Below are 60,948 nucleotides of genomic sequence, written 5' to 3' on the forward strand. Positions count from 1 at the left end.
GCCTAAACAATGGGAGCCTAAAGTCACCGCCATTCAAGAGGCAAAGGATCTCAAATCTCTCTCCATTGATGTACTCATGGGCTCGTTGTTGATACATGAGATAAAGATCAAGAAAAACATGGAGAATGAGAAGAAAAAGAAAGAAAAGAGTATAGTTTAAAGACCATCTCTTTAGAAGTTGACTCCCAAGATGAAGATGACCTTGATGAAGATGATGTTGCCTATCTTTCATGTAAGTATAAGAACTTCATCAAGAGAAAGAAGCAATTCAAGAAGCATCTCTCCAACCAAAAAGAGTCAAAATGTGAAAAGAGCAAAAAGGATGAGGTAATATGCTATGAATACAAGAAGCCGGGTCATATTAGAACCGATTGTCCTTTTCTCAAATCATCCAAGAAATCCAAGAAGAAAACAATGAAAGCTACTTGGGATGATAGCGATGAAAGTGAAAGTGGGAATGATAATGAAGAAGTGGCTAATTTTTGCTTCATGGCTCATAGTGACAAAGAGGATGAACAAAATGATGAGGTAACTCTAGAACCTCTTTCTTATAATGAATTGTTCGAAGCTTTTGAAAATATGCAAAATGATTTAGAAAAACTTAGTTCTAATTATGTTGTACTTAAAAAGAAATACAATGTTTTATTTAGTAAAAATAAGTCTTTACTTGAAGAAATTGCTTACTTAAAAGAGAATGAGCATGATGCTATGCATATTGATGAAATGAATATCTCTTGTGACAAGCATGCTTTTGATTGTGATGAGAAAAATGCCTTGCTTGAAAAAGTTAAATTTCTTGAGCATGATAGTTGTGAAAAAGATAATTGAATTAAATTATTCAAAGAAAAGGAATTTAGTGCTTTGCAAGAACTTGATAAGGCTAAAGAATCTATTAAAAAGTTGACAATAGGTGCTCAAAGATTAGACGAGATAATTGAAGTAGGCAAGCCTTTTGGTGATAAAAGAGGTTTAGGCTATATTGATGAATGTTCTACTCCTTCAAGTTCTAAAACTATCTTTGTTAAAGCATCTCATAATATGCCAAGGTTTTGTCTAAGCATGTTAAATCTAACTTTGTGCCTATATGTCATTATTGTGGTGTTGAATGCCATATTAGACCTAAGTGTTTTAAATTGAAATATGCTCATACTACTTCTCCAAGAATAAATTTTTCTCAAAGGGCAAAGTTTCATAATGCTCCAAGGAATAATTTCTCTAAGAAAAGTAGAGTGCATAAATTTGTTGTAAGAGATAAATCTTTGCATAATGTTGTTTGTTTCTCATGTGGAAAGTTTGGACATACAACTTATTCTTGTTACTTGTCTAAATCCAATGCCTTAAATGTCTATGCAAAAATGAAATGGATTCCCAAGTTTGTCAATGCTAACCATCTAGGACCCAAACAAGTATGGGTACCAAAGAATCAAACTTGAACATTTGTGTTTGTAGGTTTGTTTGAAAACCTCTAAGAAAAACAAGTGGTACTTGGATAGTGGTTGCTCGAGGCACATGATGGGAGACCCATCCAAGTTTGTCTCTCTCTCCAAAAAGGATGAAGGTCTTGTAACCTTTGGTGATAACAAGAAAGGTAAAATAATTGGTAAAGGTAGTATAGGTAATGAATCTTCTATTTTAATTGAAAATGTACTTTTAGTTGATGGTTTGAAGCATGATTTACTTAGTATTAGTCAATTGTGTGATAAAGACTTTAGAGTTGTATTTGATAAAAAGAATTGCATTATTGAAAATGCTAGTGATAAAAAGTTATATTTGTTGGAAATAGAAATGAAAATGTTTATACTATTGATTTGAATGATTATCCTATTAATGATAAATGTTTATCGATTTTGCATAATGATTCTTGGTTACGGCATAGAAGACTAGGACATGTTAGCATGCACTTAATTTCAAATATTTCTAAGAATTCTTTGGTTAGAGGTCTTCCCAAATTTAAATTTGAAAAAGACAAAGTTTGTGATGCTTGTCAAATGGGTAAGCAAACTAAGTCCTCTTTCAAATCTAAAAATGTAAACTCTACAACTAGACCCCTTCAATTATTACACATGGACTTATTTGGCGCTTCTAGAATTGCTAGTTTTGGAGGGAACTATTATGCCTTTTTGATAGTTGATGATTTTTCAAGATTTACTTGGGTTTTGATGCTAAAACATAAGGATGATGTTTTGAAAAGTTTTTCTAGTTTTGCAAAAAGAGTTCAAAATGAAAAAGTTTTTTGATTTCTAAAATTAGGAGTGATCATGGAGGAGAATTTGATAGCAATACTTTTGAAACTTTTTGTGAAGAAAATGGTTTTTCTCATAACTTCTCCGCTCCAAGAACTCCTCAACAAAACGGTGTAGTTGAAAGGAAAAATCGTACTTTGCAAGAATTTGCTAGATCAATGTTGTATGAGTATGGTTTACCTATATACTTTTGGGCGGAAGCTGTTAACACCACTTGTTATGTTTTAAATAGAGTTTTAATTAGACCTTCTTTGGATAAAACTCCTTATGAACTTTGGCATAACAAAATTCCAAATATTGGGTATTTCAAAGTTCTTTGTTGCAAATGTTTTATTTTGAATAACAAAAAAAAATTGGAAAATTTGATTCTAAGACGGATGTTGGTATTTTCCTTGGCTATTCCTCTACTAGTAAAGCTTATAGAGTTTTCAATAAAAGAACTTTAGTAATTGAAGAATCTATGCATGTAGTATTTGATGAATCTTGCAATGTTATTTCTAATGAGCCTATTTATAGTGATGTTTTAGAAGGAAATTTTGGAGATTTACTTGTTAGTGACAAAGGCAAGGAAATTATTTCAAGTAAGCAAGAGGTGAGCTTAACCGAAAAGAACGAAGTTGGTTCTTCATCCATGCCTAAAGAGTGGATGTATACTCCTTCCCATCCCAAAGAATTAATTCTTGGTGATCCCAAACAAGGTGTGAAAATTCGTTCCTCTCTTAATATGTTTAATAATCTTGCTTTTGTTTCTCAAATTGAACCAAAAAGTTTTAAAGATGTAAAAAATGATGAATTTTGGTTTTTAGGTATGCAAGAAGAATTAAATCAATTTGAAAGGAATAAAGTCTGGGAGTTAGTCCCTAGGCCCTCTCAGGCTTCTATAATTGGAACTAAATGGGTCTTTAGAAATAAAATAGATGAAAATGGAAATATCATTAGAAATAAAGCTAGACTTGTCACTCAAGGTTATTGTCAAGAGGAAGGAATAGATTATGAAGAAACTTTTTCACCCGTTGCTAGATTAGAAGCTATTAGAATGTTGCTTGCTTTTGCTTCTTATAAGAATTTCATTTTGTATCAAATGGATGTGAAAAGTGCATTTTTAAATGGTTATATCATGGAGGAAGTTTATGTAGAACAACCTCCGGGGTTTGAAAGTTTTGATTTTCTTAATCATGTCTATAAGTTGAAAAAGGCTCTTTATGGCTTAAAACAAGCTCCAAGAGCTTGGTATGATAGACTTAGTAATTTCTTGCTTGAGAATGGATTTAAAATGGATAAAATTGATACTACTCTTTTTATTAAGACTAAAAAAAATGATATGCTTTTAGTACAAATATATGTGGATGATATTATTTTTGGTTCTACTAATCCATCTTTGTGTGAAGAATTTTCTAAGTGTATGCATAGTGAATTTGAGATGAGTATGATGGGAGAACTTAGCTTCTTCCTTGGACTCCAAATCAGATAACTCAAGGATGGTATTTTCATAAGTCAAGAAAAATACACAAGGGATTTGCTCAAAAGGTTCAAATTCAATGAAGGTAAAATTGCAAAAACTTCTATGAGCACATCCACTAAGCTTGACAAGGATGAAAAAGGTAAGTGTGTGGATATAAAAACTTATAGTGGTATGATTGGATCTTTACATTATTTAACCGCTAGTAAACCCGATATTATGTTTAGTGTATGTCTTTGTGCTAGATTTCAATCTTGTCCTAAGGAATCACATTTACATGCCGTTAAAAGAATTTTAAAATATTTGCTTGGTACTATTGATTTAGGCTTATGGTATCTTAGAAATGTTGAATTTAATTTGGTAGGATATTCCGATGTGGATTTTGCAGGTAGTTTACTTGACCGTAAGAGTACTAGTGGGACTAGTCAATTTATTGGTAGTTCCTTAGTCTCTTGGTTTAGTAAAAAGCAAAATTTGGTTGCCTTATCCACTACTGAAGCGGAATATATTGCAGTTGCTAGTTGTTGTGCTCAAATTCTTTGGATGAAACAAACTCTTTGTGATTTTGGATTAAAGTTTGATAATGTGCCTATATTTTTTGATAATACTAGTGCTATTAATTTGAGTAAAAATCCTATACATCATTCTAGGACTAAGCATATTGATATTAGGCATCACTTTATTAGAGAGCATGTGCAAAATGATAATATTACTCTTGTTGTAGGCTCTAATAATCAGTTAGCAGATATTTTTACCAAGCCTTTAAATGAAGAAAACTTTTGCAAAAATAGACTTGAGCTCGGTATTATTCGTTGTGATACCTCTTGATTTTATAATTTTACTTGTTAAATCCTTTAGAAGACATTTTGATATGGGGAGATATGGAAAGCATGTGTTAATATTCTTAGGGGGAGTTTGTGCTAAATTTATGTTCATGTTTTTAAGGGAAACATTTATGTAGTTCTAAATTTTTCTTAATTATTCTTTTTGATGATTCTAAAGGGGGAGAAGTTTAAGAAAAATATGCTATAAATTTGTTATGATTTTGATTGTATTAATTAGGGGGAGAATTTATTTTTTTTGAGTGAATTTCAAGAATGATCTTTATGGTGATATGTTGAATTTTATCATGTGCTACATATGGTTTACATGTATTTCAAGCTATTTTTCTTGAATGGTTTGTCATCATCAAAAGGGGGAGATTGTTGGCTTTTTGGCCCTTAATCTCAAATTAATTAATTTTAATTAATTAATCAATCAATGTTTTGACGATAATAAACTCAATTTTTAATTACTAAAAATTTTAGTGTTATAATATGTCCATAGCATAGAGCTCGGAACAACGATTCTAACACCTCTTGAATCACTCAAATCGGAGCTAAAACGAAGACGATATGACCGAAACAAATCTATAGAGAAAATACCGTGCTGAATGATGTGGCATAACCAGACCATTTGCATGTAGACATGTGGCAGCATATTGGTTGAATGGTGGATCATTAAGAGATTAACATATAAAGGACTTTTGATTTTTGAATTGATTTTAAAAAAATGAAATTAAAAAGAATTTTAAAAGGAAAAATAAATTTAATATTATTTTATGTTTGTGTCTAACGGCTAGTTTTTTACACATAGTATATTTTTTATTTTTGAATTGACTTTAAAAAGAATGAATTTAAAAAGAAAATGAATTAAAAAAAATGAATTAAAAAGAAAATGAATTTAATATTATTTTATGTTTGTGTCTAATGACTAGTTTTTGACACATGGTATGTTTTTTTTATTAATTTTAAAAAGAAAATGAATCAAAGAAAAGGAATTTAATATTATATTTTGTTTGTTTCCAAAATCCAATGGTCCAAATTAATTGTGGTTTTTAAAAAATTTTCCATCTCTATATAAACCATCTTCCTCTCTAAATTTTTTTAAAAAATAAATCTTACATTTCATAGTCCTCCAAAACTCAAAAGTTCCATTGTTGCTCTCTCTAAGTTCTCAATTTTTTTTCTTTTCTTTTCATCTTATTCTTGAGAGAGTGTTATTGTATTGTGAGGATAAATTTGTTGAGTGCTTAAACTTGTAAATCCACTCTAGTGAGAGTTGTATTGTGTTATTCAAAAATTCCAACATTTGTAACGGTTTGATCCTAAATCGTGGAAAGGATCGAGTTTGCTCTTGAACTCGTAAAAGGAGCGGTGATGTAACGGTTGGGCTCTAATCCGTGGAAAGAGTCGGAAAGATTTTATTCAAATTCCCAAGAGGCGCTATGGGAGTGGAGTAAGTCGAGTTTGACCGAACCACTATAAAAATTACAATGTCTTCTTCTCTAACTCCTTCCTTTTTATTTTTGAAATGAATTTAAGCAATTTATTGTATGTTTTAGTTTGTTCTTATTTATTTGCTAAAATTTGATAGAATTAAATTATCACATTTTTTGTCATCTTATTTGTAGCATAAATTGAATTTTTCTTATTATTTATAAAAAGTGTATTAATTAGTTTAATTGGGTTAATTTAAAAAAAAAAAAAGTTTAATTAAACCCTATTCACCCCCCTCTAGGGTTTCCATATCGATCCAACATCAACAAGCTTATCATTTTGGTGATTCGTCTGACTGGGGAGCTGGGAACACAACTACACAAGATGAAATTTACTCCTTCCCCGAAGTAGGGGTAAGTAGATAAATTGCTCCCTTAAGGGCTGATTCCGGGTCTTGAACAATGTGGTACCACACCCTCTCCTGGCTCGAGATGGGTTTAGTCATAGTGGGACTATGATCTATTGTTCATTGAAAGAATCAGTGGTACTTAAGGAGTCAGATGTAGCTACAGGGGCAAAACGATAATTTGGCTCAATTGTACTTACGAGCAATTATTGAAGAGTCATTTTACTGTATATTTGTTATATTCAATGGACACAGAAATATATCTGTAATGCGGAAAGTGTAGTTGTCCGTCTTTAGTAGAGTGTCCGATAGTTAACGGATGGTGGATAATGTAATTAAAGAGTTTAATTAATTATTCACGTATCGTTAGAGCTTCAAGCTACTGGTTCATAAGGTCCCCTTGGTAGCTTAAAAGGATTTAGTTGAGAATCAGTTTTTGGGTTAATTTGAATTGTTCAAATTAATAAGAGAGATTTAATTATAGATGATATACTTAAATTGATTCAATTATATATGATATAATTGTTATAATGTATTTAATACATTATGGTTTAATTGGAGGAAATAAATATTTGAATGAGATTCAAATATATTTTCTATGAATATGATTCATAGTTGTTAAATTTAATATAAATATGATTTATATTAATTGTCATAAAATAGAGAAAAGAAATTATAGTCTATATTGTATATGATACAATATTAAAACTGTAGGTTATATGTTATATTTGATATAACATATAGTTTAATATAAATATAATATGATAAGTTAGTTATCCTATTTATTTATATTATTTTATTATTTTGAATTATAACTTCCATATTTTCTCTCCAACCACCTTAGTGGGTGGTTATTGGTTTTTGTGGCAAAAGGAATAAAAGAAAATTGTTTTCTCTTCTTACACTAGACAATTAAACGCATTACTGAACGATTTGAGAATTGTAGAAGTGTTCTGTGTGTTCTTTAATCGTCTTCTTCCTCCAAACTCAAACAATCCCTCCTAATCAAATAGTCAGAGCCCACCACTCTTGGGTTCTCACCTTGAGAATACCAAAGACTCACTATGGTAGTGTCTGATCTATTGGTTCGTGAAGTTCTTGAAGAAGGTCTTCAAGAAGCTGTTGAGTTCGAGGCTCGTGACTGTTCGAGGGAATTACACGAGGAATGGTTCTTTAAAGGTGATATCTCTTGAACCTTTTTCTTGTTTAAGCATGCTGTAATTTATTTTGAATACATATCTTGTATGTTTACTTAAAATATGTTTTCAATAAAAAAAATGGAATTTGGATGATCTGTTCCCTCTCAGGGATCTCCTCTCAATACGAGCTCCTTCATTAGTTACACATCTCCATTGCGGATAACTCTATAAGTCTATCTTTGCAATCTAGACTTAGAGCTCTCCATCGGTTGATGTAGTTGATGACTAGATCTCCCTTCCGTTGTTTGGTACTTTTTAGCTCCATCATGCTGACGATACGACTTGTGCTATAAAAGCGGTTGAGGAACTCTCTTTCCAACTATTCCTAGCTGTCAATCGCTTTCGGCTCTAGATCAATATACCAATCAAAAGAATTTCCTTTCAAGGTATGAATGAACTACTTGACTAGCCGGTCTCCTCTAGTTCCTACATTTTTGCAGGTTTCGATGAAGTGAGCAACATGTTGTTTTAGATTTATTTTTCCATCGAACTGTTGAAACTTTGGAGGTTGGTACCCGGTATTATTAGATTGTTGATTCTCTTGGTGTACAGTTTGGACTACATGAAAGAAGATTGTGATAGTCCTCTGTACTGAGCCCTTGTGAAGTTTATAATCATATCCTGCAGCTGTTGAACCAATAGGGAGGCGACAATAGTAGATTGTTGCAATTCATTTGCCTATAACATAGTTTTCCCTTTGTCATTGGCTTTGACAGCAGAAGTTTGACTCAACTCAGCAATTTCTCGAGTCTGTATTTGATCTCTTGAAGCAATGATTCTATAATCTCGCTCCTCAACAACTTCCATTACGAGATTTATCTTCCTTTCCATTTCTACCATGGCTGACTTAGCCTTTACATCAACCATCATGACAGACACTACGTCAAGGTATGATTCTTCGTTTGATTGGTCAAAAGAAGAGGCAGAGTTGTCAAATAAGGGATTTTCTCTTACGACAATCCTGCCTTTAGGAGATTCCGTCAACTGTTCCCAGATTTTCTCTGCGATGATAGAATCTTGTTCTTAATCTTCCATGATCTCCTTTGAACGATTGCAGGTGACAAATCATGTATAGGTGTTGCCTACAGAAGTTGCTTTAGATGCGAGTTTCTTTGGTGTCATTAGTTTTCTTGAATGTTGAGAAAGAGATGAGAGGTAGAGATGTCCCACCGGATGTGCCAATTTATTCGCTCAAGGTTTCAGGAGAAACTTGTTTCGTGAAGTTGAACTTGGTATTTGTTTTAATTTCAGTATAGAAAGTACAATCTCTAATATTAAATCCCTTAATGCTTTCAAAATGAACTATAATCTTTAAGCTGGTTGATATTTTTAGATGATCAGCCTTTAGATTTGTTGATCTTCTTGGATGATCGACCTTTGGGCTTGATGATCTTCTTGGATGATCGATCTTTGGGCTTGATGATTTTCTTGAGGGATTGTGTTCGCATGAGGCTTCCGGAGAAATGTATTCCGTGGAGTAAAACTTGTGTTGATGTAGATTTGATGCATATGTGGTTCATTCTCTAATACTCGATCATCTTATTCTCTCTCCGTTGAATGCGTACGCTTGATGTATGGAAGCGGAGCGTGTGGATATTCTTGAAGTTGGAGTCTTGGAAGAATGCATGTATCTCCAAAAGACTTCAATCTTCAAGTGTGGTTAGCTTAAGGACTAAAAAGTTTTCTGATTGTAGAGAATTATCTTTAGGCTCTATGGAGTGTAAAATTGTTTATCCCTGCAAATGAAGAGAGCTCCTCTATAGTATTCTCTGGTAGGCTTAGACTTGGTTGGTCCATGGGCCTGGCTCTCGGGCCCAATTAGTTGGACTTGGATCTACTTTGACCTTTGGGCTAAATTAAGCCTATTTTTGGGCTCAATTGAACTTTAGCCCAAATAATATCAAATTGGGCCAAATTAATTTCACTCAATCCAATGTTTGTGATGAAAACACATGACATCATCGGACTTTGTCAATTTATGTCTTCAACTTTTTGGGGATACATGTCAACTTCTAATTGATCCCAAGTTCAATTATTTGGAATTTCATTATTAATCTATTAAATGATGTGGAAATTTTTTATTGGTCCGAAATTTCTCCTTCAATAATATGTATAGTGTAGAAAATTCTCCTTGTACTACTAATGATTTATTTGATATGAAGGAGAATTATAATTCTCAAAATCAAGGAAAAATCCATAAAGTAGAGAAAGAAAAATGTGGTAAATCCTCTTTGTGCTTAATGGCTAATTCAGATAAAGGTTTTAGTGATGAAATTGATGAAAGTGAGGTAAATCACAAATCTCCAACTCATGATGGATTATATGATGCATTTGATAGCATGCAATGTGATCTTGAAAATGTTGACTCTAAATATTTAAAATTTTCAAAGAAACATAAGGCCTTGATTATTGAGAATAAAAGTTTGATTGATGAAAATGCTTGTTTGAAAAATAGAGCTAATGATATGTTCTTGCACGATGAGTGTTGTAATGAGAAAGTTGCATTGAATAACAAACTTACTTTTCTTAAAAAAGTGAATGATGATCTCAAATCTTTATCTTGTGAAATGAATATTGAATTGAGTGACTTGAGGAATGAAAATGAGAAATTTAAATTTTGTAATTTGGAATTAAATGATGAAATTGCTAAGCTAAACAATAGAACTATTGAGTTGGAAACTAGCAATAGTTCTTTAGAAAAAGATAAATTTTCTCTTATTGATAAAATTTTCTTGAATGTGACAATCATGAGAAAAATGATCTTTTGTATGTGCTTAAAGAAAAAAAAATTGCTTGCTACTAAAGAGTTTGAACTTGCAAAAGAGTCTCTTAAGAAATTAATTATAGGTGCAAAAAAATTAGATAAAGGTAAACCTTTTAATGACAAAAAAGGATTAAATTATGTGAATGGAAATTCATCATCTAGTTCCAAGACTACTTTTGTTAAAGTCACCCCTTGTATGTCTCATAATTAACCCAATATGTCTAAATTTATTGAATTTAGATTTGTGTCAAGGCATGAAAAGGTGTTAGACATATCCATGGAAATTCAAAATTTGTGCAAAAACACATTTATGCTAGATCAAAATATGTTCATAATATGAAATTTGTGAATAAGGATGGGAAAGCTAGGCCATTGCATGAAAAATTAAAGTTCGTGCCTGAACATTGCCTTGCTAAATCTAAATGTATGCATAGTACTAAATTTGTGCCTAGACATGTAAATGCTAGAAATATTCATATGAATTCAAAATTTGTACCTACTTGTCATTATTATGTAGTTAAAGGTCATATTAAACCAAATTGTCTTAAATTGAAAAATGCCCCTAAAAAGAATTTCTTGGATAGAAATAAAGTGCAAATTCTTTGTGTTAAAAATAAGGTCTTATCAAATGTTGTATGTTACGCTTGTGGCAAATTTGGTCATAAATATCATACTTGTTATTCTAATAATATTGGAACTAATTTAAAATGAGGTCCAAAATCTTTGCTCATTAACAATGAAGAACCCAAGAAATGTGCACCAAAATCTTTTGGTTGAGCTTTCTTTGTACGTATGATTTCAAGAAGCAATTGGTTGCTTTGACTTCAAATTGGAAACTAATTCACATTGGAGCAACTAAAAAGCTTGCTTGAATCCAACAAAGAAAAATAGCTTATTTGATAACCTTTATTTTTCTTTCTTGAGATAATTATGTTTGTGGTATCTTTATACAAATTATATCTCGTGAATGGTTTTGAATGGTTAAAATTTCAGATTTTGTGAAATACTTTGATTATTGGTTTATTGTCATGAGAAATTATTGTAATATATTTATTTGACATTTGTCTTTATTGCTTACATTTTGGCATTTTGGTCAATTAGTTGCTTGATCTATTCTTGTGTTATTCTTGGAAAATATTTAAACAAAAGGATATTGAGTCGTGTAAGAGATTGTCATTGTTTTAATGATTAAGATATGTTGGTTATTTTTTTTATTGAAATTGATTAGAGTTTTAATAAATGTCTCTTAAGCATGAAGTTATGCATATTATATGGATTACTTTGTTGAATTATAATCATTATGAGCATGTTATATGTCCTTTGTTGAGAATAATTGATCTTTGACCATGTTGTTATGGAAAAATTGTTAAATTCTTTTCCGTAGAGAAATATTTATGGAATTGTTTTGTATTATGAAAATCATTTGAAGTTTTTGTTTAAAATTAATATAAATTTATTTGTTATGCTACCATGCTTATATTCGATTGATAATTGATAATGTGTTCTTTCTTTAAGTGGCATTGATTTGCTAATGTAATTTTGATATAATTTGGTATCATTATTTATTTTTCAACAATTGATGTTTACTTTCTAATATTTGATATTTTGGTATCTTAGTTGTCTTGAATTTTTACTTGAATGATTTTATCGCCTTGGTGTTTATTGATTTTTCTCATTAGAAGGAAATTGCTTGATTTTGAGAGGAGTTATGTATTTCATGTATGAATGAAATTGATTCCTATATTAGTTTATTGACGTGTGTCCCTCTTATGCATATTGTTTATCCTTTTAGGAGGAGTAATTGTCTTTGGAATAAAATTTTATTGAAAATTCTGTTTGATATTTCTATCCTCAAGTTGATATGTGTTAAATGTCTTTTTATCCCTTATTATGGGGGAGTGTTTAATTGATTTCAAAAGGGGGAGAAATTTGTAAACCTAGTCATAAATAGAATTAGCCTACAGTTGATTGATTCTTTGTGATGCCTCTTGAATTTGCATGTTATTGCTTATTTAGAAGGCATATCGATAGGAGAAGAAGTATGCAAAATATTGTGTTCAAAATTTTAAGAGAAATATTCATGTCTTTATGTCATTTTTCATGTCCTTTTTTTTTATTAATTCCAAAAGGATGAGAGATAATTAAAAAAAATGAAAGTTTGTTGTTGTTGATGAAGGGAATCGAATTCCCGCAGAAGCGTGTGATCACCTTACAGTTTTGAAAAACGATTTTGTGAGAAATTAAAATAAGTGAACTCATAGAAATATTCAACGGATAAACATACAAAAGGACCTAAGCATGTTTCTAATGAAGAAGAAGGGAAGAAATGAACTTACCCTTGTGGATTCTTTTCCTTCTTCACGTTTTTCCCTCCAAAGGTCACAAACAATCTCGAGCTTCATAACGAACAAGAACACCACCTCTAAGGCTACCTTGTTATTTTCTTGGAATCAAAAGGATTGGAAGTGTGGGCTCCAAGACCTTTTGATGGAGGAATTTTAGAGAAAAATTCTCTTTGGAGAAGAGAGATTAAAGGGGAAGGGTAGAGGCTATGTTATTTTTCACAAAAACAAACCCTTATCCAAAAAAGGGATATAATGGTATATTTATAGAGAGAAAGAGTAACCCTTCTCCAAGCTTTTCCACTTTCCTCGTTTAGCTAATTAATTAATTAACTATTATTTAATTAATTAACATAAAAACTAAATAACTATATATTAAATCAAATTTAATATAAAGTTAATTAATTAATTAACATACAAACATCGCATATATATATGCATATATCTCTTTATGAATCCAATCATATAAATCTAATATTTGAATCTCATTCAAATATATCTCTCTTATAATATAGTTTAGATTATTGATCCTATCTATTAAAATTCACTGTACTTTATATTAATCATATTAATATAAAATTTCTTTAATTAATTTAAACAATTCAAATTATTTCTTTTTACTATTCTTAGCGAGCTAACAAGGAGAACTTATGGAACTACAAATTAGAAGCTCCAATGATATGAGATTAATTTAATTAAACTCTTTTAATTAAATCAATCAGTATTCACTAACTACCGATCACTCCACTAAAGATCGATAGCTGCACTCCTCGCACTGTAGATGTATTTCTGTGTCCATGGATATAACCAATCAACATTGAGTCGACCCTTCACAAATTGCTCATAAATGCAGCTTGATCAAAATACTATTTACCCCTGTAGTTACATCTAATTCCTTAAGTACCACTGATTCCTCTAATGAACAAACAGTTTATAGTCCAACTATAAACTAACACCTATCGGGCTAGTGAGAGGTTGAGGTCTCATTGTTCAAGACTCGAAATCAACTGTTAAGGGAGAAATTTATCTATTTTCCCTATGATTGGGAAAGAGCGAATTCCTTCTTGTATAGGTGTGTTCCTAACTCTCTACTCGGACAAATCCCTAAAATGATAGGCTTATTTAGTCGACTAACATGGTCATTCTTACCCATATAGATCAAAGGATTGCTCTCATAGATAGAAGTTCACAACTCATTTAGGATTAAGTTCAAGTCACCTATGGTCATCCTAGTGAAATATTAATTTCTTCAAGTAACAGTGTTATAAAGAGAAACCAATCATTTCGCGATCTAGTCTTGTATAAACTCTTTATACAGGATACTCCCACTCACATGTCTCCACATGAACAATATAACTCATATTGTCTGTAATATTTACAACTCATGTAACAATTACAAAGTGGGTTGTATCTGCAGTATTACTAGGATAAGGCACCCAATCTTATCTATTTACTACAAATCTTTTAGGTTATAACTTGAACATGAACCACTTGTATGTCTACTACATACTGTTCAAGTGATATCACATAACCTTAGATATTAGTTTATTGGATTGAATTAATGCAGTCTGAATGTCAAATAAAATATCTCTTATTTTATTAAATAAATAATTTGTTCTTTCAAAATACAAACTACAAGATATATGAGATTTAGAACACTAAATCCAATAATCTCCTACTTGTCCTAAAACGAGTGAGATATGCAGTACCAAATACATTCAATAAACTAGAGCATATAATATACCCAATAAAATCTTCCCCTTGCTCTAGATTAGATGATTCATATCCCGTAGACCTATACTTTCCAAGTGAGCCTAAAAAAACTTTAGCTATAAGAGCCTTTGTAAATGGATCAGCAACATTGTATTGAGTTGTATGTCCTAAAACTCACAATTTGTAAACATTAAACATATTCTGTTTGCAATAAAGATGTTATTGAGGTTTATTCAGTAAAGTTATCATTAAATATATAAATTGTGCATGTTAAACCCTAAATTCAATAAACTAATGAACCCCTGACTACAACATGAATACTTGAATTTTATGTGGAGATATAAAAGTAGATCAAGTTTAAGTATATAGCCAAAACAATCTATAAGGATAAGGATAGGGTTGGGTACCTTATCTTGGGGACACTATGGATGCGGCCCACTTTGTATTTGATACAAACGATGTGATCTTGAAATCGTTCATGTAGAGACATGCGAGTGGGGACATATTATGTAAAAAATGTTTGCATAAGACCGGGCCACAAAATAGTCACTTTTCTTTATAACGTTGTTTATTGTTAAAACTGACTATTTCAATTTGATGACCTAAGTAACTCGATCTTAATCCTGAGCTAACTATGAACTTCTGTTTATTCGGGATTATCCTTTAATCTGCATGGGTGAGAGTGGTTCAACATCGCCGACTTAATATGCCTTCAATTTTGGGGTAAGACTAGGTAGATAGCTAGGGACTTAGTCCTGAAAGATGTAATTCACTCCTACCCGATTCTAGGGATAGTAGATAGGTTATTCTCTTAAGTGCTGACTTCGAGTCTTGAACAAGGGACCCCACCCTCTCATTGACCCAACAGGGACTCGATTTAGTGGTTGGACCACAAACCAATTGTTCATTAAAGGATTAATGGAACTTAAGGAACAAGATGTAATTAGAGGGGTAAAATAGTAATTTTAACCCAACTATATTTACGAACAACCTGTGAAGGATCGACTTAATAATCATGGTTAAATCATATAGACAAAAATATAACTATAGTGAGGAGAGTGCAGCTACTGAGCTTTAGTGCAGTGTCCCGACGGTTAACAAATGTTGAATAATTAGGTTAAAAAGTTTAGCGGGTTAATATTGAATCGTTGAAGCTCATGAGCTGTAGGTCCATTAGGTCCCCCTGCTAGCTCATATCAAATTAAATCTTAGGACAGTATGATGAGAGAATTTGAAACGTTCAAATTTGGTTTAGAGAATAATTGTTATTATATATGATATAGTTAACGTAATTATGTAGTTTAATTGTTAAATTAAACGAAATTGGAGAGTTGTAATTATTTAAATTTGATTTAAAAATTATACATGTGAATGGGGATTCACATTCGGGATTGATGTTTTATTAATTTAATTTTTTATATTAAATTAAATTATTTAATTAATTATTAGAATTAATTTTATTCAAAATTAGTTTTAAAGAAATGAATTTTATTTAAAATTAATTATTTGAATTAATTTTATTTAAAATTAAATTTCATTTAAATTGAGTTTTTTGAAATTCAAAAGATTAAATGAATTTTTCAAGTGAGTGGAATTATCACAAATTCATAGTGAGTGGACTTTTTTCACTTACTAAAACACCTCCAATTCCACTTAATGCATGCAAAATTAAGTGTCAACTTGAGATTAAGTCTCTTTGCATGTAATTACACTATAAATAGAAGAAAATTGGTGGAGGAAAAAGTGGATGCAAATATGTTTTTTTTGAAAGAATTTGGTTCTTTCAAATTTTCACACCAAAATCTCTTCAATCCCAAAATTCCCTTCAATTTCTTCACAATTTGGATTCCACAATTCGTTCCAAGGTCGGAGAATAGCGAGGAAGACTCTTGTGGTTGTCTATGAACCATTCGTGATTAGAAAACAAAGAGGGATTACATCACTTTTGGAGTTTTACAAAGGCGGTACATTCTAACTCTAATTTGCTATGTATGACATTGCATGCTTATTTACTAAAATTAATATAATTAGAGTGCTTAAGATTCAAATCTCTTCCGCATGTTGAATGTCAACTTTAGCACATTATGCTCTGAAGCGATCTTTGTGACGATCACATCTCCTTATTACACAATCTCGTTAAGGAGATGATATTTGCGCTTAATATGTTTTCCTTGTTTGTGAATTGGAGGCTTCTTGGACTTTGCCATAGTACCACTATTATCACAATAAAGGATGATGGACAAGGTCATGTTTGGAATAACTTCCAAATTCGTCAAAAATTTTCTAAGCCAGACAACTTCTTTAGTAGCTTCACATGCAGTTACATATTCTGCCTCCATAGTGGAATCTGTAATACATCCTTACTTAATGTTACACCATACTATGGCCCCTCCATTTAGAGTGAATACTGATCCTGATGTGGATTTCCTAGAATCTTTATCAGTCTGAAAATCAGAGTCAGTGTATCATTTAAGGATCAAATCCTTAGTATCATACACAAGCATATAGTTTTTACTATAGGATTAATATTCACTTTAAATGGATGAGCTATAGTATGGAGGAGTATAAAGCAAAGTTGTATTGTTGACTCCACTATGGAAGCGGAGTATGTAGCTCCATCTGAAGCAGCAAAAGAAGCAGTATGGTTAAGGAAGTTCTTGATCGATTTGGAAGTAGTTCTAAATATGCATTTGTCTATCACCCTCTATTGTGATAACAATGGAGCAGTTATAAATTCAAAAGAACAAAGGAGTCATAAGCGCGGGAAGCACATCATGCGCAAATACCATCTTATAAGGGAGATAGTATACTGAGGAGACGTGATTGTCACGCAGATAGCCTCAGAAGACAATCTAGCTTATCCATTTATAAAGGTCATCACGGCTAAAGTGTTTGAAGGTCACCTAGTTGGATTAGGACTACCAGATAGATAAATCTAGGGCAAGTGGGAGAATTCATGGGTGTTTGATGCCCTAGTTTATTGTATTTATATTTATTCTCTCACACTCAACATTGTATATATTAGTATATATGTAAACCTACTGGAGTTTTTAGTCCAAGTGGGAGTTTGTTGGGTTGTATGTCCTAAAACTTACAGTTTGTCAAATTTAAACTTATTCTATTTTCAATAAAGACAATATCAAGGTTTATTCAATAAAGTTGTTATTGAATGTGTAAATTGCACTTACAAAACCTAAACCTAAGGTAACTCGATCTTAATCTGGAGCTAACTATGGACCCCTGTTTATTTGGGATTATCCTTTAATCTATAATAGTGAGAGTGGCTCAATATCGCCGCTCAATAAGCCTCCTATTTTAGGGGTAAGACCGGATAAATAACTGGGGACATAGTCCTGCAAGATAGAACCCACTCCGACCCGTTTCTAAGGGGATAGTAGATAGGTTGTTCCCTTAAGTACTGACTCCTAGTCTTGAACAAGGGGTCCTGCCCTCTCTATGACTGAGAGGGACTCGATTTATTAGTAGGACCATAGACCAATTATTGTTTAGTGGATCTGTGAAGACTTAAGGAGTAAGATATATTATAGGGGTAAAACGGTAATTTTCACCTAATTATGGGATCATGATTAAATCAGATGGACAAAAATATATCTATAGTGAGAAGAGTACAACTATTGGGCTTTAGTGAAGTGACCCGGTAGTTAAAATGAATGTTGATTAATTCAGTTAAAAGAGTTTAGTCAATTAATCTCGGATCGTTGGAGCTCATGATCTGTACATCCATAGGTCCCCTACTAGCCCTAACGGGCTAAATCTTAGAATAGTATGATGAGAAGATTTGAAACGTTCAAATTTGAATTACGGAAATTATTAATTATATATGATATAATTAAACGTTTAATTAATGAATTAAACGAAATTGAAAAATTGAAAAATATTTAAATATGATTAAATATTAAATACATGAATATGGATTCATGTTTTGGAATAAGTGTTATATTAATTTAATAGTTGATATTAAATTTATTTAATTATTTATTTAGAATTAATTTTGTTTAAAATTAATTAATTTTGTTTAAATATTAATTATAGAATTAATATTTAGTAAAATTAAATTTCTTTTTTAAATTTGAAAAGTGTGTTTTCAAATTAATATGGTTTTTATAGAAAAATCATTAAAATTATAATTTAGGGTTGAGTGGGTTTTTCCCACTTCATCGACTATCTAATACACCTTCAATTCCACTAACTAATTGAGGTATTTGGTGTCAAAAAGTTGGGCAATCTGATGGATGATGAAGTGAATTAAAAACAAATTCACTTTGTTGAGATAAGGGTTCATACAATTCACATCTTTATGAAGAAGGAGTCTTCATCTCCAAGACACCAAAGGACTCTCCAATGTCCAAGAATTCCCAAAATTCACTCTCATTTTGGATTCCACAATCTAATATAAGGGTCAAGAGGATAGTAGGGAACATCTTGTGGTTGTCTACATCAAGTTCTTGATGAATTTCGAGCTGAAGAGTTGTTGATTTGGAGAATTCTTCAAAGGTATTTTTCAGAAACCTTATGATTTTGCTATGTACAAGCATGCTTTAAATCTAAAATTAATGTAGTTAGATTGCTTAAGATCCGAATTGCTTCCGCATGTTGATTGTCAATACCATCATATAGCTAGTAGGAATGTCAAGCCAGGCTCAAGGAGATTAGTGCTTGTTTGGGGGTTAATCACGTGCAATCTTTCAGGCTTTATCTAGGTCTCCCTTCTCATAATAACCAAAAAATGTCAATTTTTTAAAGATGTTAAGATTAGGGATTGGAGGGTTGTCCAGAACTGGAAAAGTGAAATGTTCTCTACAGGTGGCAAAGAAGTATTGCTTAAGGCGGTGGTCTAAGCTATCCCTGGCTACTATGTGAGTTATTTTAAACTCTCGGAAAGTTTGTATAAGAAGCTAAGTGCAATATGTAACTGGTTTTGGAGGGGTACCTCTGAAGAAAAGAAGAAAATCCATAGGAGAAGTTGGAAACAATTTTGTGTAAGTAAGCAAGAAGTGAAGAGATCGGATCCCATAACGGAAGCATTGTGAACGTCTTGCATTCTGCAAATCGATTTTCACATAAAGACAATAGTAAACTAAAAACATAATATGCATAATATAAACATGTAAATAGCATGCTTTAGGGAAAAAATTAGAACCATCTCACGTTTTTAGATTCTCAAGTTCCAAGAACGATCCTCTCGAAAAGTCGACGAACAACTCCTCCAACGATCTTGATCATGAACGATTTCTTGAACAGTCTTGAACATGGCCACGAGAGTAGCCTCGTTATTTTCTAGGATTCCAATAGAAGGATAGGTGGTATCTAACTATTGGATGAGGGTGAGGAGAAAAACTTTTGGAAAGTAGAGAGAATTTTCTTTGTGGCTGCTCGACGCTAAGTAGGTGCCGCTAGTTCTACCTAACCTGAAACAAACAATATTTGTAAAACTCAAACATCGACCTAAACTAACTCATAGTTAAAGTGAAAGTAAGAGGTCAAGCCACAGTGAAATGTTATTTAATCTTTTCTTTAACCAAGCTTAACTATAAAAGCTATAAAACGAGGGTTTGATTAAGACAATAAACATGCTAAAAATCAAAAGATAAAGGATAGTTGTAACCAAGTTCAGAACAATCTTGTTTTTAATCCAAGTTAGACGTTCATTGCAATTCTTATCATTGAATTCTACAAATTTAATTCACAATCGGATTAAGCACACAACTACTGAACTAGATTAAACTAGTCTCTATAAAGGCAGACAAGTAGCAATAACCTAGTCAAGAAAGCGTCTTAATCAACGATTAAGGTAGGATAGCCCTAACCCTAATCTATCTACATGCTTCTACCTCTATTGGGTTCCTTAGTGTCCATGTAGAAGAGAAAACACATACATTAAGTTCTAGGATTCAATTGCATCGATTAATTGTTAAGATAGCTTATTCAATTAACCAAAATTTCTCCAAATCTAGTAATTAGTGTATCTTAGGATAGTCAGCCATTCAACACACAATTACTATTGCCTCTTTGGTGAAAACATTAAAAGCAACGTATTCAATCATGAGTGAATGTGATAAAACCAAGTATCTAGACTAAACATGCTCAAGATATAGATCATTCAACATACTTCAAGAATTAAAAACAAATTCAAGAATGCCCAAATTCAGATTGATAATAATAATCATACTAATAAAGTAGAAAACTCAAAAGAATTTGCAAGAACTCTTGAAATAGAAACAAGATTGAATTACTTCACAAATCCATAGATAAATTCATGAAGAATTACAAGTTATGGATTACAACTAAAAAAGAAATCAAATCTAGCCTAGGTAGGAAACAAAATTACCATAGAGACTAATTGATAGAGAGAAATTCTAGCCTCCATCGAAATCGTGCTTCCTCTCCTCAGTAAAAATGAAAGAAAACTATTTATAGTTGTAGAGTAGCATCACAACACCAAGGCCAGCGTTGCAACGCTAAGTCGTAAAAAAGCCAAGAAGCTTGGGCTAACATTGTAACGCTGCGCTGATACTTGGTTGTGCAAGATACGTGAGATGAATCGTATCAAAATCCAGAGCGTTGAAACGTTGTGGGGAGCATTGCAACGCATCAAGCTTTTGCAGCAAAAAGTGAGCGTTTTGTCTTCAACTTGATACTCGATGCACGATGGTTTTTACTTGATAGCATTTACTCAATGACCTTTTTAGTAATTACTCGCTGACACTCGATTACACGATGATCGATTATACTCAATGATATTCTGTTAATTACTCAATGACAATTTACTCGATTATTCGATTGTTGATTATACTCGATTACTTGATGGTACTCGATGATACTCGATGACAATTTTGTAATTTTCTGATTCTCTTCAATTTAGTTGATTTTCTTGGTAATTTTTTATCCTTTTGGCACGACTTTCTTGTAATGACTCCTAAACACCTTGGGGGCCGTTTTATCTACAAAATTAGCATTAAACTAAATAATCAGCACTACTTAGGATTTACCTTCAATGAAATCTTCCAATTCACTTGTGTTGTGTGTTATAAGTGTCTCATCAAAAAGGTCATAAGGAAGACTTTATATAGAGAAAGATCAAAACATTTTCCTAGTCATTTTCCTATTTCACATTTTGCACAATTAATTAAATAACACTTATTTAATTAATTACCACAATTCAATAAAAATTATTTAATTAATTTGCACATTGATTAAATAACTATTTATACATTAAATCCAATTTAATGTATATATATATATATATATATATATATATATATATATATATATATACACACTTAATTATCATAAACATCATATGTATATGTGCAATACCTTTCTATTAATTAATTCTTTGTGAATCTAATTCACTTGAATTAATTAATTGAATCTTATTCAAATGTTTCTTTCCAATTTAATTTGAATTATAGATCATATCCATAATCAATTACAATTAATCATATTAAGATATAATTTCCTCGAATTGAGTTGAACAATTCAATCATCCCTATTTAATATCCTTTAGTGAGTTAACAAGGGGATCTGGTGGACCTATAGATCGGAAGCTCCAACGATATGAGAATAATTGACTAAACTCATTAACCGAGTTAATCAATATTCGTTAACTGTGGGTACACTCCACTAAAGACCCATGGCAGAACTATTCTCACTACAGATATATTCATGTATCCATGGATATAGACCAATAACAACAAGTTAGTCTTTCATGAGTGTTCGTAACTCCAACTGGGTCAAATTATCGTTTTACCCTTAGGTTACCTCTGACTCCTTAAGTACCAGTGTTGCTCTAATGAACAACCTGTTTATGGTCCAACCAATAAACGAAACCCCTCTAGGGGTTAATGAAAGGGTAGAACCCTTTGTTCAAGTTTCAAAGACACCACTTAAGGGAACACTCATCTACTTACCTTGAAGACGGGAAGGAGTGAATTCCATCTTATATTATTATGTTTCTAGCTCCCCACTCGATCTTGTCCCTAAAACGATAGACATATTGAGTCGACGAACTGGCCACCCTTACTTATACAAATCAAAGGACAATCCCTCGTGAACAGGAGTTCATAATATACTCAAGACTAAGACTAAATTGCCTAGGTCATCATATTGAAATAGGAACCTAACTAGTTAATGATGTTACATCTAGTGGTTACTATTTCGCAGTCCGAGCTTATGCAAACTCATTGTATAGAATACCCATACTCGCATTCGTGTAGGAGCATTGTGTCTGTATCAAATACAAAGTGTGTCGTATCCATAATGTCATCAGGATAAGATACCCAACCTTATCCTTATACTATAGACCCTTTAGGTTGTATCTTGAACATTGATCCCTAATGTCTCCACATACAATTCAAGACTCATAACATAGCTTTGGATGTTAGTTTATTGGATTTAGGGTTATTAAGACAAAATAGAAAACAACAACTCTTTATTGATGACGGTCAATTAATAATATTTATTACTATCTACGAGTTTTAGGGCATAAAACCCAACAAGAAGGTGGATTGGGTTTTAGAGATTTTAGAATTTTAACCAAGCTATGTTGGCTAAGCATAGTTGGAACATTGTTAAAAATCCTGATAGTCTTCTGTCTAGAATCTTGAAGGGTCGGTACTTTCCTAACTATTCTTTCTTAAAGGCGAAACTTGGATCCAATCCTTCCCTTACTTGGAAAAGTATTCTTTGGGGGAGAGATCTGTTTCTCAAAGGATACATATGGAAAGTTGGAGATGTTAGACATATTTTAATTGTAGATGACCCATGGATTCCCAAGTCCAGGAATCATAAACTGTATGTAATAAAAGATGATTTTATGTAAAAGCAAGTGGCTGACTTGATTTCTCCTTATGGTGCTTGGAATACCGACCTTGTCAAAGAGGTGTTCTTTCATCATGATGCAGAAAATATTCTTAATATTCCTTTGGGTAGTCGTCTTGGTGAGGATGATATTATTTGGAGCTTGGATAACAAAGGAATTCGTTTTCTGAAAAGAGCTTATCATTTAGGGAAAGACTTAGTTGATTCTCTTTTGGCTTCTCAATCGTCTAAAGGAAAGCTTTCAAGTTTTTGAAGAGTTGTGTGGGAGTATGACGCGCTACCTAAGATCAAAATAGCAGGATGAAAAATTACTAATGATATAATTCCCACAACGAATAATCTTCTAAATAAAGGGATTGCTACTAACCTATTTTGTCCTTTTTGTAGGGTGCATTTGGAAACCACGTGTCACTTCATATAGGAATGTAACGTTTCTAAGAAGATTTGGAATACCTTTTTCCCCTCTAATGTTTGTGTGTTTTTTGTGAGTGTTTAAAGGAGATTAATCCTAGAGAGCAGTTAGGAAAGAATACTGGAATACCTTTTTCCCCTCTAATGTTTGTGTGTTTTCTGTGAGTGTTTAAAGGAGATTAATCCTAGAGAGCAGTTAGGAAAGATTCTCACTCTTCTGTGGAGTATTTGGAACCAGAAGAATGCGATTTGCTTAAATCAAGGGTCTTCAAAAGAGAAATCTATTATTCATGCTATGGAATCTTCGTTGGAAGCTTTTTCCGGGAGGTCTCCTCCTCCCCTTCTCTCCCCCCCCCCCCCCCCCCCCTTTTGAGCTTCATCCGGAGAAGAGCGGGTGGAAATCTCCTGAGGAGGGACATTGGAAGCTCAATGTGGATGCGACTTGGTCAGAATTTCATCAAATCGGAGGTTTGAGGTTCGTGATCATCTTGGAAAGCCAATTATGAGAAGTTGCAAGTTTTTGAACCACGACTGGGGAGTCAAAGTTTTGAAAGCTAAAGATGTGGTGGTTGGTTTGCCTAAGTTAGAGAGGATGTGGCATAGACTAAACCTGAAAGGATGGAATTCCCAAAGCGGAAGCGTGTGAACGCATTCCTGTCTATAATTTCATTTTTACAGAACTTTACAATGCAGAGTAACAGAAATAACGGATAAACAATAGAGATCTTAAACATGCTTCTATTGAGAAAAATCAAAGAGGAAAGGGAAATGTCACTAACCCTTGAAGAACCGTATTCTCACTTCCTCTCCATAGAAAGATATCACGAACCTCTCCCGCTTGTCACGATCACAGTAAGATAACAACACAACAAACAATATCACAACGAGGACATCACCACAATGTTTTCCTCGTTATTCTCAAGATGAGAATTATGCACAGTTTCGTGGGCTTACCTTTTAATTTTGGTGAAAAAGGGAGAGAGTTTTGGTTGAAAGAAAATAACACAGATGAAAGAGGAAAAGGAAGATGATCAAGAGAGCTCTGTGATTCAAAATCATGTTCTGTCTAAAAAGTCTCCAACTTCCTCATATTATTATGAGAGAGAGTAGTTAATTAAATAACTCCCTTGGTAGTTATTTAATTTGAAATTCAAATTCAAATTTTGAATTTTAATATATATACTAACTACTTTAATATATATATATATATATATATATATATATATAAAACATATAACCTATAATTTATATTATAGTACATATAATATAACTTAATATAACCTATAGTTTATATTTCTCTCACATAACCTATAATATTAATACGAGTCATATTCATATTAATTTTTAACCTATAGTTTTTATATGAATCATATTCATATAATTAATATTTGGATCATATTCAAATATTTATTTCTCTCATTAAAACTTTATATTATAATGTATTGCATATATTATATTAATTGTATCATGTACAATTGATTCATTTTAATTAATTTGAACAATTCAAATTAATCCAAAATAAATTTGATTTTTATTAATCCTTATTGAGCTAACAATGAGATCTTATGGACCTATAGATTGAAATTCCAATGATGGGAGATTAATTAATTAAGTTCTTTTATTAAGTTAATCAACCTTCATTAACTGTCGATTATTCTACTAAAGACTGGCTGCACTCTTTGCACTATAGATATATTTCTGTATCTATTGGATATAACCAATCAACAGCGCGTTGACCATTCACAAATTGCTCGTAAGTACAGTTGGATCAAAATTATCATTTTACCCCTGTAGTTACATCTAACTCTTTAAGTACCAATGATCCCTCTAATGAACAATTAGTCACAGTCCAATTATAACTGAACTTCTCTCGTGCTAGGAGAGAATGTGGTGCCATATTGTTCAAGACCAGCAATTAGCCATTAGGGGAACAATTTATCTACTTACCTTAACAATCGAGAAAGAGTGAATTCCTTTTTGTGTAGTTGTGTTCCCATCTCCTCAATTAGATGAATTCCCAAAATGGTAGGTATATTGAGTTTGGTCACTCTCACCCATGCAGATAAAAGAACCACAATCATAGGCAGGAGTTCGCAACTTACTCAGGATTAAGGTCAAGTCATCTATGGTCATCCTGGTGAAATGTAAGTCTCTCATAGCAACAATGTTATAAAGAGAGACTTATTCATTTCGTGGTTTGGTCTTATATAAACTCTTTGTATAGGATACCCCTGCTCACATGTCTCCACAAGAATGATCAGGATCATATCATTTTTATCACTTTACAACAATTGTAACAATTACAAAGTTGGTCGTATCCATAGTGTGACCAAGATAAGGTACTCAATTTTATCCATCTACTACAGACCTTTCAGGTTATTACTTAAACATGATCCACTTGTATGTCTCCATATACATGTTTAAGCTTCATTAAAAAAAACCTTGGATCTTAGTTTATTGGTTTTGGGTTAATGCAACTAAATGTCAAATAAAATAATACTTATTTTATTGAATAAATAATCTATTTGTACAAAGTTTACAAACTACAAGACCACGAGATTTAGGACATCAACCCCAACAGAACCCTCCAATGGAAGTCGAGTCTGATTCTTTGAAGGTGATTAGACTTTTGAATAATATGGATTCTGATTTGTATGAAGTTGATATTTTTGTAAAGGAGGCTATTAACCTTGCTCTTTTTGTAAATATCTATCATTTTTGTAAGATACCTAGAGAGAAGAACTAAGTAGTCCATAACTTAGCTTCTTTGGCTCCCTCTTCTAGGTCGTCTTGGATCTCGAAAGATGTCTTTCCAACTTTTGTTCTTCCCCTAATTCTTGAAGGAGATTGATGTTTTTCGTGTTTGTTAGCTATACTTATTTCAATTTTTGCTTGTATGTTTTCAAAAAAAAAAAATAATGATAATTGTATCAAATTAACTTTAAACTTTCATAAGTATATTAATTAATTAAGTCCTGAACTTTCATGAGCATATTAGTTTAAACTCTACGCTTTCATAAGTAAATAAAACATAATAGAAGATTTAAATTGATACACTTAAGAAACTTCAAGGTTTAAATTGTTGCATTTATGAAAGTTCAGGGTTTAAATTGATACAATTATTAGGTTGAGGTTTAAATTGATATACTTATGAAAGTTCGTGATTTAAATTGATACAATTATTAGTTTAATGTTTAAATTGATACAATCTCAAAATTTAGAAGTGTATATTTACCCAAATAATAATAAATAGACAAAGAATTGAATTCCAGGTGTAAAGTAAGGTTGTAACATGGTTGTCTGATTCTCATTCCAACAAAAATGTTCTTATAACCAACATGATTTTGCCTTTTTCTTTTTGGATTTAGTCTATTTACTGTAGGATATGTTTAACCAATTGCTTATAGGAGGTTGAACATTGGATTTTTTGACAAGAATAATCAACATCATAATTAAAGAAACATATATCTTAAACCTATTTACAAATTATTGAGGTATCTAAACATAGAGTCCCTTACTTATTACATTACATGCACGTGTAAAAGTATAGAAAGTTAATTAAAATACATCGTATTGTTCGATAAACGTCATAGTGAATCATTCTTTAGTTGATGATATTTTTGTTTATTATTGATATTTGAATTACCTTTCTTTACAACAATATTTTAATTTCTCATACAAAATAACAATATTTGAATTATCTTAATATAATTAAATTTTAGTTTTAGTGACTTAGTAAAGTATATGATGCCACATCTAAGTTATCAAAATAAAATAAAATAATTAAACTTAAATTAAACTCTAAACCAAATTAAACAATTTAAATAAAAATTAGATATAACACAAATGATATTTATCCAAACAATAATGTATGAACATAGTGTTCTAAATTTAAAAGAGTAATACACCAATCAAAATTTTGCTTAAGTCTTATTTTTTTTTAATGAAAGTGAAAATAAGTGTCAATGTTGTTGATTGAATGATTTACAGAAGTTGGAAAAAAAAAAGTTTTTTAAAACAGTAGCACTAAAAAAAATCCATGGTCTTTTAGAAACATTGCAACAATCCACAAGTGCATTTTTTTTTTTTTTTTTTTTTTTTGAAAACTAAAGAGCAATTGATGAACAACTTTGTAGTTTCCTTATCAAAATTTTTAATTAAAACTTGTTTTTCTTTGGTGATGAGTTCAAATGCTGCCTCAAGAATGAAAACTATGGTAAATAAATCCAAATCAAATAATTATCAATGGGAACCAAATAACTAGTAATTTTAGTAATAAGTAATTTCATTAGGTTACTTATGCTTAGTTGCTTTAAGAATATGCCCTTGACCTTGACATTAAAGAGGTTTGAATTTCTTTGTCTAGATAGCACATTGAAGCCCACAATGAAGTCTAGCTCATTGATTTATCAGATTTACTTTTGCATAATTCTATTATTCATTGTAAATAATTTTGTTATTTTCTCAATTCTATAAATATTTGTACTTTTTTTTTTTTAATATTTATTGAGATCATTCAATGATAATATACTAAATTTCAACATGGTATTAGAACAGTATCGTCTAACCTCAAATTTTTTTTGCTCTCTCTCAATAATAGCATGGCAACTTCTAAATGCTATTTCAAAATTCCAGGACAATACTTAGGTCCTACAAATCAGTCCAATAAAAATCCAATCTGCATTGATGGAAACTTCAACCTACCTTAATAGAAATGCAAACTATATTCAGATTCAGGAGAAACTAATCATATTACAGATGACTTGATTAATCTTAATTTAAGTATTAAGTTTTCGAGGGGACAGCAAATTCAAACAACCAATGGCTCAGGTTTGTTTATTCTCTATCTTGACATTCTCCACAAACTTGTTAAATCAAAGAGAAAATATTTTTTTGGTCCTAGGTTTTGGGTCTACTTTATATTTGTTTTCTAGGTTTTAAAATGTTATACAATTGGTCATTAAGTTTTGAGTTGTGTTCCAATTTAGTCCCTAAGTTTCAAAATGTTCTGATTTTACATTTGAGATTTGAGTTTTGTTCTAATTTGGTCCATAGGCTTAAGATTTTACATTTTTAATCTCGATTTTCACTAAATACTCACTTTTAGTCATTGATATCAATTTCTATTAATTAACTAAAAATAACTATGAAGTGAAATTTTAAATTTAATTTTAGGAAAAAATATCTTTTTGGTCCTTAGGTTTTAGGTCTAGTTTCTATTTAGTCCCTAGGTCTCAAAATGTTACCCATTTAGTCCTTAAGTTCGGTTTCAATTTAATCTCTTGGTTTCAAACTGTTATAATTTTACTATTGGCTTTTGAGTTTTGTTTTAATTTTGTTCCTAAATTTCAAGATTTACATTTTTAATCTTGATTTTTCACTAAATACCTATTTTTTATCTTTAGTTAATTAAGTTTCACTATTTTTCATCACGTTTAAAATTAAATTTAAATTTTCATTTTATAATTATTTTAAATTAATTAGGAGACATCGACTTCAATGATTGGAAGTGCGTATTTAATGAAAAAATAAAGTTAAAAATGTAAAATCTTGAAATCTACGAACCAAATTGAAATAAAACTCAAATCTCAAGTGTAAAATGACAACATTTTGAAACTTAGGGACTAAATTGAAATCAAACTAAAAATTTAAGGACTAAATGTGTAACATGTTAAAACCTAAGGACCAAATATAAACTAGATCCAAAACATAAGGACCAAGAAGATATATTTTTTCTTAATTTTAAGAGTGATAAAAATAGTAAAACTTACTTAATTATAATTCTTTTAATGATTTAATTTATTAACATAAATTAACACTAAAAATAGAAAATAAGTAGTTAAGGAATAATCGAAGTATAGAGAAATCTTGTAACATAAGTACCAAATTGAAGTAAAACTCAAATGTCAAGGGTAAAATTATAGTATTTTGAAACCTAGGAACTAAATAAAAGCTATACCCAAAATTTAGTAACCAAAAAGATCTTTTTCCCTTTAATTAAAAAGAAAAACATATATATAGTAATTTCATGACTTTTTCATGACTTTGCTAACCTGAAAATAAAATAATTCATTAAAAATATAGTTACTGTTGTGAATTTGAGGAGCATAACAAGAATACGGATATGGAGAAAATATAATATAATAATAATATATTATAAAATAAATAAAATATGATATATAAATAAAATAAAATAAAATAAAATAACAAATTATGAAATAAGAAAATTTATCTAAAATCTCCACTTTCTCCAATTTTCATCGATTTTACCCAATGTGTCTTTCAAAACCTACAAAATGCCACTATTTATAAGCAATTTGGCAAGTAGAAGATGGATTACATGGACACTAATAATGTGTAATGTTGAGACACATGGACTACACTTTGGGAAATGGGGGCATGACAGATGGTCAATGGACACTAAGGATGAGCATTTAATGGGCATCTATTATCATAATATTTATAATACTCCCCCTTAGATGCCCATTATATATATGAAATATGCCTCGCTAAAACCTTACTAAGAAAAAATCCAATGAGAAAAAAAAATCCTAATGAAGGGAAAATAGTACGTATTTCATATAATTTATATTCCTAAGAAGTATATTTACTTCCCTTATGGAAACATCACTTGAAATCTCTGAATCCTCACATTCCAATTTTGTGCACATGTTTTTCAACGGTTGCGGTAGGTAATATCTTTGTAAATAAGTCTATCAGGTTATCTTTCGAACAAATTTATTGTACAGTGATGCCATCATTTTCTTCAAGATCACGAGTGTAGAAAAGCTTTGGTGAAATATTCTTTGTTCTATCTCCTTTAATATATTCTTCTTTGATTTGGGATATGCATGTTGTCTTGTCTTTGTATAATATCGTTGGAAGACTTTTACTAGAAGAAAATTCACATGTTCTACGAATGTGTTGAGTCATTGATTTTAGCCATACACATTCTCGACTAGCCTCGTGAATTGCAAGAATTTTAGTATGATTTGAGGAAGTAGTCGTTATGGTCTGTTTCACTGATTGTCATGATATAAAAATTCTTTTCCATGTACTAAGTAACATGTTTAAGATCTAGCTTGTATGAGTTAGATAACTATTCTGCATCTTCACAACCAACTAGATCATAATTAGATTTATTAGAATAAAATAAATCAATGTAAACTGATTTTAAAGTAAAACATATGATATGTTTAACTCTACTCCAATATCCTCCTTTTGGAGGAATATCATATATGTAACAAAATTATTGAAAAATACTATAAAGTGCAATGTATAAACTTGTCAAGCTATAAAATAAGGCACTTATTTCTCAAAATTTATGGTTCTTCAAGACCTAACATTCTTCATCATCTTTTTGAGATCAGATGATATATCATTTTCACATCAAGTGAATGAACCACCATAGGAGTATTCAATGATGTACATAATCTACAAAAGATCTTTAATGTATAAATTAACGCAATTCCATTTGCTCTGTGTTGTATTTGCAAGCTAAGACAAAATTTATCATCTCAATTTCTTTCTTCATAAATTCTATTGTCTTTGAAATCTCTTCAGGAGTTTCTGCTCAAATTATCAACATATAGTAAATTTCAGGTTGTGATTTCTTTATAAAAGGACATGGACAAATAGGTTTATTTTTGTACCCTCATACCATCAAATATTGAATAAGATGATTATATCACATTCGTCGAGAATATTTTATAAGAATCTCTATGATATATATATATATATAATCCTCTGATATTTGAAGTATAAGATTATGATACCTTTAATTCTTCAAGAATTTTTATAAATATATATCATTATTAAGAGATTCATATAAATATGGTATGACTACATCTATAAGATGTAGATTAAACTTTTCATACACAATCAGATAAATTGAATATCTCATGGTTTTGTATATCGACCATTAGAGAATATGTTTTCTCCTAATTAATACCAGTCTATTGCGAGAATTATTGTGGGATCTGTCTCGCTTTATATCTTGTGACTTCGGTCTATTTGTTTTACAAATACTCCACTTGTATTCCACATGTTTAACATTCTCAAATATTTGAACTACTAGTCCTCATGATTTAAAAAATGAGTTTATTTATATTGGATTGTTTCTTTCCACATAAGTCAATCATTTCTATGTCGATATTTTTCATACTCACTTTCATAAATAATATCGTGAATAACATTGTATGCAAAAATGTTGTCAACTTATATGGTTCTATAATTTATTGAGATGTCATTATTATCCTTATGAGTACTCATATCTAAGATTTCTTTCAGATCATCCATATTCTTAACTGAGTCATTTATTGACTATTTCTCTTTCAAGGACTTTTATCTTTGTAATCGAATGATCTATCATGCTTTTGGCATGTCCCAGACTCATTAATGACAACTTACTACATTTAATAGAGCATTTGTAGCTGGTATATATGTCTTAGTAACTTTCTTAGCATTTATAAATGCATCTGGTACTCATTTGCTATATTTGCAAATGAATTATTTTTTGAACTTCAGGTTCACATTGATTTGTACGAGATCTAAACGAGACAATAACGATGCATTCCATGTAATTTCTTTTTCCAACTTTTTTATTTACTCCCCTAATGTTGGAAATTTTATCTCATTAAAATGGCAACCAGTAAATCGTGTAGTAAATACATCACCCATCAGGGATTCAAGATATTTAATAATTGATGGGAATCATATCCAACATATGTTCCTAACCTCCTTTGAGGACCCATCTTAGTAGTTGTGGTGGAGTAATTGGAACATATACTGCACATCCAAAAGTTCTTAGATGGAAATATCTGGCTCATGGTCATAAGCTAATTGTTATAGCAAGTACTTTTGATAAGCTACTAGCCTAATACGTACGAGTGACGTTGCATGAAAAATAGCATGTCCTTATACAGATGTAGGAAGCTTAGCTCTTATAAGCAATAATCTAACAATTAACTGCAAACGTTTTATGAATGATTCTGCTACACCATTTTGTGTATGAACATGAGCTACATGATGTTCAACACTTATCCCAATTGACATACAGAAATTATCAAAAGTCAGGGATGTAAATTCACCAGTATTATCAAGACGAATGATCTTAATTGTATAATCAGGAAATTGTGCTCTTAACTTAATTATTTGAGCAAGTAATCTTGCAAATGCAAGATTTTGATTTGATAATAAGCACATGCGTGACCGTCTGTTGGATGCATCTATTAATACGATAAAATATCTAAATGGTCCACTTGGTGGGTTAATAAGTCCATATATAACACCATGAATTCGATCTAAAAATGTAGGGGATTCAATTCTCACTTTAGCTGGTGATGGTCTAATTATCAATTTTTCTTGAAAGCAAGCATCACATGATAATCCATTAGATTAAAGAATCTTCTGGCTCTTCAATGAGTGTCCATTTGAATTCTCAATATTTTTCTCATCATTATAGACCCTAAATGACCTAATCTGTCATGTCAAATTGTAAATATGTCTGGATTCATGAACTTTAGGTTCATCGTTGCATATATTTCAATTACTTGTATATGAGTATAATATAATCCAGAAGATAAAGTAGGAAACTTTTCTAATATACGTTTTTCATATGAGACAGTAGATATGATATAAAGATACTCTATATTATTCTTTCTATCAGTCTCTATATGATAACCATTACAACGTATATCTTTAAAACTAAGCAGATTTCTCTTTGATTAACTAGAGAACAATGCATTGTCAATTGTAAATTTTGTTCCTCTGGGCAAAATAATATTTTCTTTTCCAAAGTCTTTAATCAAGTTTGCAAAACCTGATATCGTATTGACTTTTGCTTCCAACATTGTCAATTTGGATAAATATTTTCTACTTGTAAGTATTGTATGAGCAATTGCACTGTCTGCTAGACATAGATCTTCTTTATTCATTTTTTAGTCACTCAACATATGAAAATGATCCAGGTTTCTTCATTAAAAGAAAATAATTACAATAAGAAAAACACCATTTGGAATGCACAAAGGTTAATATCTACTAAGAGGGAAAAAAAACATGGACGTGAATAAAAAAACAACATAAGTCTAGATATTTTCAAAATCAAAAGAAACACTTGATGTTCCATCAATTCTACTGATTTTCTCTTCAAAAGATTCAAAGAAGTCCGCCACATCCGTCATTATCCTTGTCAAAATTTGCTTCCACATTTTTCTCTTTTTCCTTCAGGGATGCTTGATAAAAATCAACTAAGTGTTTTGACGTACGACAAGTGCGTGACCATTACCCAGTGATTCTACATTGGAAGCATTTATTTTCAACACTTTTTGAACTCTTATCTTGTAGAGTTTTTCCTTTTTGATCATCATTTTGTGTGGTTCTTTTGAAATTTGAATGATTAGTACAACCACCATAAAAATAATAATTATTTCTTCCTCTGCCACAATCACGACCTCGACTACGACCACAACCTCGACCACGATTATTAACATTCATAGCATTCACTTCAGGAACTGGTGTTGTTTTAGTTGGTCGAGGTTCAAGATTTTTCATCAATAACTTGTTATTTTGTTCGGCCACGAGAAAACGTGAAATTAGTTCAAAATACTGTTTAAAATTTTTCTCTCAATATTACTACTGTAGGAGCATATCCGAAATATAGAAAAATGTCTTATCTAACCTATTTATTTAAAATTTTGGAGCCTCAAGTGCATCCATTTACGACGAGCTTTAGGAAGAAAATTTGTTTTCTTATGATCACATTTTTATGGCATCCAAGTGTATTTTGGCACCAAACACTAATGACAAATAATTATTACCATTAATACCAAATGCTACAAATTCTAATTTTATAATTTGTTCATAGTAACACTATTACAAAATATTATAATTATATTAAAATTTTAATATATATCAAATATGTAAAACAATCTTTAATTTATTAATTATAACGAAGAGAGAAAAATCGACATACCTTTAGGACCTACCTTCAGCAGGAGAAATGAAAGAAGCTCGTGCTGACAACGTGTTGTGAACTTGAGGAGTACAAGAGGAATACGGATATGGAGAAAATATAATATAATAGTAAAATATAATAAAATAAATAAAATATAATCTATAAATTATTAAATTAACAAAATATGAAATAAAGAATTTCTCTAAAATCTCCTCCAATTTTCATGAATTCTACCCAATGTGTGTGTCTTACAAAATTTACCAAATGTTACTGTTTATAGGCAATTTGGAAAGTTTGGAGGTGGATTACATGATGTGTAATATTGAGACACATGGACTATACTTTGAAAAATGGGGTATGACACATAGTCAAGAGACACTAAACATAAGCATCTAATGAGTATCTATTATCATAATATTTATAATATTTACGTGAATATGTAGCCATGAGCCCAAGACTTATTATATAAATAGAAACTAATTATCACTTTTTTTTAGAAAACTTATTATCAATTAAGACAGTTTTATGAAACCATAATATTTTAATTTAATTCCTCACATCATCCACGTCGGTGGTGAGTATTCTTACCTATCATGCGGGCGACCTGGGTTTGATCCCTAACAACGACATTGTATTTTTATTTTTCTTTTTTCTTTTTTTCCAAAATTAAATTTAAATCTTATTTGTTATAAATATATCAAATTAGGTGTAATGTAGATGTCCATTATTAGTATCATTGACCATGTGTCACTTATTCATTACCCATGTATTGTCCACGTGTCTCAAGGTTACACTATTAGTGTCCATGTAATCTATCTCTTCCTGCCAAATTGCCTATAAATAGTGGCATTTGGTGGATTTTGAAAGACACGCATATTGGTGATCAATCCAAAAAGATTGGAGAAAGTGGAGAAATCCATACTTTGTTATTTTATTTAATTTTTGTTATTTATTTATTTTATACATTTATATATTATATTATATTTATTTTAATATTTGTTTATTTATTAAATATTATTATTATATTATATTTTCTACATATTCATGTTTTAGTTGTGCTCCTCAAATTCATCACACATTATTAGCACGAGCTCTTATCGTTTTCCTCGCTAAAGATAGGTCCTAAAGGTATGTCGATTTTCTCCTCTTTGTTATAATTGATAAATTTAACGTTATTTTTCATATTTAATATCTATTAAATTTCTAATATAAATACAATATTGTATGATAGTATTGCCATGACAAATCTCACAAAATTAGAGTTTGTCGCCCTTGATATTAACGACAGTAATTATTTGTCATGGGTACTTGATACCGAAATCCACCTGGATGCTATGAATCTTGGAGAGACTATTAAAGAAGGAAATATGACATCCAGTCAAGATAAAAAAAATAAAAAAAATAAAAAAAAGCTATGATTTTCCTTTGTCATCATCTCCATGAGGGATTGAAAATGGACTATATTACAATAAAAGATCTTTGTATCTTGTGAAAAAATTTGAAAGAGAGGTATTATCATTAAAAAAAAAAAAAACAATTATTCTTCCTAAAGCTCGTTAAGAGTGGATGCACTTGAGACATGATTTCAAATCAGCAAGTGATTATAACTCCGTGTTATTGAAAATCAGTTCGAGACTGTTGTTATGCGGAGAGAAAATTACTGATGTTGATATATTAGAGAAGACATTTTCTAAATTTAATATCTCAAATATTCTCCTGCAACAGCAATATCGAGAGAAAAGTTTTAAGCAATATTCTAAACTAATTTCATGTCTTCTCGTTGTCGAACAAAGTAATGAGTTATTAATAAAAAAATCATGAATCTTGACCAATCAGGACGACACTATTCCCTAAAGTGAATGCTGTGAATTTTAATAATAATCGTGGTCGAGGTCGAGGTCGTGACTGTGGTAGAAGAAGAAATAATTATTATTTTCATGGTGATCGTTCTAATTAATCAAATTTCAAAAGAACCACACAAAATGATGATCACAAAGGGAAAACTCCACAAAATAAGAATTCAAAAAGTATTGAAAATAAATGTTTCCGATACATAATGATTACACATTGGTCACGTATCTATCGTACGTCAAAGCACTTAGTTGATCTCTATCAAGCATCCTTGAAGGAAAAAGAGAAAAATGTGGAAGCAAAGTTTGCATATCAGGATAATGACGTATTTGACCCATCTCATATGACAAATTTGGATGTGACGAACTTCTTTGAATCTGTTGAAGAGAAAATTGACAGAATTGATGGAACATCAAGTGTTTCCTTTGACTTTGAAAATATCTAGACTTAATGTTGTTTTTTTTATTCATGGCCATGTTTTTTTTTTCTTCTTAGTAGATGTTAACCTTTGTATATTCCAAATGTTGTTTTTCTTATTGTGATTATTTTCTTTTAATGAAGAAACATGGATCATTTTCATATGTTGGGTGACTAAAAAATAAGTAAAGAAGATCTATGTCTGGCAGACAGTGCAATTACATAGACAATACTTACAAGTACAAAATATTTTTCCAAACAAACAATGTTAGAAGCAAAAGTCAATACAATATAAGGTTCTGCAAATCTAATTGAAGGGTTTGGAAAAACAAATATTATTTTGCCTAGAGGAATAAAATTTACAATTGATAATACATTGTTCTCTAGTCAATCAAAGATAAATCTACTTCGTTTTAAAAATATACGTTGCAATGGTTATTATATAGAGACGGATAGAAAGAATAATATGGAGTATCTTTATATCATATCTATTGTCTCATGTGAAAAACGTATACGGGAAGAGTTGCTTACTTTATCTTCTAAATTACATTATACTCATATACGAGTAATTGAAACATATGCAACAACCTGAAGTTCATGAATCCAGAAATATTTATAATATGACATGACAAATTAGGTCATTTAGGATCTATAATGATGAGAAGAATTATTAAGAATTCAAATGACATTACAATTTGGTATGAAAGATTAGGTCATCCAGGGTCTATAATGATGAGAAGAATTATTGAGAATTCAGATAGAAATCCATTGAAGAGCCAGAAGATTCTTCAATCTAATGAATTATCATGTGATGCTTGCTCTCAAGACAAATTAATCATTAGACTATCACCAGTCAAAATGGGGACTGAATCACCTGTATTTTTAGAACAAATTCATGGTGATGTATGTGGGCCTATTAACCCACCGAGTGGACCATTTTTATGGTATTAATAGACACATCCAGTAGATGGTCACACAAGTGCTTATTATCAAGTCGAATCTTGCATTTGCAAGATTACTTGCTCAAATAATTAAGTTAAGAGCACAATTTCCTGATTATACTATTAAAACCATTCGTCTTGATAATGTTGGTGTGTTTACATCCCAAGCTTTTGATAATTATTATATATCAATTGGGACAAGAGTTGAACATCTTGTAGCTCATGTTCATACATAAAATGGTTTAACAGAATCATTCATAAAACGTTTGCAGTTAATTGCTAGACCATTGCTTATAACATCTACATGGGGACATGCTATTTTGCATGCGGCGTCATTTGTACATATTAGGCCAATATCTTATCATAAGTATTTGCTATTACAATTAGCTTATGGCCATGAGCATATATTTCCTATCTGAGAATTTTTTTTTATGTACAATATATGTTCCAATTGTTCCACTACAACATACCAAGATGGGTCTTCAAAGGAAGTTAGGAATATATATTGGATATGATTCCCCATCAATTATCAAATATCTTGAACCCCTGATGAGTGATGTATTTACTGCATGATTTATTGATTGTCATTTTAATGAGACAAATTTTCCAACATTAGGGGGGAGGAATTAAGAAATTGGAAAAAGAAATTACATGGAATGTATCAATATTGTCTCATTTAGATCCCGTACATATCAATGTGAACTTGAAGTTCAGAAGATAATTCATTTGCAAAATATATCAAATCAGTTACCATATGCATTTATAGGTGCAAAGAAAGTAATTAAGTCACATATACCAGTTGCAAATGTTTCATAACAAATTGATATCCCAACATAAAAGTTGTCACTAATGAGTCTGGAACATGCCAGAAGCGTGGTAGACTAGTGGGTTTTAAAGATAAAAATCCTCAAAATAGAAAAATAATTAATAGTCAAGAAGACTTGGTTGAGGATGGCTCTGTATCAAGGTCACGGTCGATATCGTCACTATCATCAATATCGCCACTATCATCAATAAGAAAACCCGTAGGCTTGTTATCCAGGAACTTGTTCAGAAATACTGTAGTGAAAGGAAGATAGGAGTTTGTCGCTAGGTATTTGACCAAATAGGATCGTCCGGTTCCTATAGAACCTATCACTAAAATACCTCTAGAGGGGGATAGGGCTAAGCGGAGCGAAAAGGGTTTTCCATGAGATGGGAAATGAAAACTATTAGCCCCACACGAGGTTTGTGAATAAGTGATTGTCTGATAATGAGCAAGGAATGTTCGTCTTTCTGCTAAACAGGATGTATTGAACTCATAATTCATTAGATACTTTTTATGAATGTCAACTAAGTATATCAAAACAATCCAATATATCATGTGTTTTCATAAAGTAATCATAGTAAGGATTTGCCATTATAACTATATATGTTTATGACTTAAATATAATTGAGACTCTTGTAGATCTTCCAAAGGCAATAGAATATCATAAGAAAGAATTTGATATGAAAAATCTTGGAAAAAAAAAAATTTGACTTGCAAATTAAGCATTTAGCAGAGGAGATATTTGTTCATCAGTCAACTTATACATGAAAAGTTTTGAAAAGATTTTATATGAACAAAGCACATCCACTGAACATTCTAATGGAGGTTCGTTCACTAGATGTGAAGAAAAATATATTTCGATCTCGAGATGATAATGAAGAACTTCTTGGTCCTGACATACCATATCTTAGTGTAATTGATGCACTTATGTATCTTGTTAATAATACAAGACTAGCTATTGCATTTTTAGTAAATTTATTAGCAAGATATAGTTCTTCTCCAACAAAAAGACATTAGAACAAAATTAAGCATATATTCTGTTATCTCCGAGGAACGATTAACATGGGTTTGTTTTATTCAAATAAATCAAAATTTGATCTAGCCTATGTAAATTCTGGATATTTATCTGATCAAAAGTAGATCTTAAACAGATATTTATGACAATCGGTGAAACAAACCATAACAGTCACTTCCTCAAATCATGCTGAAATTCTTGCAATTCACGAGGCTAGTCGAGAATGTGTCTGGCTAAGATCAATGACTCAGCACATTCATGGAACGTGTGGTTTGTCTTCTAGTAAAAATCTTCCAACGATATTATACAAAGACAATACAGCATGCATATCCCAAATCAAATGATGATATATTAAATGAGATAGAACAAAACATATTTGACTGAAGCCTTTTTACACTCATGATCTTGAAGAAAATGACGACATCACTATACAACAAATTGATTTATTTACAAAAGCCTTACCTACAGCAACCTTTGAAAAACTGATGCACTAACTTTGGAATGCGGCGACTCATAAATCTCAAGTGATGTATCAATGAGGGGGAGTAAATATACTTTTTAAGAGTATCAGATTGATTTTTTTTTTCAGTAGATTTTTTCTAATAAGGTTTTAACAAGACATATTTCATATATAATGGACATCTAAGGGGAGTATTATAAATATGTTAAATAAAGTGTAATGTAGATACCTATTATTAGTGTCCATTGGTCATGTGCTACTTATCCATTATCTAATACGTTGTCCATGTGTCTCAAGATTACACACTATTAGTGTCCATGCAATCTACCTCTTACTTGCCAAATTGCTTATAAATAGTAGTATTTGGTGGGTTTTGAAAGATATATTGGTGATCAATCTAAAAAGATTGGAGAAAGTGGAGAAATATATTCTTTGTTATTTATTTATTTTATATATTTATTTATTTATTTATTTTATTATATATTATTATTATATTATATTTTTTTCATATCCGTGTTTTCATGGTGTGTCAAATTCACAACATTATTTTTATTGTTGTTTTAAATTGGGTTAATTGAATCATCAGCAGTTTCGGTGGGTGAACCCTCATTATTGGCGCATATGAATTGATGAAGCTATGGCCACTGAGATTGAGAAGATCTTCTAAACAAATACTCAAAGTCAAAGATCTCAATTGTCTGTCTTCAGCTTAGGGTTTATTTTTCATCTTTTGAATACCAATACAAAACATTTATCTTTAATAACTTCCTTTCATTTTCATTTGGATATTTCCAGATTCTCAAACAGGAAATTTCTTCCAAATTCACAGAACAGAAAGATTTATTAAAACCATCCAACTTAGATCTATTTAAATATTAGTATTAGTTGAACATAATATTAAAAATCAAGCAATACTTGAATGCAACTTAGGTTTGCACCTAAGTCTATACTCCTTTCTCTACATGTACAAAAAAATATTTTTTTTAATAATTTTTTAAAAAGACGTTTAATGGATCAAGAAAAAAACTTAGATGCATCAGACTATACTCATCTATTGTGCAGCTCTGACTGCACCCAATGAAAAATTGATGTATGTCAATGAATTTTTTTAAAAAAATATATATTAATTTTTTTTCTTTTATTTGTGTTGAGAAATGGAAAATATGGACTTAGATGCAACCTAAGTTGCACCTAAGTATTGCTCATCTACTAATATCTATGATATCTTTTATAAATACTCTTAAAACATTAAAAAAATGTCATTAACTTAGTTGAAAATATGAATATAAATACTAACAAAATTTTTTAAAAAAAAAAAAAAAATCTTTTGGTCCTTAAACATGCACAAAAGAACAATTTAATCCTTCAACTTTAATGATAACAATTTGCTATTTGTATAAAATTTGTAACAATTTAGTCTCTATTATGAAAAATCTCTTCAAAACTAAGTGTTATATAACAATTTAGTCTTTATAATTTATTTTTTTTAAAAAAAAAAGACTTTTGATAAGTTTATTCACCTACATATGTGAAAAGTTACTTTAATCTTAATAATATCTTTCCCAATAAGAACTAAATCGTTATAAATTGTAAAATACATGAATTAAGTTGTTACATATTAAAGTTTGACTAAAATTGTTACTAATTTGAAAATACAAGAACTAAATTATTACTAACTGATTTAAAGTTGAAGTACTAAATTATTACAATCGTGAATGTTTAGGGACCCTTGTATTTTTAACCTACTAATAACAATATCCATATATTAATTTGGAAGTAAAAACAAATTCGTTATTATTCTAAATAATTTTTATAAACTTTTTAACTCACAAATATTTGTTGACAATCAATCAATATTTCATCAATATATACGTAAAATTGAATCTCGATATTTCATTGATCGAGGGAAGAGAAACAAAATTGGGTCATTTTTAATCAGCCTGATAATTTTATGGATGCATTAATATACACTTGTTGAGATGTAAAACTGTAAACTTTACCTATTTTGTCATGTACACTGTTTTTTCAAAATTTCTTCGGACAACAGTGAATGAAGAAGCTGTTGCAACCGGCCAGCACCGGGGCCTGGTGTGACCACCGAATCGTTTCCACGCACAGAGCACGGGTCAGCACCGCCTTCCGAGCTCCCAACACACCATGCCCCCGGTGAAAATCTGCTTGTTCTGCCAAGCAGTTCTTTATCTATCTTGTCCAAGACTGGATCATCCTTGGCAAACTTTCGAGCAAATGGGGCATTGCTATTGACCATTTTATCAAAATCCTTCATCGTCAAAGAGAGTGGATGCTGCTTTGGAGGATTGTCCCAAGCAATGTAATGGAGGTCATGGCTTACTGCTGTGTGGCGAAATTCATCATTGTTGCAGATTACCGTGTGAAAATAGCCCTCAGGCGATGAGAGAAAATTCGTGTAGTACATGAGGATTGTTCTTGGGAGATTATCCCATCCCCATATGCAATACTCGACGAATGATCGTGTCAGCATTACCCATGCCGAACCTACAAATATAATATACGAAACTGAGTTCTAAGAACTAAAAGTTCAGATATTTGAAAGGACTCCAATTAAAGCTACTGAAGAGAAGGACAATCCAAAATACTTGTCCAAACCAACATCGAAAACTCCTTCCCAAAGGCAGCACACAGGGGAAAGACTTTGATTAATTAGCTAAGCAAACAAGCTCCTTAAAAATGCTAATGGTTGGTTACACATGGGGGAATTGCTTGAAGTTTACGGTCAAATGATTCTAGGGAGGCCAACTAATCTATTTAGTACCAAGTTTTGTTTGTTAATGATAATATAACATAGTTAGTTCAACTTAAGTTTACAGATGAACCGAAAAACATTACCTTCTAAATACGAAAAAAGACAACCTTGTTTACCATACATCAGAGAACAAATGCACCAACATTCAGATAGTACATGAAAGAAATAGAATACATACTAACCTGTAAACAACTTGAAGGCTGTTGGAAGTGAGCGTCGTTGAGTCGTCCAAGCAAGTTCCGATTTTTTGGATAAGTAAAGTCCTGGATCGATGATGATCGGTTTCCCTCGGTGACTCCTGAAATGATAGATAGATGTTGGTTATCATAGCATTACAACACTTATAATTACTAGATCAGAACAAAACTCCAAGGCATTAACTATTACATACAATTTCCACCCCGCAATCTGCGAATGCTCGATAAAATTGAAATTTCTAGTCAAGTTGGAGAACACATGAAGCAAATCTGCACATTTGAAGAGAATTTAATCACATGGAAATATATTCATCTTCATTCATAGGAACTGGAAAAGATGAAATGATCATAAAGTATTGAACAAGTGCACTAACCATCTTGTGTCATCAATGGATAATCTGAAGCACTTAAATTTATAAACCAGTCCCAATCCAGACTCTCCCTCAACAAAATAGATATCGCTTGAAGCGTGCAAGCAATCATCGTAGGGCCTTTATAAGTAACCAAATTGGATTGAGCCATTACACGCACATTCTCTACCTCATTGAATGTTGAATCAGCCTTAACTAGATTCGTCAGCTCCAGTCTTTCGCGGGGCGGAGCCTCGAGATCCATGTGCAGAACATATTGATTTCTTGGGTGATATACAGCCTGCAAGGTCCTCATCATTCTACGACTATCGCCTTTTGTACCCGAAATTAGATAGGCTAATCTTGGAGGTTCCATTTTCATAATACCACTTGTTTCTTCCAATGAACTTCTTAATTCAGGCTCAATGAAATACCCACTTGAATCCTCCTCTTTTGTAAACGAGATAGCATCAAATGGCAATTGCTCATCGCTTTGTGAAGGAATAAACAGCCCAAAAGTGGCTGTTAGAAGCAGGGTAACTGAAATGAGCAGACTAGCAAAGAATGGAACAATCCATTTTCTATCACTGAACATCCTTCCTGCATGAGAATTCATGTTCTTCCTCATCCATGAGGGATTTAAAAAGCCACCCATATTCGCTTTACGCCCAATCATTCCGAATAATGCTCTTAACCACAGATTGATAACTCACAAAAATACTATTTCTATCACTCACTGCTCTGCCAAATCCTCCAATGCTGTAATTAAAGCGACCGACAACAAATTGGCCAGAATCCCCACTAGCCTTATGTAAGAAGAAGAGGAAAGAATGAAAATCATTCGAAGTATATTCTAATATTGCTCAGAAACAATCAAGACAAGCTCAAAAGTGAAACCCATTTCATATAAACAGCGATCTACCACAAACCGACAGGGCAAATTAAAGAGAAGTAACTCAGAGACTGAAATGGGTGAAGAAGAAAACGGCAAGCATTAAATACAATCAAGTTGAAACGCCAAATTAATCAAAAAGAACAAATAACAGCTAGATTTCCTCAAACAAACTCAGATCTAAAACGATTGAAGTAAAGTACAGAGCAAGTGGCAAGGAAACGCTCAGACGGTGAGCTTCACAGAGCTCATAAGAGAAGAGAAGAAAAAGAAACCCAATAGTTGGGAAATCAGAAAGGGGAGAAACAGAGAGAATCCTTACTGGGTATTTAAAGAATGAATCAGAAACGGCAAAAAGAAAGAGAGAGAGGTGAATCAAATGGGGTTGAAGAAACTGAAAAGCGAAGAATTTTGGGATGGTTATTGTGTGGAATCGATGGGTCAGGAACAGTAGGTGATCGGCCAAAGGAAGAAAGGGAAAGGTAGGGCAAGAGAAAAGAGAGTGAAAATGGAGAAGAAAAGAGCTGACCGTACAGAAATGGCCGATTGAGTGGATTTGGTTTTGCTTCAAATGTTGGCAAAACAGAAAAAGTAATAAATAAATAAATAAATAATAAATAAAGAACACACGGTTTAATCAATTTGTTCTATGAAAAAGAAGAGCAATTTAATTTTTGGTGCCAATACAATACTCGATGATATTATTTGTTTTATCTTTGTTTTACTTCCCCACGCTACCCTCTGGCGCGTTTAGTTCACTCACTAATAAACCAACTTATAAATTTGTAATGTTTAAATGGTTGTTTAAATTTTTTATAAAATTAAAAAAAAAAAACATTATTCTTTTCGTCCCTCAACTTGTATACAATTGATAATTTTGGTATTTAAATTTAGTATTTAACAATTTAATATATATCTTTTAATTTAAGACAATTTTTAAATATAAAAAAATGAGTCAATTTATTTATAAATATATCAAAATGTCATTTATTCATTAGTGATAAATATTCATAGACATTTAGTGATATTTTGCTATATTTGAAAATATTTTCAACAATTTTATCATTTAAAAGAATAATCCTAAATTTTATAATCATCTAATCGCTTTGTATTTCATCATAACGGTCCATTTGCATATTGTAATAAGTTATGTTTTTTTAATAAATTTGTTTTTGATTAATTTTTTAAACTCCATTGGTAAGAAACTCCATTGAATCTTAACAATACTTTTTTATGAAAGGATACTTAATTGCAACAAATTTTAAAGTAGAATGACTGAATTGTACCTACTACAATAGTTTAGTAACTTATTACAAAATTGAAAGTTACCACTTACAAGAAGATTAAAAATATATATATATTTTTTAACTAGATAGCTTAAATGTGATTTCGGTTATGAGCTTTCAAGATTATTTTATTTTAATTCATGATAATATTTATACTTTCGAGATTATTTCGTTTTGGTTTATGAAAATTGATTTTTATCTTAATCTATAAAGTTTTTAAGATTATTTTAATTTGAAAAGGTAAAAAAAAAAAAAAAAGTATATCTTGATCTTTGGCTTTTAGGACATATTTAGAATATCGACTTTCTAATGTTTTAAAAAATATTTTAAGCACTTAAAAAGATATTCTAAATACTTTATTAGTTTGCTTTAGAAAAATTGTTAATATATTTGTCAATGTGATCATAGCTCAATGTTCAAGATTTATATTAGTTTTTTTTTTTAAAAAAAAAAATCTTAGAACGTTTTTCTCATAGTTGGAGATTTCACCCAACTAGAAGTAGTGTCTAAGTTTGTGTATTTATTGTGGCAAACTAAGCATATGTGTGTTGGAACCCTATATAGGTTGGTTGTTGTGAAATGTGAATATTTGGTCAGTGGATATTAAATGACAAAAACTACATTTAAGAAAAAAATATTGTTTCCTTAAGGAACTTCACTAGACATTTTAAAAATTGAATTACCAAAATATTTAAAATTTAGGGAGAATAAACTTGGGAAGGACAAACTTCTGGAACAAATTATTTATCTAAATAATTTGAGGGTTGAAATTAAAATTTTGGTCCTTGATATGCTGATAAGAAGGATTATTTATACTAAAATGAATTTAGCTTAATGGTAATTAACATCATTTTTCTTTCTAAAGATTTGAAGTTTGATTTCCTATACTATGATTGTATATGAAAAAAAAAATTATTTATATAAAAAGTTAAATAGTTATCAAGCATGACTAAAATTATTAAATTCGTATTTAATTGCAAAAGTAAATTGACACGTACGAAAACAAAATGACGTATATATATAAACATTTAATTTCAATTTTCCATTTACGGTACCGTACCATTTTTTTTCTTTTTTTGTATTCAAGGAAATTGAAAAAGCTATTTCACGCGCTTAACAGAAATTGAATTTTATTGGTATCCCAAAAATATTTTTTTTAAGACACCGAATTTCAGGTGCACCGGAAAAACACAACTTTTTTTTTTTTTTTTGAGACAGGAAAAACATAAACATTAATTGAAGCATTTGTTTTTCCTCCATTTTTAATTGATTTATTTATTGAAATACATATTTAGAGGGGTGTCGGCCGCAGCTCCTAAAGTATTTTCGTTTTAAATTATTCTAATTTTTATTATTCATTAAAATAAGAGGCAGCGACAAATATAGACATTAGACTCAAATTATTAGTAGATATAATATAATATAAAAAGATTATAAATATGTTCAAATTTAAATAGTCTATTAGTGATAGACCATATTATTGGTAGGAGTCTAATATCACGAGTAAGAGTCTATCAACGATAGAAGTCTATCGCTGATAGACTTGTCTATATTTGTAAATTTTTTTTAACTGATGTTATACACTTATTTATTATTTTTAAAAATATTACAAATTGCAATTACCCTTAAAACAACTATTTTTTCCCCTTATGTCCTTACTCTAATGAAATATATTGTTAGCTGATATAGATTTAAATCGAAAAATTTCACAAAAAGACCCAAAATCCAAAAAAATTTCTACCAATGGCCTCTTCCTAAAAACTTTTCTACCACTAATCTTTTGCCCATGCAAAATTCCAAAATTACCCCCAGTTTTTAAAAATTCTCAAACCGCACCACATTTCTTCTTCCTTCAACGATTTCTTCAGCCCTCCATCCAATGTGCATTCAATACATTACCAACATTCCACCAAAACATTTATTCCCAACTAATATTCTTCCAATAGCATTGAAGAGAATGGAAGGTCACTCTCAGTATTCACTTTCTGTCGAACTCCCCACGAAATTCTCTCATTGTTCTTTCGTAAGAGTTTCAGTCCAACATCTTCGTTGATCGCTTTTTGTGAAACCCGGATCTCAATTTCCCTACCTAAGCATGTAATTAAGGAAATTAACTAAGTATAAGTCAAATCCTATGTTGAAGAAAGGAAAATTTCTAAGTGTTTGAGTAAGTTTGTCTAGTAGCTTTAAGTTGAGCCTTAATTAGTAAAAATTTGGCTAAGTATGAAGTCAAAAAGGAACCATGTGTTTGGTGTTTGTGTAATGATCCAACTCCTTAGGACTCGAGCTAGGCCGTTACTATACACATGCATGCATAGAATTTGAAATGATACATTTTCATAGCGAAATAAATGCTAAATAAATAAAGTCAAATAAAATATTTTCATTAAAACTAAATAAAAGTCAAATAACAAGGTACCCATAAATCATAATTAGAAATTTAATGAGTCTAAAAAACTGTAAAAGTTTAGAAACGAATACTAATCAGTAAGTTTCAAACATGAAGACTGAAAGTGGAAAAACATTAAAGAAATCTAAATATCCTGAGCGGAAGCATAAAACTGGTCTCAGTGGCTCGATCACAGATTTCGTTTGTCACTCGCCAGTGCGTCTCTACTCTTACCTGAAACATAAACATGAGAAAGGGTGAGTATAAAAATCCTCAGTAAGTAACTCCACTACTAAGGTCAAGCTAGACATCTATGTCCTCTAGATGTCTACCTCTGGTAGAATTATAAACTGCTCTAGTCCTCTTAGGACACATACATACATGAAAAAAAACTTGTTCCTATCCTACTATAGTTAGGTATGCCCACTACCTCTAGTAAGTCCCGTAGGACTCACAACCTTTGGTGAATCCAGAAGGAAACACAATCTCTTACATACACATGGTTATGCATACACCTCTTTCGTATACACATAACCCACTTATTGTGTACCTCTTTCGTACACATGATTAAGTATACACATAATCCACTGAGTGTGTACCTCTTTCATACACCTAGTTATGTATACACCTCTTTCGTATACACATAACCCACTGAATGTGTACCTCTTTTGTACACCTTAGATCCTCTCTATGAATGTAGGGATGCATGCCTCTTTCGTACGCATGGTTATGTATATACCTCTTTTGTATACACATAACCCACTGAGCGTGCACCTCTTACGTACACACCAGTACCCTCTAGGTATGTATCACTTTCATACACACTAGCTCTAGTACATTTCTTTCATGTACTAACTCATGTAAACAATCGAACATTTGAAATTTCATAATACATCATGTAGCCTACACACTTTCATAATAAATCACATAAATATGTACATCAACAAATGCTCCAACTTTCACTTAGCTTTAAGACATTCCAGTAGTAGTGTCGTTTAACTCATAATTTAGGGTCATGCTCAGTCATACTTTTAATGTCTCATAAAATTCTAAATCATGCTCATACATTAAAATGCTTCAGACATAGTGCCACATACTCATATATCTTTTCTAAACAATCCATTAAATTTCAAAACAGTCAAAATTATCCTTGTAGCTAGTCTTGAAATCCTCAAAATAAAATCATAAATTTATCGTCCGGCACAAAGGCGGTTCCAGTAGTAAGATTACTTACCTCGAGTCGATACTCCACAGATAAAAAGTAGACCACCAAACTATAACGACAATCCAAAGTAGCGGCCCTACAACAAAACAACTCTCAAATTTCAATTGAAGCCACAATTGTAAGACTTCAAGTCCAAATCCAAACTATAAGAACTTACTCAAAGAATGACGGCGCCTTCTTTGACTTCCTAACTCCTTGATGACTTAAGCTTGAAACAAAATCCAGCAAAGGCGAGTCATAACACTGAAACACAATATTAATGGCCAAGGGAACGAAACGAACCGACAGAACCTTACCCAACAGATTTGATGAATACCAAGACGGACCTGACGCGGCAGGGTGACGACAACCGACAATAAAGCGACTGGGGTGGCAGACGCGGCTTGAAGCGATGCTCGCGTACGGTCGGCACTAGGCGAATGATAGAAGAGACCGACCGGACGAGCGACGTGCGGAGGAGATCGACTGGACGAGCTGGAGAAGTTGGGCGAGCGGCTTTCGGAGAACGCAGCAGACGAAGATGCCTGCAGATCTGGTATCTCGGCTCTCAGCGGAAAAGAACGGATGCTACTCTGACCGGTTGGCACGCTGAGGAGACTTCGAATCGCCGACTATTCGTCGACGTTGGGTTCGACGAAAAATGGCGTTGGGCATCGACGACTAGGGTTTTCTCAAGGGAGGGAGGGGCGCGATGAGGTTGAAGAAGAAGGGTTTAATTTTGTTTTTATAAAAAAAAAATTAATAATAATAATAATAAAACTAAAAAACTAAAAAAGAAATAAAATAAACTTTATTTTTTTCCTTTCCTTATTCCACTTACAAAATTACTGAAATTACACATGAACTCCAAAATTCCAAAAATACCCTCCACTAACAAAATTACTGAAATTACATTAATACTAAAGAAAAAAATACGAGATGCTACAGTTAGGAAACATTAACGCATGAGGCTCTAATGAAACTAAGTTTGTAGAGGTTATAAGAAATTAAGCATTGAAGCCAAGGAAAACTATGCGTTGAGCTTGAGAGGTTTGGACGCATGTTGGCCAAGCGTTGGCAAGAGGTGCTGCCCAAAGGTTACTCATGTGTTCGGATGATAAGAAGTTGCATGAGCGAGAGCGGGAGGGTTAGACAATGAGAGCAAGGCGATAGGCATTGAGATTGGGCATGCGACAGAATCAGGTGTACGCAAGCGTGGGCGCTGTGTAGCCACATGCGACGCTAAACAATGCGCTAGTCGATGGCACTACACGATAGGCGATGCGCTACACGATGGGCGTTGCACGATAGACGCAGATGTTAGACGATGGCACTACACGATAAGCGGACGCGCTACACGATGAGCGACAACGAGAGCTACACGATGAGTGACAACGAGATCGTTAATAGTGAGAAATTACTAAACAATGAAGCTATGCGATGGGGCATAAGTACTATCGATAGGCGCAGGTGCTATGGATGGGCTATGCGTTAGGCAATGAGCGACAGCAAGAGGCCTGGATGATGAGTGACAATGAGAGATTACTAGACGATGAGCTAGGTGATGAGCGGAAGAGTTACACGATGAACTAGAAGATAAGCCAAGCTAGTGTGGACGCGTAGTGAAGTGTTTATGCATTGATGAGGCTTGCAGTATATAAGACTTATGAGGTTAGTTTGCATTGGCCTTGAGCAAGCGACTAAGGACGTTGGCAAGAAACAAGAACATGTCAGCGTTAGTCATAATTTGACCTAATTTGACCCAAGGGTTGGTATGCGTTGATGATGTGCTATGTGCTAAGGACATCTGAGGGCATATGGGTGCATAGGACAAGGCTAAAGCAAGCGGTATGCGTTGGAAGATTATAGTCCTAATTGAACGCATGTGCCAAGTGTAAGCCATGCGAGAGAAAAAAGGTATGTGGCCAAGAAAGGACTTGTGATGCCTTGAGGGTTGGTATGGCATAAGTGATGTGTTGATAAGAGAACTATAGGCTGAGAAGGGCTAAAGCCATATGACCAAGTTAAGGGGTGTATGCGTTGATGAAGTAGAACTTGGAGGACAAGTCAGAAGTACTAGTTCATCCAGACATGTGGCGAACTAGGGAAGTCGAAGATCTCATGCAATTGAGGTGGACGGCCGAGAAGGCATGGAAGGAGGGACTTGTGCGTTGGCTAAGGGAAAGGAAGACACTTCAGTGTCATTGTGGCAAGGAGTTGCGTTGGCAACAAGAAGAGGAGGACACCTGGACATGCAGCCAAGTAGGAGGTGTCGAGCTTGGAGGGACTTTGGACGCCTATAAATAGGGCCAAGGACTTATCTTCAGATCATAACTTGAATTCTCTTCAAATGCCATTAGGAAGAGTATATGAGGCTGATTGGGAGGAAGCTATGCATTAATCAAGGAGGGCATGCGTTGGTAGCAAGACCATGCATTGGGCAAGTGGTTCTAAGAGGAAGAGATGTTGTGGGACAGTGAGACCATGAAGTAGTATCAACTTGGGACGAGGAGTTCTCCCAGACTACTGGTGTGTTTTGAGTGATTCTAAAGCCCTTGAAATCTCTGAGAGTCTAGTTTTCAAAGAAGGGCTTCCAAAGAAGAAGCTCAAAGGAAACAGGTTGGAAAGTGAGGAAAAGACAGAAGGGTCGAGCTCTCGTGTAAGTTTGGCCTAGTCTTGATGATTTGAATATTTCGGAAAAACCACAAGAAGTTTTGAGCTAAGATTTTAAGGTAAACTTCCTGAGATGTTTTAGAATATATTTGTAGAAGGAAGTGTCTCAAAATAAGGCTTGAAATAATGAGTAATCTAAGAGTGAAGTTGAATTTGGAATTTAGGGTTAAAAAGGGAACCTGAGAAAACCTAAGGAACTTTGGAGAGGAAAGTTCCTAACCAACCAAATTGAGTGGTTATTCTATTGCTTGTATGATTGACTTCTATATATTTATGTATGATTATATATATATATATATATATATATATATATATAGGTTGTATTTGAAATATTGGCATGATCGGAAAATGTGTTTTGTCTAGATTTGATTGTTGTTGTGTTGTTGTCATAATGCATGTGTCATTGTGTTGGAAATGGGATTTATACCCGAGATACTGTTAGCATGCCTTGTGGACGCTTGGCTGAGATTGTGAAGGCACCTAACTAGGATTGTCAACGTACCCAAGCATGTCTTGCAGCAATTATCGATATATTCGGCGAATTGTGGGATTGTGTCCACATTAGTCATCCGGGTTATTTGCGGAGAATACTTGGGGAAAATACCTTAGCATGCTAGGGCTATCCAACTGACAGGCTGGGGAAGTTACATTTTGTTATGTGATTATTATTTGATTGTGGAATTATTTTCCCAAAAATAAATTTCTAAAATCAAAGTTATGTGTTTGTATAAAACCACCACTCACTGAGCTTTGTAGCTCACATTTTACATGTTTTATTTCTTTCCCTCCCTCCCAGGTAGTGGAGGTTGAGGAGTTCCAGGGTGCTGCTAAGGTCAAGATCTACCACACTACGGTCACACTTCCAATTTTTAGAGTTGTTGATATAAACTTTATAATTAAGCCTGAGAGTTGTGTAAATGTTATACTGTTTGTAATAAAATGAGTTAGTCATACAATTGTTGATTACATCTTTGGCTTAAAGTTTACTGAGTGTAGTAAGGTAGAGATGGGCAGTAGATATCACAAAAGAGTGGTATCTTCCGTCCTCACGCCTCCCCTCAGGCTCAAGAGGCATGCTCGGGGCAGGGTGTGACACTTTCATCGTCAAATTCAGAAATGGAGAGAATGTAAGTGATATTCTACGATTTTTTGTCCCATATCGCTTTTATAATAAGTTTCGTTTAGCATTAAATGAACTATCATATAGTAATATATACATAATCGTTCATTACAATATAAACGATCGTTCATAAATTACAATACGATCATATAGTAAATTATAAACAATCAAGTAGTAATTTATACATGATCGTTTAGTAAATTATAAACGATCATGTAGTAATATATACACAAGCATTCATTACAATATAAACGATCGTTCATAAATTACTAGACGATCGTGTATAAATTAGTAGACGATTGTATAGTAAATTATAAACGATCGTGTAGTAATTTATACACGATCGTTTAATAAATTATAAACGATCGTGTAGTAATTTATCAACAATCGTATAGTAAATTATAAACGATCATGTAAACATTTATAAATGATTGCATAGTAATGTGTAAACGATCGTTCACTTATCAATGATTTATTCCATTGTAGATCAATAAAGCTACTTCGCATCTTTGTACTATTTGGTGGGGATTGGGATGAGTCCGAAAGAAATTATATTGGTGGTAATATGAAAGGTCTGAAAGTCAGAAATGATATAACAGTCAGTGAATTAGTGAGTATGATGTACCAATGACTGAATACCGATCTGGATATGTTTGATATACACATCAAATGTTGCTACAATTTATTGGTCCCGACTCCCCTTAGAAGGTAGTGATGCATCCCAGATACCGTCATTTGTATCAGTTACACCTTGCAAAGTCATGGAGTACACATGGACAACATGTACCGGCATTGCAATCCAACCGATCAACCCATTTCAATCAGTCAAAATTGTGGGCTTGAAACCATTCCGACATGCAATATTCATATCATGTCTTCACTTGATGATCATATTGAACCATATAACTTGGGGGATGATCGAAGTGAAGCTTAGTTTGGTCAGAATAGTGAACCCAGATGTATTTCACAATTCGATACTGAACATGAATATGGACAATCTTCAGGACTACAAACTTCACCAACACCTAACATCCATGTTCCAACCTCACCTGCTCCCGTCCCACAAGTTGTGATGCCTTTGGTTCTAATGCATTCCACCGTTTCAACCGAACCATTTGTTGATATACCCAGACCATCAGAAGGCCCATCGTATGACGACCTCATCACAATATCTCGTGACTGTCTGAATGATGAGGATATAAAGGTTGGTCAAATTTTCTTTTCAAAATATAATTTGTCAGTTAAATTATCGATACTTATAATAAGAAAGAACTTTTACTACCGTGTAAAAAAAGTCAACAAAGAGCTTACTAACTATCCGATGTTTGGTGAAAGAATGCAAGTGGAGGGTCCATGCAAAAAAAATGAAAGAAAGTGTTTCCTTCAAAGTGACGAAATATCCCAACGAACATACATGTTCTCTTGAAATGAGAATTGATAATCATTGAAAAGCAAAAAGTTGGATTTTTGGACACTTAATCAAGTCCAAATACGAACAAGTTGGTCGAACCTACTGCCCAAGGGATATAATTGAGGACATCCAACGAGATTATGAAGTGAACATAAGTTACGGACGGACTTATCACGCTAGAGAGTATGGATTGGTTCGTATGAGAGTACGGATTGGTGTTTACATGCGGGTCTACCTTAATCCATTAATTTAAATTTTTAGGTCAATCAATGATTTAAAATATATTAATATATATTATTCCTTTGTTTAGATTGGCGAGCTTCTATAATGAACATACTTACATCTAGTGTACGACGAACTTATATAGACAAGACTTTGAATTCCTTTTTCAACTGTTACTTTTGTTTTGTTTGATGATTTTTAGTTTCGAAAAAAATTATTAATATTTATATCATGTGATTGTGATAATGATACATGCACAAAAAGGTCGAAGTTTCAATGGATAAAGATGAAAATTTTTGTTTTATTATCTTAAACTAACTTTTGACAGGTTAGTTTAGCTTATGCCTATATATTCCAAGTTGAGTTAAAATTAGATAAATTGAAAAAGAAAGAAGTGAAAAGAAATAAATAATATAGATAGATTTGGAACTAGCTCAAACAAAAAGATATGAATAACTTTTATCATAGGTTTCAAAACTTCAGCTTTGTAACATTTTGAAATTTTGTTCGTAATGTAACTTCAGTATTTTGTAATATTTGAGATTATTTTTAAATTTTAAAAATTTAATTGGATTACTTAGATTCAATTATTGAGAAAGAGATGTTTCAATTTAATTGTTTAATCAAAGGACAATTGTGAGAATTGGACTTCATGTCGCATAAATTTAATTTGAAATTTTAAAATTAATGTCAAGAACTAATTTCATTTTGGAAGGGGTTATGTTACACCAATCTAATTTGAAATTAATGTCAAGAATTAATTTCATTTTGGAAGGGGGTTATGTCACACAAATTTAATTTGAAATTCATGTCAAGAATTAATTTCATTGTGGAAGGGGGTTAGTTAAATTCTTTGTGAATTGAAAATTTTAAGGGAGAAAGTAAGTTGGAAGCAGGGTCTGCTTGAAGGAAGATTTTGAAGATTGGAATCTTGAGGGTGATTATTGCTCAGGCTTCGTTGGGGAATTGAATTCAAAGATTGATTATTGAAAACTATCGTTTGGAACGATATTTGAATCTAGTATCGAGGTGAGTAATCTTACTACTGGAACTGTCCACGTGCTAGGTAATGTAGTTATGATCTATTGAGGATTTGATGATAGTTTGATATTTATGTATGCCTTGCTGATATGAGGATTTAAAAGACTAGATGCGCATAGAGATATTTGAATGCTAGCATGATTTGAGTAAATTATTATTCTATGAGTTTCCATTTGATCTAAGGATGATGAGATATATATGTATATTATGGGACTAGGATGACAAGATGTATATGTATGTTATAGAAACATGATGATGAGATGTATATGTATGTTATAGAACCATGTTATGATACTTGTGATGTTGAGATCGTGATAGTGTCCTCACTGATTAGTTAGATGCCCACTAGAGGTTGTGTGTCATTCGGGATTCACTAGAGGTGGTAGTTTCCTTCAAGATTCACTTGAGTTTGTGTATTGTTCGGGATTCACTAAAGGTGGTGGTTTCCTTTGGGATCCACCAGAGGTTGTGTTTCTTTTGGGATTCACTAGAGGTGGTGCTTTCCTTCGGGATTCACCAGAGGTTGTGTTTCCTTTTTAGGATTCACTAGAGGTGTAGAAGTGGTGTCTTCTTCGAGGTTTATCAGAGGTTGTGGATCCTACGGGACTTACTAGAGGTAGTGGGTATACTTAACAACAGTAGGATGAAATTCAGTTATTCGTGTATGTATGTGTCCTATGAGGACTAGGAGAGTGCTTACATTCCACCAGAGATAGGCATCTAGAGGACATAGATGCCTAGCTTGACCCCAGTAGTGGGGTTACTTATTGAATATTTTATACTCATCCTTTCTCATGTTAATATTTTAGGTAAGGGTAGGGACACGCTGGCGAATGACAAGAGGAATTCATGAACGAGCCACTGGAGATCAATTTTAATGCTTCCGCTCATGTTTTAAGAGTTCTTTTATGTTTTTAATTTTCGGTCTTGATATTTGAAACTTATCGTTTGAGATTTGTTATTTATTTCCATTTATGACTTATGGGTACCCTATTATTTGATTTTTATATTTGAATTTAATGAAGATATTTTAAATTACCTTATTTATTTAGTATTTATTTCACTACAAAAATGATGTCGTTTTAACTTCCATGTATGCATGCATTTAGTAACGACCTAGTTTGAGTCCAAGGAAGTCGAGTCATTACAAGCTCTACCTTTATGGTAGTAATACTAAAAAAGAATTATATGTTAAATTATCTATATAAAAATATTCTTCTCATTTGTTAAAAAAAAAGTGTTTTTATTCATACAAAAGTCGCAAAAATATTGATAAATATTTTAAAACTACCTTTATAATAGAAATCATTTAGATTATTTTTTTATGAAGCCCAAGGCCTAGAACAGTGTCAATGTGGTGGTAACCTAATATGGTGTGTGGCGATCTAGATTTTCATTCTACATCATTACCACATCATTCTAAGTGTTAATTTCTCTTCAAAGTACTCGAGATTCTCTACTCCAATAGTAGTTTTGAAACATTTATGAAAATGTTGGCTCAAGTATCTCGTCTAGGTCCTTCTCGCTCCTTCCACTCTCTCCTCTCTTGTTCGGACACGTCGCTAGACAAGTTTATGAAGGAGTAATCTAACATGCGACGAAATAAATCAGAATCAATAAGCACTCTAACTATACTTAATTTGAGTTTTAAACATGCTATTCAAGTGAAATTCAAGGAGGGTTTGAAGTAAACATTACCTTTGAAGATTTAATCCATAAATTCAACAGAATCACTTCAAGATTGAGCTTGAAACTTCAATAAGACCACCACCAAGATCTTCTCTATAAAGCTCAAGAAGGAATGTGTGGTGGAAACAATCAAATCAAGCTGAATTTGGGATGATATTTTATGGTTTGAGAGTATTTTCAATTATGCAGCAGTTCAATAGACAAATCTCTGAGAATCTCTTCAATTAAGTTGTATGGAGGTCTGATTTATACACATAAATCATGCAACAAAGTAGGGATGCATAGAGGGCAGCTTCTACTTGGAGAATTGATGAGAATTTAATGAAATTTGATGATTTACCATTAAAAGGGATAGTGGATTTTTCCAAGATCGGAAAAATCCACTATTCTTTTTATCTTAAAATCAATTTTCTCAAAATTGATTTTAATTTTGATTTTTTATTTTAAATAAAACTATTTTATTAAAATTAGTTTTATAAATTAATTCAAAATTAATTAATTTATATAAAAATAATTTCATTTTAATTAAGCCTTTTAAATTAACATAATATTAATTTAATATCTTAATATTAAATCAATAAACATCAATTCCACCAATATGACTCAATTTCATATTTAAATCATAATTTAAATATTAATTGATTCTCCAATTTCGTTTAATTTCATCTAAATTAAACAATTTTTTAATTGTATCAAATACAATAAATTGAAATCCCTTGTAGTTGAATTTGAACATTTCAAATTCATAACCCTAATTCCAAGATTCATCCAATTTAATACTCAATTTGTTATTTCAATTTATGAGTCAGAGGGACCTAATGAAACTACAGATCATGAGCTCCAACGATTTGTAATTAATTTGTTAAACTCTTTAAACCGAATTAATTACTATTCTTTAATTATCAAGGTACACCACTATAGCTCGATAGTTGCACTCTCCTCACTGTAGATGTATTTTTGTCCATGTAAACTATAATCAGTAAGTCGATCCTTCACAGATTGTTCGTATTTACAATTGAGTCAAAATTACTATTTTACCCCCATAAATACATCTTGCAACTTAAGCTCCCACTGACCCTCTATTGAACAACTAATTTGTAATACCAATTATTAATCATATCCCTCTCTACCAAGAGAGGGCGGGGCCTAGTTGTTCAAGACTAGACATCAGCGCTTAAGAGAACAACCTATATGCTAATCCTAAGTCGGGTAGGAGTGAATTAAATCTTGCATAGCTATGTCTCAAGCTATTTACCCGGTCTTATCCCCAAAATGGAAGGCTTATTGAGCAGTGTTGTTGGATTACTCTCACCTATCCAGATCAAAGGATAATCCCGAAATAAATAGGAGTTCATAGTTAGCTCAGGAATAAGATCGTGTTACCCTAGGTCATTTGTGTTTGAAATAGTCAGTTTTAATAGTAAACGGTCGTTATAAAGAAAAGTGACTATTTCGAGCTACAGTCTTATGCAAACTCATTGCATAGGATGCCCTCACTCACATGTCTCTACATGATTGATTTGTGGATCACATCATTCGTATCTTTATATGAAATGAGCTGCATCCTATAATGCTACCAGGATGAAATACCCAACTTCATCCATATACTTATAGACCATTTAGGCTATATACTATAACTTGATCCTATTTATGTTACCACATAAAGTTAAAGTATTCATACTATAGCCATGAATTTGTTTATTGGATTTTCATTATAAAATGCAATATCACTGACTTTATTGAATAAAATACTCAATAATATTTTATTGATAAATAGAATATTTAACACAAAATTTACGAACGACAAGTTTTAGATATTCCCAATAGTTTATAGGAGTATTCGCACGGGTGCAATGTCAAGCCGAGTGCGCTCCACTATCTAAATTAGTATATGAAGTATTGAGTTTGGCTAACACAAAGGTACTAATTATTTACCCCTTGAAATTGGTGGTATGTGGCTATTTAAAGGGCCCACTCTATGATATTCGCTTGGATATGTACAATATTGGCAATATCATAATTGATGCGACTCTTGAGGTGAAGAGTATAAAGGGCTGAATTTGGCTCAACCATTTCCTCTTTGGAAAAATGAAAACAAGCTTGATTAGCCGAATTAGGACCCAAGGAGTTGACTTTCTCTTTTTGGAACGTGTGGACTCCTAGGTTAGCTTCTGGACATCTTCAATATGAAATATCAAATGTAATAATAGTGTAATTTTTTTTTGGAAAAAAATAGCGATATTTTTCAAAACAAAAGACAAATTTATAATGATTTTCTGAAAAGATTAATCACGAATTAATAAAATAACTAGTTCTATATAACAGTATTAGGACTAGATACTAATTTCAAACGTGGGATATGTCATAAAACAGTATCGTACAAGAGTAGAAAGTGCATTGGAACCCAATATTGAACCATTGTCTTTCAATTTAATTCCTTGTTGTAACGTGTATGTACCTATTACCTTTTTTTTTTTTTTTTTTTGGCTGAGAAAAAAAAAGACACTTTTCATGTTTGAAGTGTATGAACTTTTTAAATAAATTGAAAAAATCATGAACAAACATTTTAAAACAATTCCTTTCAAATTTTTATAAATTCTACATATTTAAACAAATTATGCTAGGAACTTGAACATGGCAAGAAATCCATAAATATTTTCAATAATAAGGTTGTCTTTACTTTATTAAAAATGTGTAATAGTTTAGAATCATTTTCGGATATATTTTTCTGTTATATAATTTCAAATACTCAAATCAATAGTTTATATTTTATTTATTTCTGCTTTTATTCAAATTAAAACTATATATATATAGTGAAATTAAATAGATTGTTTTCAAATATAGAAAAATGAACTAAAACATTACAAATATAGCAAAAGTTTGCAACGATAAATCAGGATAGAGTACCATATATGTCTATCTGTATAATGATAGACATAGATAGTCTATCGCGGTCTATCCACTACTACAAAATTGAACTTTAATGTCGGTTTAAAACTGACATTATAGGGATACAATGTCGGAAAATCGACATCGAAGATCATATTATTATAAAGATTTTAAATGTCGGTTGTCTTTAGTGTCAGCTTTAAACCGGCATTATACATGACCAACATTTCAATATCAGCTACCTTCAAATGTCAGTTTTCGACCGATATAGAATATCATCTTTAATGTCAGTTGAACATCATTTTTAATTTCGATTTTTCACATACTTTTTGTTAGTAATTATCCGGTATTAAATGTCTGTCATCATTTTATTATTGAAAAAACAATATATAAATCTTTTGGGACTTATCATACTTGTCGCAAGCATATTTATTTTACAACTTATCACAAGCACAAATTATTAATTTATCTAAGTTAAGACCTGTCTTTCAATATCACGGAACATCTTGTTTTCTTAAGAATGAAATACAGGATTATTTTGTTGAAGTTGTTGGAACACACGAAAAATTACATTCCGACTTAAAACAAAAGAATCTTCAAAATTCTGGAATGATAAATCAATGGAAAAACTGGTTAAGGGGTCATTATCACTATGATTTAGATCCGATTAGATGGACAAAATTACTCCTTGCTTATGCACGTGCAAATCAATAATATG

At 31.8% G+C, this 60,948-nt stretch overlaps 1 protein-coding gene and 1 long non-coding RNA gene across 2 annotated transcripts; both read right to left on the minus strand.

The window, feature by feature from the left end:
• Positions 1–41,951: 41,951 nt before the first annotated feature.
• LOC120078294 (Core-2/I-branching beta-1,6-N-acetylglucosaminyltransferase family protein) lies at positions 41,952–44,885 on the minus strand. The gene is made up of 5 exons (XM_039032529.2): positions 44,629–44,885; positions 43,439–44,220; positions 43,259–43,334; positions 43,050–43,165; positions 41,952–42,599 (listed from the first exon to the last, which is right to left on the minus strand). Exons 2-5 carry the CDS (start codon positions 44,088–44,090, stop codon positions 42,091–42,093), a joined length of 1,353 nt encoding a protein of 450 aa, XP_038888457.1. The 5' UTR covers positions 44,091–44,220; positions 44,629–44,885; the 3' UTR covers positions 41,952–42,090.
• Positions 44,886–47,955: 3,070 nt separating this feature from the next.
• LOC120078275 (uncharacterized) lies at positions 47,956–49,918 on the minus strand. Its single transcript, XR_005481974.2, has 4 exons — positions 49,503–49,918; positions 49,364–49,414; positions 49,216–49,282; positions 47,956–48,215 (listed from the first exon to the last, which is right to left on the minus strand). It is a non-coding gene; the product is annotated as an uncharacterized LOC120078275 (long non-coding RNA).
• Positions 49,919–60,948: the final 11,030 nt, after the last annotated feature.

This window comes from Benincasa hispida, chromosome 5 (assembly GCF_027475165.1).
Source record: "Benincasa hispida cultivar pf3 chromosome 5, pf3_genome.v1.1, whole genome shotgun sequence".
Taxonomy (NCBI): domain Eukaryota; kingdom Viridiplantae; phylum Streptophyta; class Magnoliopsida; order Cucurbitales; family Cucurbitaceae; genus Benincasa; species Benincasa hispida.

What these genes read in the sequence shown, in the direction of transcription:
- LOC120078294 (XM_039032529.2), bottom strand. Translation starts at nt 44,090, where the DNA reads ATGATTGGGCGTAAAGCGAATATGGGTGGCTTTTTAAATCCCTCATGG. An exon ending in CAGATTGCGGGGTGGAAATT is followed by an intron (nt 43,166 to 43,258) that starts GTATGTAATAGT and finishes CTATCATTTCAG; the next exon opens with GAGTCACCGAGGGAAACCGA. An exon ending in AGCCTTCAAGTTGTTTACAG is followed by an intron (nt 42,600 to 43,049) that starts GTTAGTATGTAT and finishes TTATATTTGTAG; the next exon opens with GTTCGGCATGGGTAATGCTG.